Source organism: Cervus elaphus, chromosome 18 (assembly GCF_910594005.1).
Source record: "Cervus elaphus chromosome 18, mCerEla1.1, whole genome shotgun sequence".
Classification (NCBI taxonomy): Eukaryota; Metazoa; Chordata; class Mammalia; order Artiodactyla; family Cervidae; genus Cervus; species Cervus elaphus.
Window position 1 is genome coordinate 13,848,630 of NC_057832.1, and position 72,089 is coordinate 13,920,718.

The following is a 72,089-nucleotide window of genomic DNA, read 5'->3' on the forward strand; positions in this document are numbered from 1 at the left end:
CAGGCACATCCATGAACTAGTGTGGGAATTGTGTTCTGTCTCCTCTGTAGGCCCCCTAGCCTCACCAGCACTGTGGCCACCTCCCTTTGTTAAGTAGGAAGTTAGGCATGAGCAAAGAGGGATGGCCAAGCTGAAAAAGATTTAAGCTGATGTCTAAGCCTCATCCCAGACATGCCCCAGTGCAACCCAGGGGTGATCACAGACATTCTGCAAAATAACCTCAGAGACTTTTCCAACGCCAGTGTATGCACCCTTGGTGCACAGCTATGTCAAGTGACCTTAGTCAGTCGGGAGCCTATTAAGAGTTTATAAATATTCTATACATACACAGATCTGATTATAACAGACTGAATTATGGGAAAGAAATGGCACTAGAGTCTGTTGTTATGTAACTTACAACTGTCAATCAAAACTTACTGTAATTCCAATCCCACCTAGATGGAGATTTAAAAACCCTGTTTTGAAAACTCCCATACCTCATCATTCTAGGGCCAGTGCCTCTCTTGACTTGGACCACCTCTCCCTTGAAGTGTTTGTTCTGTTCTTTCATTAATGAACTTGTTTTTGCCATGGGTAAGACCTCAGATTCTTCTCTGTGTCCTTACCAAGCCACACAAGGGCTGCCCATGAGGGAGGCTTCTCTCTGACTCTTCCCCTACCCAGATAACTCCTTGAGCATGAGCCTGACGGTAGCCTGGGGGCCTATTCACTTACACAAGCTCATCTCTCATGGACCCAAACCTCTCCATCATGTGGCATCTAGGGGCCAACTTGGGTCCCTCCTGCCAAAAATTAAATTAGCATCCCAAAAAGACCACTAATTTGAGCACTACAAAGCAACCTCCACTCTTTGGGAGGACAAAAATAAAGCCTTGTTTTCTTTCAAATGGGCCAGAATGATCACTTTTACTTTTTGTCTTCTTGCTGAAGGACCTCATTATTGGGAGCATAGTCCTGACGGTGGCAACTATGGGCCAACGTGCTTTCTGTAAGCCTCAGCTCCAGGTGGAAGATGCTCCCCTAGCATCTCTATTCATGACCCATGCATCTGTAAGTGCAGGAGTGCCCAGTGCCTTCTAAGTCCCCACAGTCTTTCTCAGGATCTCTATTTCTGTTGCTGATCACCAAATGGGGCAGAAGTTCAGAGTCATTGTGGGAAGAGGCTTGGGAGAAAACATGCAATAAAAGACCATATATTTTAACTGGTTGCTCAGGTTGATCATGACTTCAATCTAATCATTTATAGGAGATAGTAGTGATTTGTGAAAACTCAGGGGAAAACTGGAACGAAGTGTGTCTATTGCTCCTGCAATATAATTTTGCTGAGTATTTTTGCTTGAAAGACTGACCTGAAAACTGACTGTGGGGGATGGATGTGGGAGAAACTAGTCAAGGTGGTCAAAAGATACAAGCCTCAGTTATGAGGTAAATAAGTTTGGTGATATAATGGGAAACATTGGTGACTGCAATTAATACTGTGTTGCATATTTGAAAGTTGCTAAGAGAGACTATGTTGAAAGTTCTCATTACAAGAAAAAATTGTAGCTGTGTAAAGCAAAGTAAAAACCTGCCTGCCTTAAAGAACAGTCTCTAGGACAAAATTCCCCATTGGGAGGATGGCAAGCCCAGGCTCTGGGCTTCACAGGCTGTTTGGGGACCACATGATTTTGTCTCAACTTTGAGTTCACTCTTGGGTCTGACAGTGGCCTGGTTTCCATTTTCCCTAGAATAGGACATTTGTGTTATCGTAAACTCTATAAGCTGTCTGTGATAACAAACAAAAGGTGAAACCTCAAAACTTTAATTAAGAAAAAGAGAGGAAAAAATGAGAACACTTCTCATCCCCTGCAGCCCACTGCAGGTGCAGGAGTCTTTCCTGACTCGAAGAATCTGACTAATTCCACCCCCTGTGCCACTGTCTCAATATCTGGGCTATCAAGATAATCATGCAAAGGATAAAGTTATTCAGAGAACTCATACTCTTTCTTCTGTCCCTCCATTCGGGGGTCCCTTTTAATCTCTTATTCTTGAACAGAGCACAGACAACCTGTGTTAGTTTCCTATTAGCATGTAGCAAACAGCCCCCAAGTCTAGCAGCTTTAAAGCAGCCAACATTTATCTCACCCAGCATCTGATGGTCAAGAGAAGTTTCTCTGGTGGTTCTGGCTCAGAGTCTCTGATGGGAATTCAGTCATCTTGGAGCCTGGGGCCACAGTCACCTGAATACTTAAACCACACAGCGGTTGCCTGGATTTCTCATAGGGTTGTGAGTGTCCTTGTGGCTTAGCAGTTTTCTCCCAGTGGAAGTCACCTAGGAGGAACAAATGGAAAGACCCAAAGCTCCTTATGACTTAGTCTTGGACATGACAGAGCATCAGTCCCATCAAAGTAGAGGTGAACCACTAAGTCAAGTGAATACTCAACAAGAAATGAATTAAGCTCCACCTTTGAAAGGGAAGGGTCACAAAGAGTTTGTGTAATTTGTGTGCACTTGTTTAAACCATCAGGAAACAACTCCCCAGAGGAACACAGTAGAATGTCCAACTGAATCTTCATATACAGCTCAAAGTTCAGGAACTTTGGGTGTTATGAAGACAACTACATCAAGTTAAATATGGGCCAAATAATTAGACAACAAAAAGACAAGTGTTAGGAAACTTCTTACTCCACACTCAACACACAATTAACAACAAAAGAGAAAAGGGATATTGTAGAAATTCTGAAAAATATTTGTGGGTGCCACTCAGAAGCTGAAGGTATTGGTTGATCATCACAGTGTCCCCACTTTTGGAAATCTCTCTTATCTTGTATTCTCTGTGATCTCTTGTTCTACTTTTTGAGAGTTCTTTCTTTTCCACTTTCCTCCTTATTCACATTTGAAAAGGGCATAAATGTATTTACCTTCCTTGGGAGTTTCAAGCTTTTTCAACTTATTTGCTAATTATAGATTATAGACCCAAGAGTCTTTTTTAGGCTCAAAATGTCACAGAATTTCTTATATCATATTCATTAATTTTTTGAAGTTAAATTTGCTTAAAAAAGGAAAGAAAAGAAGAAAAAAACAAATAAAAAAAAAAACAACATAGGACTTTCTTCTCTTTGCCTTTTCGAGAAATTTATATACTGATAATTGCAACCTTGATTTATTTTAATTCACATCTCTTAAAGCCACTTTAAGAATCTGCCTGAAATGCAGGAGACCCAGGTTTGATTCTTGGGTCAGGAAGAACCCCTGGAGAAGGAAATGGCAACCCACTCCAGTATCCTTGCCTGGAGAATCCCATGGACAGAGGAGCCTGGCAGGCTACAGTCCATGGGATTGCAAGAGTTGGACACAACTTAGCAACTAAACTACCACCACCAGAGCCACTTTATTAACTTGCTTTTACCCATATTCCAAACCCACAGGGCTTCCTCTTACCTAAATGGGACCATCTTGAGGTTCATATTACCAAGAAGACTAAGTGAAAGTCAGTGTCTGAATCTACACTAAAAGTCATTACCAGATACAAACCTCCAGTCTCATCTTTACTGGGGGGTCTGTGTTTCTCAGAAAATATTTCGTATGTATGCTCTTGAAATTGTTGACCTTTTCCTTTTTGAAAGACCCTGAATTATTATACTTTACCTAGTTTCTTTTATTATTTCTATTTGCAAATTGAACAGTCTTTGCAGAGTTTATATTTGTGTGTATGCATGTATGATAGATACCTTGGGAAAAACAGTCGAAACCCACCAATATTACACTATTACACATGATGTTACACTTTTAACAGTACTGTTTTCTTACTTTTTCCACAGAGAAGCCATCTTAATAGATGAATATAATTCATGCTGCAAGATATTGCAAGTGACATTTTTAAATTACTTAACATCTTAATGCTAAGGTACAGATTTTTGGGATTGTGTTAACCACCACATAACCTAGTCAAGACTAATATGGTAAGGGTACCAGAAGTATTGTGCTGCTTTTAAAACCTGATGTATGTCTCCAAAGAAGATACACAAATAACCAACAAGTACATGGAAAGTTGCCCTACATCTTCAGTCATGAGGGAAATGCAAAGCAAAATCACATTGAGGTACCAGTGCACATTTACTAGGATACATTTCAAGAGAGTGGAGCATCCAAATTATTGATAAGAATGCAGAGAAACTGGAAAATTCATGCCTCTTGCTTGCTGGTCATGGTTCAATTGCTCAGTCATGTGACTCTTTGCAACCTCATGGACTGCAGCAAGCCAGGCTTCCCTGTTCTTCACCATCTCCCAGAACTTGCTCGAACTCATATACATTAAGTAGGTGATGCCATCCAACCATCTCATCCTCTGTCATCCCCTTCTCCTGCCTTCAATCTTTCCCAGCATCAGGGTCTTTTCCAATGAGTTAGCTCTTCACATCAGGTGACCAAAGCAGGAATGTAAAAAGGTTCAGCCACTGTGGAAATTGTTTGGCAGTCCTTCATAAAGTTAAACATGAAATTATATCATACAGTAATTCCACTCAAGTATAAACTCAAAATAATTAAAAATGAGAACTCAAATACTTGCACAAGAACTATGTCCATATTAGCAGAAATTTCATAATAGCCAAAGGTGGAAAAGCTCAAATGTTATCAACAGATGAATAAAAAAAATAATTGTGGTATATGAAACAATGGAATATTTTTCAGCCTTAAAATGAAGTGGTTTTCTGATGCATGCTATGAAACTTGGAAAAAATGAAAGAAGTTAGTGACAAAAGGCACATTATATGATTCCACTCATGTTAAATGTCCCTACAATGGAAATCTATATTCACAGAGGGTAGATTAGCAATTTTCAGGGATGAGGAGAGAAGAGGAGGGAGAGGGACCCATTGACAAATACAGGGATTGCTTTTGGTGTGATGAAAATATTTCTGAAATAGACAGAGGTAATGATTGCAAAACATTGTTAACATAATTAATGACACTCAATTGGTAAACTTTATTATGTGGATTTTGCCCCATTAAGCAATTTTTCTTATTCATAAAGCATTGTCCACATTTCACAGTCAGGTGATTGGTATCAAGAAAACTCAAAACTAGAGGAAACAAACAATATCATTTTAAAAATGCGTGCACCCCAGTGTTCAGAGATAGCAGTGTCATGCAACATCCAAGATATGGAAGCAACCTAAATACCCATAAATAGATAAATGGATAAAAAGAATGTGATGTCATTATCTATTTACTGCTATCTATCTATCTACCTATGGGAATATTACTCAGGACATAAAAAAGAATGAAATTCTGCCACTTGAAAGACCCCAGGTGGACCTGGAAATTATTATGCTTAATTAAATAAGTCAGAGAAAGACAAATACTCTATATTATCACTTATATGAGGAGTCTAAAAAATGAAACAAGTGAATATAACAAAACTGAGACAGACACATATAGAGAACAAACTGGTGTTTACCAGTATGGAAGGGCTGAGGTGGGGGTGGGGGGGAGTGTAGGAGTAGGAGATTAAGAGGACAAACTTATGTAAAAATTAAATATGCTACAAAGAGATGTTGTGTAGCACAGGGAATATAGCCAATATTTTAAAAACAACTTTAAATGGTGTGCAACCATTAAAAATTGTGAATCACAATGTTGTATTTTTGAAACTAATATAATATTGTATATAAGTCAACTATATCTTAATTAAAATATGTTTTGTTATAACAAAAAGACTTGGAGGTAGAGAAACTGTTTTAACATGTTATATCTGAAAACACAGGTCCAAGAACAGTGGGAGATCTTAACTACAATTCAAAAAACAATAAATTCCTAAAGAGGATGGCTTTTTTCTTTCTTTCAGTTTGATTCCAGTTTACCTGAGATAGTTGGCTAATTAATCTCCAGTCAGATGCCCATCTTGGATTATCCACTGGGTGGACAGGAATGTAGAAGCTCAGAAAAGGTCTTGGAAAGCTGTGATAGGGGCAGCAATGGAAACCATTGCCAGTCACTGATTTTACAAATGTCATATAGATGGAGAAGGATCATTAACCGGAAGTGAGAAGGAGAGGGAGCAATTATCCAGAAAAATCATTCTGGAAATGCTGTGCTTGCACATTTTTCATGGTATAATTTCAAAAAGAGTGTGGCCTTAAGGTAGAAAAAAAAAAACCAAACAAATAGGAAAAATATAAATGTTAGAAGAAATATGAGTGGAAACATAGTATACTATTACAGTGATTACTCAAAAATGACTAGAATCTTATCTTATAAAAATTAAACTGAAAAAATATTTTCATATATTCTTCTAGGTTTTATTAGTTTATGAAATTAAATTTGAAATAAAATAATACATAGTAATAATTTAAAAGTAGTTTTGAAGACTATCTAATGATATCCATCAATTACTTATCATTTTGTAATGATAAGAAAATATATATATGATTCAATTTTTATTATCTTTAAAATACACTGCAATATCTCAAATATAAGAAATGGTTTTCAAATTTTATGGATTTTATAGACTGTTTATGGATTTCTGAAATTTTGATGGATCCTATGATGTATAATATATAATCAGGATAATGTAGAGTTTTGCTGTCGCTGTGCTTGAAAGAACTGTGTTAAAATAGATATAAATCTTACACAAATAGTATGCTAGATGGAAATTTACATAAATAAGATCAAATCCCCCATTGCACACTTTCATTTTGATTTTTTTTTTTCTCAAACAGATGTCCAAGGTGACCTAAAGTATTGTGAGGAAGCTTAAACAATAAAGGCAGAAGCTGCAATTTCTCACTGCAAGTTTTCTTCTAGGTGATAATCACATTTTTCAGAATGATAATGTAAACATGCAGATCAGCACTCCTCGCCTCTGATGATGCTCTGAGTGAGGTGAGGGCCAGCGGAGCTAAGCGTCCAATGAACTCAATAAATCCTTACAAATAAATTGCAGTCTGTATATCACTCATCTGTGAAAAATACCAAAGTAAAGTAGATTTTGTAGTCACTGTTGAAGTGGGCATGATGTAAAAGCTGTTTCTGATGTATTTCTCCACAGGAATTTCATTACATATTGAAAGTTTCCATCTTAGAGGCAGTAAACTTGATGAATTTTGGCAAGTTGAACTGGTGGTTAATTAATAAAATTTTCCACTCAGATGGCTAAAAACATTATATTAGAGTTCAAAAGTGAGCTACTGTTATTAATTTTAGCTAAAACAACTGTCAATATGAAAAAGACTGATTGGAAGAAACAAAATTTAAGGCCTGATGATGTCTTTGTGTAAAAGGATTTATGCTTATACCCAAAGTCAATGTGAGAGAAAGCTTGCAGTTTATGGAAAACGCATAGTGGAATAAGTATTCTTTGTGATGCCACTTGGACAAGTTGACTCCAAACAAGATTAGGGTATGATATTGGATTGTTAGCTGTGATGAAGCTGAATATATACGAGCCACCTTGTTGAAAATAGATTCACTATGAAATTGTATGCTAACCCCAAATTGCTTTTCTATGATCTCCTATGAGATAATTTACCAGCCTATGCAAGCAGACATGCCTGCAGTCACTTAATAATACTAAAATCATTACAGTGTAATTATATCAATGCTTCTTCCTTAATTCTAAAATGGTTCCCTAAAATAGAGGGAATCTAAAAGGTTATCTTCTTCAAATTTCTATACGTAAGGAATAAGGCATAAATCTAGGGAAAGTTATCACAATGTAATGCCATCCTTTTCATAAAGTTATATTTCAGGGTGTACAAAAAATGAACAGTTAACATCTTAGAACACAAATCCCTGCAGGAAGCAGATAAAGGATAAGCATGAAATGATTAAAGTCTAGAGTAGAGAAACATTATATGTTTTGGACAAATGTTGAAAGACCAAATGTTAAAATCAGCATTTCTTTGAAGTTGAGGATAACAACAAACAGCAAAATCAAAAATAAAATTCTGCCATCTAAAAATAAATTAGAAACTCTGTCTAAAAGTTATGGTTGTGATGACAGTGATGATAATACTATTAAACTGTTATAAGTTGTTTTCTTTTCCAATTCCTTTTTATAATAGGGATGATAATATCTCAGTGTTGCTGGCAGTTCAGTCGCCTCTGTGATAATATATAGACTTTCACTTTCCACTGATGTTCTTGAGAAAAAAACATATATATATACATATATATATATGAAATAGTAAATTCAACTAGAATGTATTTGACTGTGTGGATCACAAAAAATTGTAGAAAACTCTGAAAGAGATGGGAATACCAGACGACCTGACCTGCCTCTTGAGAAACCTTTATGCAGGTCAGGAAATAACAGTTAGAACTGGACATGGAACAGCAGAGTGGTTCCAAATAGGAAAAGGAGTACGTCAAGGCTGTATATTGTCACCCTGCTTATTTAACTTATATGTAAAGTACATCATGAGAAATACTGGGCTGGATGAAGCACAAACTGGATCAAGATTGCTGGGAGAAATATCAGTAACCTCAGATACCCAGATGACACCACCTTTATGGAAGATAGAGAGGAAGAACTAAAGAGCCTCTTGATGAAAGTGAAAGAGGAGAGTGAAAAAGCTGGCTTAAAGTTCAACATTTAGAAAACTAAGATCATGGCATCCAGTCCCATCACTTCATGGAAAAGAGATGGGGAAACAGTGGAAACAGTGGCTGACTTTGTTTTTGGGGGGCTCCAAAATCACTGCAGATGGAGACCTCAGCCATGAAATTAAAAGACACATACTCCTTGGAAGGAAAGTTATGACCAACCTACACAGCATATTAAAAAGCAGAGGCATTACTTTGCCAACAAAGTCCACCTTATCAAGGCTATGGTTTTTCCAGTAGTCAGGTATGGATGTAACAGTTGGAGTATAAGGAAAGCTGAGTGCTGAAGAATTGATGCTTTTCAACTGTCATGTTGGAGAAAACTCTTGAGAGTCCCTTGGTCTTCAAGGAGGTCCAACCAGTCCATCCTAAAGGAGATCAGTCCTGGTTGTTCATTGGAAGGACTGATGCTGAAGCTGAAACTACAATAATTTGGCCACCTGATTCAAAGAGCTGACTCATTTGAAAAGACCCTGATGCTGGGAAAGATTGAGGGCAGGAGGAGAAGGGGATGACAGAGGATGAGATGGTTGGATGGCATCACCGACTCAATGGACATGGGTTTGGGTAGACTCTGGAAGTCGGTGATGGACAGGAAGGCCTGGCGTGCTGTGGTCCATGGGGTCACAAAGAGTTGGACATGACTGAGTGACTGAACTGAACAGCTAGAATGTACTATTATTGCTAGTGAGGTTGCCACCAAGATGTTAAGCTTGCCATTCCCTCTTTCTGCAGTTCCACAAACTGAAGATTTATTTCTTCTTCAACTCCTTCCAGATTTGAAGGTTTGGTTGATGAAACTGATGGATTTTTTTCAAATCAATCACGCAGACTGAACTGTGCTCACAGAAGATTCTTGCTGAATACTTTCAAAAGCAAATTTTAAATTTCTGACTACAAATATTTTTATGTCTAACATTATTATCACTATTTGCTTTTCACAGTGCTTTGAGAAAAAATTGGGTTGAACTTAAAATTTATACCTAATGGCACAGAACAACATAACAGACTTTCAAGGCATCACGGTTATCCCTTACTCAGCTCAGGCTGATCCCTGAACTCAGCCATCTGCATGCACACTGATTTCAGTAGACCTCTAAAGCTGCTGCTGTTCAGTCACTCAGTCCTGTCCTACTCTTTGCAACCCCGTGGACTGCAGCACGCCAGGCTCCTCTGTCCTTCACCAACTCCTGGGGCTTGCTCAAACTCATGTCCATTGAGTCGATGATGTTATCCAACCCTCTGGTCCTCTGTCAAACCCTTCTGCTCCTGCCTTCAATCTTTAAAGTATTTGTCATTTAAGGATACCAAACTCTCAAGACGTCCTTATTTGGTTACCTTTTGTTCATTAATTTATTTTTAATGAGATGCAATTCATTTCCCAGGCAATTCATTTGCCTTTTTTAAGTGTACAGTACTGAGTTTGAGAATATTTACAAAGTTGTAGAACTATCATCAATATCCAATAACAAAATATTATTGTAACCCAGAAAGTATATCCAAAAGAAATGGGTATACTGCTTGTACCCGTTAGCATTCTCTCTTTCCCCTTTTCACTATCCACTGGTAACTACTCATCCACTTTCTGTGGATTTACTGACAGGTGTTTCATGTATATGGAAGCATAGAATATGTGGTACTTTGTGACTGAGTCTTTCACCTAGCAAGTTTTCAACATTCATGTTCATCCATGATGTAGAATGTTTCACTACATCATTCCTTTTAATTATGAAAAAATATTCCATTGTATGGATACAGAAAATTTTGTTTGTCTCATCTCTTTTTTGATAGACATGTGAGTTGTCCCCACATTTTGGTTTCTATGAATAATACTTCCATGCTGCTATACAATACTCATGTACATATATTTATGTGGACATATGTTTCTAAGTCTCATGAATATATTTCAAAGAGAACTTAAATTTGCTTGGAATTGCCACATTAATTTCCTAAATGATAGCACATTTTTTTTTCTTACCAGCAATTATTTTAATTACTCCACATCTTCAAAATGTTTGTTATTGTTCCTTTTTAATATAACTTAGTGGGTGTGAAGTAGTATCTCATTGTGATTTTTGACTTTGATTTATTTAGTGACTAATTATTTTGAGCATCTTCTCATGTGTATATTAGTGATTTGTATGTTATTTGAAGAAATGTCTATTGAGACTATTTGCCCATTTCTAACTGGGTTGTCATGTTATTGTTCATTTTTACAAATTATTTTTATATATGCTAAACACAAATTCTTTACTAAATATATGAATTTCAAATATTTTCTCTCATATTGTGGGTTATCTTTTCAAATTCTTATAGTGTAAATTGAAGCACACATTCTTTTTTATTTGTATGACATCTAAATTTTCTTTTATTTATTTGTTTTTTTCTTTTTCAATTGCACTTTCAGTATTAGGTCTAAGAAATTATCACCTAGTCTAAGGTCACAAAGACATGCATATGTTTTCTTCTAAAAGTTTTATAGTATTAGCTTTTATGTTTAGAACTGTGCTCTAAATTTGAGTTGGTTGGTTTTTGCTTGTAGGTGGTAGAGATCCAACTTCTTTTTTTGCAAATAGATTTACAGTTGTGCTGGCACCATATGAAAATGTTTGAAAAGTCTACTCTTTCCCCATTGAATTGTCTTACCACCCTTGTCTAAAATCAATTGACCTTAAGTGTAAGGTTTTATTTATGTACTCTCAATTCTGGCTCATTCATCTGTTTCACTCTTTTTATACCTTATTGTCTTGAGTACAGAATCTTTGCAATAAATTTAGAAATAAGAAGGTTTGCAGCCTCCAACTTTGTTCTTCTCTTTCAATATTATTTTGGCTTTTCTCAGTCCCTTATATTTCCATGTGTCATATAAGGATTAGTTCTCATTTTTTTTTTTTTTTTTTTTTTCAAAAAGAGTAATTGCATTTCAATAGAAGTTGCACTGAATCTGTAGGTGATTTTGGGGAATACTGCCATTTTAGTCTTTCAATCTATGACCAGAAGATGTCCTTCTGTTAGGTAGTTAAAATAGGAAACAAAGGTGTCCAAAATGGTGGTGGTTAAAACACAAAGAAAGGAAAAGCCCACAAAAATGGAACAAAAGAATATTTGAGGACCAGAGTGAGAAACTCATGTGAAGCAAACAGCCCTCCTGGCTAGCCTAATTTATGTAGGGATGGCTCAGGGGGAGGAGAAAAAGCATATAATAAGAGGAGCCAAAATTGAGCCCCTCTCTTCTTTTGGATTAGCCCACTCTCACACCTGGAAGATGTATTTTCCTTTGCTTGACAAATAAAACTGAGCTGTAAGCTAGCTGTAACATGGCCAGCTATTTCAAGTTTTTGCTGTGGTGAGACAGAACTGAGGAAATTACACACTTCACTGATATATCTGGTGCTGTGACTATATTTAACCTGGCTGAAGCAACCTCGGCTTGGCCCCCGCGAGGCAGAGGCCATGCATGGCAGAAGCCAAACTTGGGGATAGCTCGCACTGTGGAAGCTGAACACGAAGGAAACCCAGTGCAGTGGAAGTGACAAGAAGCCCAGTGTGATGGAAAGTGGGACAGCAAAGGCAAACTTGGCAGAAAATTCACGCAGCTCAGTCTCAGATTCCAGAAAACCTTTGGTTAAGGTAGGAGGTCCTTGCCTCTGTGGCTGGAAGGGCATATGGCTAACAAAATCTTAATTCCTTTACAATCTCTCATTTCTTGTTTCCTCAACCCCCTTGCGAACAGGTGAGCAGCAGTGGGTGCGATTGAGGGACTCTGGCTGGAGTTACTCCCCAGTGTTTCCCGAAGGCTCTACTATCTGCTGTGCCTTAGTAGCTGTTGCCCAACAGGGTGAGGGTTCTTCTGCCCTTAATCTTCTTTGTGCCAAGGATCAGGCCAATGAAAACTGTAAGCACTGGTCAGGTATTTAGTAGATTTTCTGGCTGGTTATGAATGGGATTCCTCAACGTGTTTTTCCCACTGCTATTTCCTCCCATTCTTCAGCTTTTCTCTACATCTATGCCACTACTTACAAAGTATTGGGCAGGTCATCATCTTTCCATTTCTGAAAGTTGTGTTTGAAACTGTTTACCTAACATTGGGACTCAAACCCACGTGGCAGGGACTCTGTGCTATGCTTAGTCACTCAGTCATATCCTACTGGGACTTGAGCCTGGCCTAAACCCATGGTGCCTGATTTCAGGACCTAATGAAGCTCAGGTTCTTGATGTCTAATTGCAAAAAAAAAAAAAAAAAAAAAAAATCAGTCAGAGACACAGTGATAGGTAAGAGGTAGATCTGTTTGGATTCAGAGAGAATCACAGTTCACAGAGTTTGTGCCATCACAAAGGGTGTATGGAGCAGTCATGAAATGTGGTGTGGTAAGGTTTAGTGAGCTGAGTGATTTCATATGCTAATAAGTGGGAGGATCAGTCCAACAATTGGGGAACTACCCACTCCTTTGTCTTTAGATAGTGCCTTGGAACTGTCCAAGTCAGTTTGAGACTTGGACACTTTGAGCAAGCATGAGGAGTTAGTGATGGACCGGTAAGCCTGGCACGCTGCTGTCCATTGGGTCACAAAAAGTCAGACATGACTGAACGACTAAATGACTGAACTAGAATTGCCCTGCCACCTCTGGGTGTGTCATCTAGCTTCCAGATTGAGAATCAAAGTTTAGTTAAAGTTGACGTGTCTGTCATCTTTGACCCATTTGATTTTTTAGGTTTAAGTTATGTTATGTTGAGTTTATGTTATGTTTATGCTTATGTCATGCCCTTGGGATATGTCATTCTTTCAGAAGTAGTGCCCTCCCCTTTTCCTCCTATTTCATGCTCTTTTCCTGAGCCTCATCTGGGCCCACAAAGTTGCCTCTACGATCTTCTGGAGGGACAACGAGAAAATAGCTGTCCCTTGGGAGGGAAATACTGTACAATTTCTAATCCCTCTAGATATTCCAGCCTTCATCTTCCATGTTTCCTACAACATGTACAACAACAGCATCTCTCAGTGAACCTACCAGGGTGGGTGACAGGCACACAATGCCTGCGAGAAGTCCATCTGTTGGTGGCATCCCTTCAAGGGTAATTGGGCTTCCAGAGATAATGTTTGTCACTTTGGGAGTTATCCCTGCAGGATGTTTGGGCCCAAACCCCTACCACCCTTCTTCTAAAGTTAAAACATAACCCCAGACCAAATCTCCACTCCACTTTTATGGAACATCTGGTCTGATGCCTCTTATCATTTTATTCTTAAGCCACTTACTAACTCCGACAACCAGGATCCTGATCTCTTGTTGGCAATATTGCTCCACCCAGCCTATTATTAAAGTTCTCCAAATGCCCCTAATGAGAGGAGCTACCACACGCCTGAGGACAGGGGCAGCGGCTGAGAGGAGCAACCTCACGTCCAAGGAGTGGCAGCTACATGGACGCAGGAGGGCCCAGAGAAGCTACTCCATGTTCAAGGTCAGGAGGGGTGACCTCGTTCAAGGTAAGGAGCAGTGGCTGTGCTTTGCTAAAACAGCTGTGAACAGATACCCCAAGTCCAAGGTAAGAGAAACCCAAGTAAGACGGTAGGTGTTGTGAGAGGGGATCAGAGGGCAGACACACTGAAACTATAATCACAGAAAACTAGCCAATCTGATCACAGGACCACAGTCTTGTCTAACTCAATGAAACTAAGCCATGTCGTGTGGGACCACCCAAGGCAGATGGGTCATGGTGGAGAGTTCTGAAAAAATGTGGACCACTAGAGAAAGGAATGGAAAACCACTTCAGTAGTCTTGCCTTGAGAATGTCATGAACAGTAGGAAAAGGCAAAATGATAGGATGCCAAAATAGGAACTCCCCAGGTCAGTAGATGCCCAATATGCTACTGGAGATAAATGGAGAAATAACTCCAGGAAGAATGAAGGGATGGAGCCCAAGCAAAAACAATACCCAGTTGTGGATGTGATTGGTGATAAAAGCAAAGTCCAATGCTGTAAAGAGCAATATTGCATAGAAACCTGGAATGTTAGGTCCGTGAATCAAGGCAAATTGAAAGTGGTCAAACAAGAGATGGCAAGAGTGAACGTCAACATTCTAGGAACCAGCGAACTAAAATGGACTAGAATGGGTGAATTTAACTCAGATGACCACTACTCAGATATCTACTACTGTGGGCACAAATCTCTTAGAAGAAGTGGAGTAGCCATCATGGTCAACAAAAGAGTCCAAAATGCAGTACTTGGATGCAATCTCAAAAATGACAGAATGATCTGTTCATTTCCAAAGCAAACGATTCAATATCATGGTAATTCAAGCCTAGACCCGAACCAGTAACGCTGAAGAAACTGAAGTTGAACAGTTCTATGAAGACCTACAAGACCTTTTAGAACTAACACCCAAAAAAGATGTCCTTTTTATTATAGGGGACTGGAATGCAAAAGTAGAAAGTCAAGAAACACCTGGAGTAACAGGCAAATTTGGCCTTGGAGTATGGAATGAAGCAGGGCAAAGGATAATAGAGTTGTGCCAACAGAATGCACTAGTAATAGGAAACACCCTCTCCCAACAACACAAGTGAAGACTCTATTCATAGACATTGCCAGATGGTCAACACTGAAATCAGATTGATTATATTCTTTGCAGCTAAAGATGTAGAAGCTCTATACAGTCAGCAAAAACAAGACCGGGAGCTGACTGTGGCTCAGATCATAATCTCCTTATTGCCAAATTCAAAATTAAATTGAAGAAAGTAGGGAAAACCACTAAACCATTCAGGTATAACCTAAATCAAATCACTTATGATTATACAGTGGAAGTGAGAAATAGACTTAAGGGACTAGATCTGATAGACAGAGTGCTTGATGAACTATGGATGGAGGTTCGTGACACTGTACAGGAGACAGGAATCAAGACCATCCCCATGGAAAAGAAAGGCAAAATGGTTGCCTGAGGAGGCCTTACAAATAGCTGTGAAAAGAAGAGAAGCAAAAAGGAAAGATATTCCCATTTGAATACAAAGTTCCAAAGAATAGCCAGGAGAGATAAGAAAGCCTTCCTCAGCGATCAATGCAAAGAAATAGAGGAAAACAACAGAATGGGAAAGACTAACAATCTCTTCAAGAAAATTAGAGATACCAAGGGAATATTTCATGCAAAAATGGGCTCAATAAAGGACAGAAATGGTATAGACATAACAGAAGCAGAAGATATTAAGAAGAGGTGGCAAGAATACACAGAAGAACTGTACAAAAAAGGTCTTCATGACCCAGATAATCACAATGGTGTGATCACTCACCTAGAGCCAGGCATCCTGGAATGTGAAGTCAAGTGGGCCTTAGAAAGCATCACTATGAACAAAGCTAGTGGATGTGATGGAATTCCAGGTGAGCTACGTCAAATCATGAAAGATGATGCTGTGAAAATGCTGTACTCAATATGCCAGCAAATTTGGAAAACTCAGCAGTAGCAACAGGACTGGAAAAGGTCCGTTTTCATTACAATCCCTAAGAAAGGCAATCACAAAGAATGCTCAAACTACCTCACAATTGCACTCATCTCACAGGCTAGCAAAGTAATGCTCAAAATTCTCCAAGCCACGCTTCAGCAATACATGAACCGAAAACTTCCAGATGTTCAAGCTCGTTTTAGAAAAGGCAGAGGAACCAGAGATCAAATTGTCAATATCTGCTGGATCATCGAAAAAGCAAGAGAGTTCCAGAAAAATATCTATTTCTGCTTTATTGACTATGCCAAAGCCTTTGACTGTGTGGATCACAATAAACTGTGGAAAATTCTGAAAGAGATGGGAATACCAGACCACCTGACCTGCCTCTTGAGAAACCTGTATGCAGGTCAGGAAGCAACAGTTAGAACTAGACATGGAACAACAGACTGGTTGCAAATAGGAAAAGGAGTAGGTAAAGGCTGTATTTTGTCACCCTGCTTATTTAACTTATATGCAGAGTACATCATGAGAAACACTGGGCTGGAAGAAACACAAGCTGAAATTAAGATTGCTGGGAGAAATATCAATAACCTCAGATATGCAGATGACACCACACTTATGGCAGAAAGTGAAGAGGAACTAAAAAGCCTCTTGATGAAAGTGAGAGAGGAGAGTGAAAAAGTTGGCTTAAAGCTCAGCATTCAGAAAACGAAGATCATGACATCTGATCCCATCACCTCATGGGAAAAAGATGAGGAAACAGTGTCAGACTTTATTTTTTTGGGCTCCAAAATCACTGCAGATGGTGACTGCAGCCATGAAATTAAAAGACGCTTACTCCTTGGAAGGAAAGTTATGACCAACCTAGATAGCATATTAAAAAGCAGAGACATTACTTTGCCAACAAAGGTCTGTCTGGTCAAGGCTATGGTTTTTCCAGCGGTCATGTATGGATGTGAGAGTTAGACGGTGAAGAAAGCTGAGTGCCGAAGAATTGATGCTTTTGAACTATGGTGTTGGAGAAGACTCTTGAGAGTCCCTTGGACTGCAAGGAGGTCCAACCAGTCCATCCTGAAGGAAATCCGTCCTGGGTGTTCATTGGAAGGCCTGATGCTGAAGCTGAAACTCCAATACTTTGGCCACCTCATGGGAAGTGTTGACTCATTGGAAAAGACCCTGATGCTGGGAGGGATTGGGGGCAGGAAGAGAAGGGGACGACAGAGGATGAGATGGTTGGATGGCATCACTGACTCAATGGGCGTGAGTTTGAGTAAACTCCTGGATTTTGTGATGGGCAGGGAGGCCTGGCATGCTGCGATTCATGGGTTCACAAAGAGTCAGACAGGACTGAGTGACTGAACTGAACTGAACTGATCAAAGGGTTTTCAGATATCAAGTAGTGCTGATGGAAAATCCAGGCCTGACTATATATCCCCTTGTGACTTTCTTAACCCAGCTACCCTCCTGCCTACCCTCGAGGGCTCTCTCCCCTTTCACTCTTGCCTGGAAATCTTGGACCACTGGACAAAACCCTGAGAGGGATTGTCAGATGATCCTCTGATCAATCCTGAGGAAATCTGGTACACTGATGGAAGCAGCTTTGTCTTGCATGGAAAAAGAAGAGCCAGGTATGCAGTAGTGTTCAATTTTGAGCCCATAGAGGTTAAATCTTTGCCATCAGGTACTTCAGCCCAATTGGCTGAGCTCACATCCCTGACTTGAGCTTTAGAGCTGGGAAAAGGGGGAAAAAGTAACCATTTGCCTTATCTCCAAGTATGCCTTTGTGATGCTACATGCACATGCTGCTGTTTGGAAAGAAAGAGATCACTTGACCACCAGAGGGTCCCCAATCAAGTATGATGATCAGATCCTTAGGCTCTTGGACAAAGTCCATCTGTCCACCAAGGTTTCGGTCTCCACTGAAAGGACACCAAAAAGGGAGCAAAAGTGGCACGAAGAAACCAAGCAGCCAATCAGGCGGCTAAGAGAACAGAATCACAGAACAATGACCTAATAGAGGTTGCCACCTTGGTTCCATAGACTAGTTTTCCAGAAACTCCTTTACAAACTGAAGATGAGACTCTTAAAGCTAAGAGTGAGGGCTTTCAAGGAGATCATTTGGGGTGGTTCCAAAAGGAGGGACTCCTTTTTCTGCCTGGGAACCTCCAATGGAAGTTGGTAAACTCCTTACATGCTACTAATTTAGGAGAGAACACCCTCCAAGGAGGACTAGAAAGGCCCTTCAGAGGAGCAGGCCTCCAAAACAGGGCTCCAAATGACTGTAGGGCAAGTGGTCCCCTCTTGTCCCACTTGACAATTAAACAACTCCCAAAGAGCTCAAAGACCCCAGCTGGCTCAGCCTATAAAACAGTGTGGGACCTACCTGGGAGAGGACTGGCAGATGGACTTCACCCAGATGCAAGTTTCTCAAGGGTATTACTATTAATTAGTCATGATAGATACATTCACAGGATGGATTGAAGGCTTTCCCACCTGGACTGAGAAGGCTGAGGAGGTGGCCCAAAAAAAAAAAAAAAAAAAAAAAAACTACTCCATGAAATCATTTCAAGATCTGGTCTGCCCAGGTCATTACAAAATGACAATGGGACATCATTTACTTCTAGGGTCATCCAAGGGGTCTCTAAAACATTGGGCATTACTTATTACCTCCATTGTGCCTGGAGGCCTCAGTCTTCAGGAAAAGTAGAAAGAGCCAAAAAAAAAAAAATTTTAAAATCAATGATAAAAACCCAGGAGACCTCCCTGGGATGGAAGGAGGCTTTACCAATAGCTCCCCTCCACACCCATATTGCCCCTAAGGAACAGGTTGGTATAGTCCTTACAGGATGCTATATGGGGGACCTTTTGTTTATGTTAATGACCTCTTCATAGATCCAGAGGCTCAGACCCTCTGGTCTTATACCATGGCCATTGGGAAATTCCAACAGGATATATGCTTGTGGGTTGTCAACCAGAACCCAAAAGATTCTAAAGAGCCATCTCTATATGCTCCAGAAACTCAAGTCTTAATTAAAACCTGGAAGGATGGGTCCCCAAAGGCTCAACTCCAGCCCACATGGAAGGGACTCTACCCTGTAATACTTTCTAATCCCACAGCAGTCAAGGTACCAGAACACGACTCCTGGATTCACTACTCATGAGTCAAGCTGTGGAAGAAAAGAGAAGAGGACACTCAGTACACCTGTGAACCACCGGGAGATCTCAGATACCTATTCAGGACTACAAATGAGTGTCATTCTAGCTAACATCCCCAAAATTAAGTTTCTGGGGATAAGACTTCTCAGGATAGCTCTAAAGACCAATGCAGCTTAGCAGGGGTTGTACTCCAAAACAGAAAGGAGATAGACCTCCTGATCCCTGAACAAGCAGGGACTTGAGCCATCTTGAATGAGACATGTTGTTTCTGGGTAAATACCTCCAGCTAAGTTAAAGAAAGTCTCACAGTCCTCAAGAAAAACATTCAAATCCTACAGGATCTCAAAGAACAAGCTGTAGAGTTTTCAGAGTGACTACAATCTCTCTTTGGGGGATCCTTCTCCTGACGTGGGGGAATTTGGAGTTGGGTAATGCACCTAATAATCCCTATTATCACCATATTGATGCTGCTGCTGATTGCTCCATGTATTATCAATTATCTTACCCATTTTGTCTCTGCCCATGCCAGTTCCACAAGGATATATAAAACTACAGCCAACCATGGAAAATATCATGGACACCGCAATAAGAACTCGGAGGCTTGAGACAAGCATGAGGAGGCCCAATGCCCCTTGCCATCCCAACTCAGCAGGAAGTAACAAGAAAGATCTCAACACTTCTAATCCCAAAGAATTGGACCTCCCATCTCTTGAGGGGGAATGTTAGGTAGTTAGAACAGAAAAAAAAAAAGTTCAAAATGGTGGTGGCTAAAAGACACAAGAAAGGAAAATGGAACAAAAGAAAATCTAAGGACTAGAGTGAGAACCTCAGGTGAAACAAACAGTCCTCCTGGCTAGCCCAATTTACATAGGGCAGGCTCAGGGGGAGGAGAAAAAAACATGTAAAAAGAGGAACTAAAATTGAGCCCCTCTCTTCTTTTGGGTCAGCCTGCACTCATGCATGGAGGATGTATTTTCCTTTGGTTGCCAAATAAAACAGGTGTAACCAAGCTGTAACACTGGTCAACTGTTTCAAATTTTTGCTGCAGTGAGACAGAACCGAGTAAATCACACACTCCTCCAATACTTCAATTTATTTGTTTTCTTTTAGTCTTTTCAATGATGATTTATAGTTTTCACTCCACAAGCATTGTCATTCTTATGTCAAATACATTCCTAAATGTTTTATCATGTTTGAAGATAAATTAAATTTAAGCATTAAATTAAATTTTCAGATTTTCATTTCTTATAAATAGAACTTGACATTTGTATATGCACTTGAAATGTGCATGGTTACTGATCTGCTTGAATTTTTATAGATATAATCATGTCATCTACAGAGATACTTTTCTGTCTCCCATTTCAATCTTGATTGACTTGATGACTTTTTTCCATGCCTAAATGTTTTGTTGTTTTTTCATGTCTAAGTAACCTCCAGTGTAATGTGGAATAGAAGTGGTGGGAATTAACATGTTTGTGCTCTTCCTGATCTTGGAGAAACAATTCAGTCTTTCACTACTAAGTTCAGTGTTAGCTATGAGTTTTTCACTGATGCCCCTGGAAAAGCTGAGGGAGTTATCTTCTATTCCTGGCTTACTGAGTGGCATTGGAGTTTTTCAAATACTTTTTCTGCAGCTATTGAGACAATCATAATTTGTATCTCTTATTCTCTTAATATGGGCTATTAACCTGACTTATTTTTATGTGTTTAAACAATCATTCATTTCCAGGGTAAATTTTATTTGTTCATGGTGTCCAATCTCTTTTATATGTTACCAGATTCATTTTATTAGTATTTTGTTGAGGATTTTTGAATCTGTATTTATTAGGAATTTTGGTCTATAGTGTCTTTGTGTGTGTGTGTGTGTGTGTGTGTGTGTGTGTGTGTGTGAATGGTTTTCTTGCCTAGCATCTGGGTAAGAATGGTATCTTTGATTTAAGAAGTGTTCCTTCTATGTTTTGGAAGAGTTCATAAGTGATTAGTGTTAATTCTTCAAATACATGTTAAACATTATCAGGGAACATATGTAGTTTTCTTTGCAGGAGGTATCTTGATTACTAATTTAATTTTCTATTTGTTATGAAACTACTCAGGTCTTTTGCTTTTTTCTTGTATCAGTTTTGGTACTCTGTGTCTTGCTAAGAATTGTCCATTTCATCAGGCTTTATTTGTTGACCTGCTTGTTCTCTTCTAATTAAATTCCATACAATGTTTATATTTCTGTAATGTTATTGGTAATGCCCCCCTTTTCCATTCTGATTTTCATCATTTGAGATATCTTTGTTTTGATTTGCCTTAGTCTAAATGTTTGTCAATTGTGTTTACACTTTTGAAAGAACTGACTTTCATTTTACTAATTTTATCTATTTTTTCTTTTCTGTTTTATTTGTTTTACTCTAATCTTTGTTTCATTCTTTTCTTGCTTGTTTTGTGTTTAACTTATCATTTAGTTCCAATGTCTTAAGGTGGTAGGTTAGGTTTGCTGTCGTTAATTCACTCAGTCATGTCCAACTCTTTGCAACCCCATCGACTACCACATACCAGGCTTCCCTGTCCTTCACCATCTCTCAGAGCTTGATCAAGCTCATGCCATTAAGTCGGTGATGCCATCCAACCATCTCATCCTCTGTCATCCCCTTCACCTCCTGCTTTCTGTCTTTCCCAACATCAGGGTCTTTTCCAATGAGTCGGCCCTTCACATCAGGTGGCCAAAGCATTGGAGCTTCAGCTTCCACCTCAGTACTTTCAATAAATATTCAGTGTTGATTTCCTTTAGGACTGAATGGTTTGATCCCCTTGCAGTCCAAGGGATTCTCAAGAGTCTTCACCAGCACCACAGTTCAGAAGAAGTCAGCTGTAAAGGTAGGCAAATTTTAATAATATTGTTAGGAGGAAGAGAATAAGTGCTAGAACAGGAAAAGTAAGATGTCTGAGTTGTTGCCAGTTTTCTACTCCATTTCCAGTGTCTAAAGCACTTGTTCTCAAAAAAAAAAAAAGTATTTATACTGAAGAATTAGAGTTACATAATTGTGATTTTCTCTATCTGAATGTCTACAGTAGGAAGTGTCAACAAAACTTAATCAGTTGATAGAAGAAAGAAATGGAAGATTTTATTTGAGCCAAATTTGAGGATTACAACCTGGGAAGGGCATCTTAGAAAGCTCCCAGAATTGTTCTGTTCATTAGAAATCAAGGCACAGTTATATAAGTTTTTGGAGAAAGAGGGCTAAATATGAAATGACATATTATTGACAATTTACATAATCCAGATCTAAATGTCATCTTGGTAGGTCATGTGTCCCCTTGGACAATCAGGAAGGAATGCTGTTTTTTAAAGGAGCTGTCTTGATGCTAGGAGAATGCTGACTTATTGAGCAAGTATTCCTACCAACGGGTGAGGTCTGGTGGATGCATACAGCAGATACACAATGCATGGTGTGGGGAGAGGGAGCCAAAGGACTGAAAAAACTTTTATGTTTAATTTTTCTTGTCTTGTCATACAATATAAATTTTATTTCACAGAAACTAAAGGAAACACCTAATCTCACCCAAAGGAATAGAAAGTGAGAGATTTTGGAAGACTGGCTATAAGGAAGACTTCTGCAGTCTAATCTGAGAAAATCAGTAGGTAGTCAAAGCATAAACATCTTAGACTTTTCAGGCTGCTAATATAAAATGCCATGGACCAGGTAGCTGATAAATGACACAAATTTATTTCTCACCTGAATCTATTTCACACTTTTGAGAGGCTGAATGTCCAAGATCAAGGTACCAAGATGAAACTGTGCATCTCTGATTGGGACTTGAACTCATAGGTCTGAACTCAAAATTAGCCAAAACCCTGATTAGGATTTGAATCCACAGTGTTTTAACTGAGTTCACACCTAGTCATAGGACCAGTTCTTGATGGTTGAGGCTCAAGTTCTTGATGTCACCTGGAAGAAAGAAGTCAGTGAGAGACAAAGTGATTGGTAAGAAGTGAATTTATGTAGAGAGAAACATACTCCACAAACAGAGTGTAAGCCATCTCAGAAGGCAACAGTACCCTCAAAATATTGTGTGCTTAGTTTCTATGTGCTGAGGAATTTCATAGGCTAATGAGAGGAAAGATCATTGCAATTATTTGGGGGAAGGGGTGGAGACTTCCAGAAATTGGGTCACTGCCCACTTTGTGATCTTTGATAATAAGCCTTGGAACTGTCATAGTGCTTAGGATGTGCTAAGCTGTTACTTAGCTTATTCTAATATATCCAAATCAGTGTATAATGAGGCTCAAGGTTGACTAGAAGTTGAATCTTTCATCTTCCTGGGCCTAATTGGTTGTATTCACATTTTGTCAAGTCCTATGGCTGTCATTCACTTAGAGGTGGTGCCCTGTCCCCTTCCCTCCTGTGTCAAAGGTGGCTGTGGTCTGATGAACCTGTTTACAGCCTTTGTGCTCTCTCTCACAGTGTGGAAGGGGCCAGATGGCTCTCTGGTGTATCTTTCATAAGGACATTAAGCGCATTTATGGGGGCTTAGGACTTATGCATCTCCCAAAAGCCCTGATTGGATTATACTGTGATTTCAAGACATCCTTCTGTGAGATCCCTGGGGATCTGGTGGTTAAGACTTTGTCCTTCCACTCTTCCACTCCTGAGAATGTGGGTTCTGATCCCTGGTGAGGGAACTAAGATCTTACAATTCCATGGCTAAAATAAATAAAAAGATAGAAAAGAAAAGAAACTCTACGTCTATAGCCATTAAGAATCTTTGATAAAATAAAGATGTATAGCTTAGTTTATAAGACCTGGAAATTGCAAGTGTGTCTAGAGTCACACATGAGGAGGTCTCCAGGGCAGAGGTGGGAGAGAATTGGGGGGCTGAATGCTGCTTTTACCTGGGTCCAGTGTGGGGACCTAGGGTATTGAAGGCTCACTCTTTATTGGTGAACTTGAAAGATAAGAGCAGGAATTTAAAGCATAGGAAGAGGCAAAAGCAAGTGGCCAAATGATTTACTGACAGAGATCCAGAGCTCAAAAACAAAGAAACCTCAGTGGGAGTCCTGGCCTGGCTATTTATCTAATCTTATGGATGACAGTGTATTTGTTGGAGATAGCTAAGGTCTTTGAACTGGATGACTCTTTGAAATGGATATTCTGGCAATCAAAGCTTAAGTTGGGCACTTGAATTTCAATAAAGGGGGAGGAAAAAGCAATTGTCAAGGCTTACCCTAGGTTATCATCATTGCCTTAGGATCTCAACATTTAAAGTGGGAGGGTCATATTCAGACCACAGCTTTAAGTAGTTTGGCGAGGAAATGTTTGTGCCTTAATGATGTAAAAAATGTCTTCATCTGTGTGCCCAAGCAAGTGTACTGCAAAAACTTGCAGTTTGTTTGCAAATAACTTCAGTATAGGTGCAGTTTCCAGGGTAATGGTAAGACTGAGATTGTTAATAGGTAGTGGAGTAAAATTTAAAAAAAAAAAAAAAAAAAGTTATTACAAAAAAAAAAAAGGTCAAGGAAGTGAAAAGAACCCACATATATTTTCAAGTAGTCTGAGAAATGGCAGTAATTTAACTGGAGGAAAATAGTGAAAAACTCTAGAGAAGAGCAGTGAATAGGACCCGGTCCAGCCCAAAAGACTTCTCAGGGAGGAGAGGCAGACTCTTAAATTAGTGAAAATGCACATGCTCCCCATTGATATGATGTATTTTGAAAACCGTATATACTTACTTTTTTAATGTGAACTCTGAATATGTCCTGCCAATGGCCACCTGCCTCAACCAGTTTCAGCGGCCTGCACTGCCTGTATGTTCACTTAACTTTTCCCGAGGACAGAAAGCAAGCAGAAGCAGCACACACTCAGCTCTTGCATGGCAGAAATCTTGTGACCTCAAGTCCTCGTGTAACATTCCCATATCATCTGTGCTGGGGAAAAAGTGTGCTCAGGAGGGATTGTTACCAAGGTTGCTGCCCCATTATACTCCTGCCCCACCTCCGAACAGAAACCAATTACTCTTATCTAAGTTTCAGGAAGAAGCTGCAAAGAGAAAAAAAAAAAAAAAGAACTTGTTAAAACCAATTAAGCCCAAGACTGCAGAACACCTGACTTCCGGTGACCCTTGGGCCTCATTATACACTCATTGTAATACATTAGCTAAGTGACACACCCACCAACGCCATGACAGTCTCCAGTTGCCATGACAACAACCAGAAAAGCCCACAAAAGGACTGAGAATAGGAGTTCCCTTCATTCCAGACCCAAACCACACCCTTGTCCAAACCACACCCCTGTCCTCAGATAACTCATGAATATTGCTCCCACTCATTGAAATTCCCTCCTTGACCCTACTGTGATTTTGGTGTCACAGCTCAACCTGGGTTGCAGAGTTGATTTATGAACTAGGTTTCTGCTTTCCCATTCTTTCAGTGTTGTACACGTTCATTCAGTCAGGTTCTACTCTTTTAAGACCCCATGAACAGACAGGGCCTGTCAGGCTCCTCTGTCCATGGATTTTTTTCCAGGCAAGAATACTGCAGTGGTTTGCCATTTCTTCCTCCATGGGATCTTCCTGACCCAGGCATCAAACCCACGTCTCTTGAGTCTCCTGCATTGGCAGTTATATTCTTCACCACTGCACTACATGGGAAGCCCCTCCTCATTCTTTGGTCATTGAATAAAGCTTGTGCTCTTCCAGACTCAGCATCTGTTTTGTTAATGACTGTGCAAATATGATCAGAATAAGAACTTCCCTGATACCCTGGCACAAGGGTCTGATCACCAATTTGGTAAAATGATGATGCAGAATTGAGTGTGGACCAGCTGGGCTTGGGGAAGTCATTGGCTTTGGCAATTTTTTATGTCTGCCAGTCACATGGTCCTCAGGTTACTGGGTTCTCCTTCTCCAGTGCAGCTGAGTCAAGCCATCCCAGTTACTCCTTCCTGCGTAAACAGCCTTGACAGTGAAGGACAGGTACTTGGGTGTTGCCAGGTTCTTGGTTGTATTTCCAATTGCTTCAAATCTAGAATAAGAGAAATCTTCACAATTCTTTGAGCAACTGTTGCCAGGAGGATTTTACCAAGGGGCAAATCCTCAGGGGTCCCCAAGGCTACAGGTAAGGCCACAGAACCACTGATGGTTCCTTTCATCCAGACACTTAAATATAAAATATGGAGTCCTAGCACAAGAGCTCCAAAGAGACACAATTATGGAAATCCAGAAGGTTTTGTAAAACAAAAGCAACAAGGACAAAGTGAACCAACTTTACACACTGGAATTGATGGCAGCGAGAATCAGTTCAAGATTTGAAATTCAATTTTGAGTTAACATCATGTAGTTTGAAGAGTGAAGACTTTGGGGTCAGAGAGACCTGCCAGTGGACAGTTGCATGATGCTGAAAAACTGCATAGTATTATTGAACTTCTGGTATATTACATCTATACAATGCATTTAACAATGCATACTTAATGAAACTGAAACGAAGACTAGAATATAAGTTGTACAGCATTCTTCTGGTGCTTAGTAACTGCCAAATGTTTTCTACTGTTCATTTTTCCAACAAAATGTGACATGTATTTAATGTAGCTTGCTTTTCTGAGTTCAACTACCAGCCTTATAAAAGTCAAAAACATCACACTGTTTTTAACAAATAACAATTTTCTGGCTAATTTTATCTCTGTTACTCTGACTATATGTTAATAAGGTGAAAGTTTTCTAAATTATATGCTATGTACATATATTATTTTACATAATATACAGTAGTAAATATACAATAAGTTATGACATAATCTAATGTAATATAATATGAAAGAAAAACCTAGGAGTGGCATTTTGCTCTCATAGTGATTTACTCTTAGGTACTTGTTGGATAAATACTCTGGTTCACATTTCTTATTTATAAAATAAAGGCAATGATCTTAATAAACATTCAGTTTCTTTTAAGGTGCAGATTTTTGAAATATTTAACTTTGATATTGTTTAGAATTAGCACATTATAATGTGGTTACCTCAAATATTATTTGAAAGAAATTAAGTTAGTCTTCAGTAATTCAGATTTAACACTGTACTACTCAGAATTTTTTTTTTTTTTTTTTTTAGCCAGGATACTGCTTCTCCCTGCTGAAGGAAATCAGAGCCTTTGCTCAGTCTCATATTCATGGATCAGAAATGTACAATCCTCCACCAGGCAGGTAAGCTGTATAAAATGGGAAGGGAAAAAAAAAAAAAAAATGGGAAGGGGTACAGAGTGAATTGAGGAGGAAAATACCAGCTGTGTTCAAACACCAGTAAACCAGAGTACAAGTAAAAATAGGTTTCATATGTATTGTTTGAGTAATTTTATATTTTTACTTCTATTTGAAATTTATATTTTAGTTTACATTTAGCATTTGGGACAAATGTACAAAATTAATGTGAATAACATATGGAAATGTTTGCTATCTAGCCTTCAGTGAGTCAAAATCTGGATATTCCAATAAGCCTGGAAGGCTCCCTTTTAATCTCTGCTTGACAGTGGCATGTGGAATGCTCCACTTCTTTTGAATATGATTATTTTTCAAGCTCTTGCATATGGTGATGAGGGTCTGCAGATTCGAGATAAAGCCAGTCTCTTAAAATATACAACTGAACATGCTCTAGGCACATAGGGGAAAATGAGAGATTCCAGACAGAATGTGGCACCCACATACCAGTACTCTTCAGTGGGAAAATGCCAAGAAGCATTAGCTATATTTAAATCCAATTTTCCTTTACATCCATAAATATTTAAAAGTTCAAAAGACCTTTAGGATCACTTTATTTAATAGGGGAAGTGGGCACATTAAGGGATGCAGTAGTTTTGGGGAAAATGATTTGATCCTTTACAGGAAAGCCATGCTCATGGAGGTGTTTGGCTTTCTGAAAGCAGAACAGGATGATGGGCTGCAGGGAGTTGAATGAAGCGCTTTGGGCATTACGTGCCATACCAGCCACTGCTCATTTGCCACCTCCAATCTGTTCTTTTATTTATTTATTTAATTGAAGTAAATCTGATTTACAGTGTTGTGCTATTTTCACATATACAGCAAACTGATTCAGTTATATGCATATACATATAAAATATATTTATGTATATTTATATTCTTTTCAGATTCTTTTCCCATAGGTCATTGCAAGATATTAATTGTAGCTTCCTTTGCTATACCATAGGTCCTTATTAATTATCTATGTTATATATAGTAGTGCACATATGTCAACACCAGCCTCCCAGTTTGTCTCCTCTCTTTCCCTCTGGTAACCATAAATTTGTTTTCCACTTCTGTGACTCTATTACTGTTTTTTTTTTTTTTTTATAAGTTCATCTGTATCTTCATCTTTTTAGATGCCATAATATTCTACGATGTTTTTCTTTCTCAGTCTTGCTTCACTCAGCATGACAGTCTCTGGGCCCATCCGCGCTGCTGCAGATGATATTAGTTTGATGTCTCTTGGTTAATGAGCAGATTCTCACAAATTCTGAGTTCACTTACGTTTCTTGAGTCAAAAAAGAATATAGGATTCTATCAGATGAACAGAAAAGAAATATTTATTTTTTGATCAGGTAAACATGATTATATAACTGGGCACTTAGGGTACGCATTTTTAACAGTTTTTTCCAGAATGTCACAGATATTTCTAAGTAAGTTGTATGAGAAAACTACAGCTACTGAAGATTTATGTATATAAAGGTCAAAAAGAAGCTCAAACTAAGGGTTATTTTTACTGGTTACATGTTCCAGTTTCTGGTTTTCACAGCAACTTTTCACTCAATGATGAGTCTATTACTTATTGATTTGTTGATTCTCTAATATTACCAAATCACTAATTGAGTATCATTCATAGGAATAAAATAGCAAACTCTTAAAACTCAAAAAAAGATAATGACACTTTAGGTATGCACCAGTTTTAATAATGTACAAAAAAATAGTATACATTGTTTCATTTAATGCTCTAAACAGTAGTAGTTAAATATTTGTATTCCTGTTTTAATTAAGTTTTGCCTCCAGACTCATTTTGTGTCTTATTACAAGGTATTCTGTATATACAAAGGAAGAAAGTAGGAAGGAATCTTAAATTTGATTGAGGAAATTAATCTTTGTTCTGAAAGTGTTTGAATATGTCCTGTTAAATTATTGAGTGGAATAAAATTACTTAATTTTTTCAGTTCCTGACTGGATCTTCAGTACCTATTTAGTACTTGGCAAATATTACATAATCAAGAATGTTTATTAGTGAATATGCAATGAACATTCAATTGAAAAGTGATTCCAAATGTGGACTGTGGCAGACATTGATTGATGCTACCTGACAGCCTTTTCTTCCTTTTTTTTTTTTTAACTTGCTAAATGTTTTCATAATAAATACAAGGTACAGAGAATAAATCATGATTGACTTTATGAGTTTACAGTAGAGTGACACCAACCCAAAGGGAACAGCATTTGATTCTCAAGGAAAAAAAAATAATTACCACTTTTATTCACAAAGCACAGATATACATAAAGTACACTAATAAATATATTATGAACACTGATATTAAAGTTTCATAGTGGGAGTGACTAATAAAAATGTCTAAAAAGACTCCTTGGAGCAGTGACAATCATAGACTAAGAAACACTGTTACAGCTATTTGATGTGACCTTGATCCCTTTTGCTAATGAGCCACTGAGCTGAACTGAGTTCTGTCCAAAATGATAAAACTAGAATCTGAGGGAAGAAGCATGGATGAATCTTTTTCTTTCTAAATGATAGTGCTCTACAAGAAAAAGACCATTACTGACAATTTCTCACTTTTGTTAGAATAATGTTTAGTGGCAAAACAAAATCTAGGTAGTCATTTTATTATCAAGAACAGAAATTAAAAAAAAAAATTTACAAAGAATGAAGAATGGGTCAAGACTTTGGTGATTCTGTTACACCTCTGAACCAGTATTAAATCTGCCTCTATGTGATTTCCTTGTTAAGTAGACATCCTTATGGTTTATACCACATTTAGTTAAGATTGCTGTTTTTTGTAACCTGTAACAAGAGTTGAATCAGCTTTAAGACAAGACCAATGGCTCAGAGGAGAGGAGAAGCTATGATAGAGTCAAGAATAGCCTATACCTTGATTTTCAAATCCCCTATTTCCTCAAAAGAGCATTCCTGCCAGTGATTTTTCCCCTGGGCAAAAGAATGTTGTGATGGAGAAGCAAACTGATAAACAGTGGCCATTTAAAATAAAAATAAGAGCTGTATTCCTTTAGGGGACTGAAACAAAGCAAAACAAAGCAAAAACTCACCCCTGGTTTCTCTAAACTTTACAAGTCATAGCGCAAAAATTACCTGCTCTCCAGAAGCCACTCAGCCCTATGAAAATTAGAAAGATGTTTACTAATATGCTACTAAAAAGTGGGTCCAAAGAAACCAAAGAGGAAATTTAAAAAAAATAAAAAATACCTTGTGGTGAATGAAAATAGAAACAGCTTTCCAAAATATATGGGGCAGAATAAAAGTAGTTTTAAGAGGGAAACTATCACAATACAGGCTTACCTCTAGAAGCAAGAAAAATATTAAATAAATGAACTTTACATTTTAATCAATTTTTTCTGGGGCAGAACGTAATAAACTAAAGTTAGTAGAAAGAAGGAAATTATAAAGATCAGAGTGGAAAAAATTTAAAAGAGATGGAAAAAAATAATCAAACTCTGAACATATCATTGAATATAAGAGATCATTGCTTGAAAAATAAAAAAAATCGATAAACATTTAGCCAGACTCATCAAGAAAAACAAAAATAGAATGGGCCCAAATAAATCTGAAATGAAAGATATGTTAAAACTGATACCACAAAAATATACACAGTCAGGAGAATATTTTGAATAATTTTATGCCCACAAATAGGGCAGCCTAGAAGAAATGAATAAATTCCTGGAAATATACAGTCTTCCAAGGCTGAATCAGGGAGAAAATCTAAATAGACCAATTACTGGCAATGAAGTTGAAATAGAAATTAAAAAAAAAAAAAAAAATCCCAAGAAACAAAAGCCCAGGACCAGATAGCTTCACAAGTGAATTCTATCCAACATTTAAAGAAGAATTAATAAGTATCCTTCTCAAAATATTCCTATAAACTGAAATGGAAGAAATGCTTCAAACCAATGTAAGCAAGCATACCATATTTTTCTCCTAGGAATTTTATGTTTTCAGGTCTTACATTTAAGTCTTTGATCCATTATGATTTTATTTTTGTATATAGTGTAAGAAAACACACAAATCACTTAAAATGGCAGATGATCTGAATAGACATTTATCTGAAGAAGACACACAGGTGGCCAATAGGCATGTGAAAAGATACTCAGAATCAATAATCAGGGAAATGTAAATCAAAACCACAATGAACTATCACGTAACACTTGTCAGAATGTCTATTATCAAAAAGACAAAAAATAACACGTGCTGATGATGGTGTAGAGAAAAAAAATCATCAGGTACTGGTGGTGGGAATGTAAGTTTGCATAGCCACTATGGAGCAGTATGGTGGTTCCTTAAAATATTAAAAATAGAACTACCAATCAGCAACTCCACTTCTAGATAACACAGAATAGTGTATTATTTTTAATAACAAAAGATGCTAATTTGGAAACATATATGCACCACAATATTCACTGCAGCATAATTTACAATAACCAAAATATGGAAGAAATCTAACCATTTATAGCTGAATGGATGGAGAAGACGTGGTGTATATATCATTGACATTTGAACAACACAAGGGCTAGGGGCATAGACCCTCCATGTAGTCAAATAACTTTACAGTTGGCCGTTTGTACCTGTGGTTTCATACCTGTGAATTCAACCAACTGAAGATCATGCAGAATGTAAGTAAATTTTTTTTAATTGTCTTCACTATACAGTTTTTATTTTCTAATTCATAAATTTCTACTCATACAGTGAAATATTGTGTCTTACATTTTACTTCTATATATATTTCAAGGTTAACAAGACGCTACAGTTATTATTTTGTTGACATTTGATATTTTCCTTTAAAAAAGTCAGGACTTGCTAGATGTAACATGGCATCTTGCTATTTTTTTTTTTTTAATTGAAGGATAATTTGCTTTACAGAATTTTGTTGTTTTCTGTCAAACCTCAACATGAATCAGCCATAAGTATACATATATCCTCTCCCTTTTGAGCCTTCCTCCCATTCCTGCCCCATCCCACACCTCTAGATTGATACAGAACCCCTGTTTGAATTCCCTAAGCCATACAGCAAATTCCCATTGGCTATCTATTTTACACATGGTAATGTAAGTTTCCATACATCTTCACCCTCTCCTCCCCTCTCCCCATGTCTGTTTCTCCATTGCTGCCCTGTAAATAAATTCTTCAGTACCATTTTTCTAGATTCCATATATATGCATTAGAATATGATATCCATCTTCCTCTTTCTAATTCACTTTAATTTGTATAATAGGTTCTGTGTTCATCCACCTCATCAGAACTCACTCAAATGTGTTCCCTTTTATGACTGAGTAATATTCCATTGTCTATATGTACCACCACTTCTTTACCCATTCATCTGTTGATGAACACCTAGGTTGCTTCCATGTTCTAGCTATCATAAATAATACTGCAATGAACAATGTGTCTTTTTCAATTTTGGTTTCCTCAGGGTATATGCCTAAGAGTGGGATTGCTGAGTCATATGGTGGTTTTATCCCCAGTTTTTTAAGGACCCTCCATACCATCTACCATAGTAGCTGTATCAATTTACATTCCCACCAACAGTGCAAAAGTGTTCCCTTTTCTCCACACCCTCTCCAGCATTTATTGTTTGTAGACTTTTTGATGATGGCCATTCTGACCAGTGTGAGGTGATATCACATTGTAGTTTTGATTTGCATTTCTCTGATAATGAGTGATGTTGACCATCTTTTCATATGTTTGTTAGCGATCTGTATTTCTTCTTTGGAGAAATATCTATTTAGGCCTTTTCCCCACTTTTTGATTGGGTTGTTTGTTTTTCTGGCATTGAACTACTTGCATATTTTGGAAATTAATCCTTTGTCAATTGTTTCATTTGCTGTTATTTTCTCCCTTCCCGAGGGTTGTCTTTTCACCTTACTTACAGTTTCCTTTGCTGTGCAAAAGCTTTTAAGTTTAATCAGGTGCCACTTGTTTACTTTTATTTTTATTTCCATTACTCCAGGAGGTGGAGTAATGGAAATAGAGGATCTAGCTTTGATTTATGTCATTGAGTGTTCTGCTTCTGTTTTCCTCTAAGAGTTTTATAGTTTCTGATCTTACATTTGTGTCTTTAATCCATTTTGAGCTTATCTTTGTGTATAGTAGCAGGAAGTGTTCTAATGTCATTCTTTTACATGTAGCCATCCAGTTTTCCCAGCACCATTTATTGAAGAGGTTGTCTTTGCCCCACTGTATATTCTTGCTTCCTTTGTCAAAAATAAAGTACCCATAGGTGCATGGGTTTATTTCTGAGCTTTCTATCTTGTTCCATTGGTCTATATTTCTGTTTCTGTGACACTACCATACTGTCTTGATGACTGTAGCTTTAGTAAAATCTGAAGTCAGGAAGGTTGATTCCTTCAGCTCCATTCTTCTTTCTCAAGACTGCTTTGGCTATTTGGGGTCTTTTGTGTTTTCATATGAATTGTGAAATTTTTTGTTCTAGTTCTGTGATAAATGCCACTGGTAATTTGATAGGGATTACATTGAATCTGTAGTTTGCATTTGGTAGTATAGTCATTTTCACAATATTGATTCTTCCTACCCAGGAACATGAAATATCTCTGTTTATGACATCTGTTTGTGTCATCTGTGATATCTTTCATTAGTGTTTTATAATTTTCTGTGTACAGTTCTTTTGTTTCCTTAAGTAAGTTTATTCCCAGATATTTAATTATTTTTGTTGCAATGGTGAATGTGATTGATTTTATAGTTTCCTGATTTTTCATTGCTAGTGTATAGAAATAAGTGATTTCTGTGTATTGATTTTGTATCTTGTAACTTTGTTAAATTCACTGATTAGCTCTAGTAATTTTCTGATACTATCTTTAGGGTTTCCTATGTACAGTATCATGTCATCTGCAAACACTGAGAGCTTTACTTCTTCTTTTCTGATCTGGATTATTTTATTTCTTTTTCTTCTCTGATTGCTATAACTAGCACTTCCAGAACTATGTTGAATAATAGTGGTGAAAGTAAACACCCTTGTCTTATTCTTGATCTTAGGGGGAATGCTTTCAGTTTTTCACCATTGAGAATAATGTTCGCTATAGGCTTATCGTATATGGCCTTTACTATGTTGAGGTAGGTTCCTTCTGTGGCCATTTTTTAAAGAGTTTTCATCATAAATGGGTGCTGAATTTTGTCAAAAGCTTTTTCTGCATCTATTAGTCTGATCTGATCATATGATTTTTATCTTTCAATTTGTTAATATCACATTGATTGATCTGCATATGTTGAAGAATCATTGCCTTCCTGAAATAAACCCAACTTGATCATGGTGTATTAGCTTTTTGATGTGTTGCTGAGTTTTGTTTGCTAAAATTTTGTTGAGCATTTTAGCATCTAAGTTCATCAGTGATCTTGGGCTGCAGTTTTCTTTTTTTGTGTTGTCTTTGTCTGGTTTTGGTATCAAGGTGATGGTGGCCTCGTAGAATGAGTTTGGAAGTGTTCCTTCTGCAATATTTTGAAAGCATTTTAGAAGGATAGGTGTTAGCTTTTCTCTAAATGTTTGATAGAATACTCCTGTGAAGCCACCTGGTCCTGGGCTTTTGTTTTTGGGGAGATTTTCGATCACAGCTTCAATTTCAGGGCTTGTAATGAGTTGTTCATAATTTCTATTTTTTCCTGGTTCAGTCTTGGAAGATTGAACTTTTCTGAGAATCTGTTCATTTCTTCTAGGTTATCCATTTTATTACCATATAATTGTTCTCTTATAATCCTTTGCATTTCTGCATTGTCTGTTGTAACCCCTCCTTTTTCATTTCTAATTTTGTTGTTTTGATTCTACTCTTTTTTTCTTGATGAGTCTGGCTAAAGGCTTGTCAATTTTGTTATCTTCTCAAAGAACCAGCTTTTAGTTTTATTAATCTTTACTATTGCTTCTTTCTTTCTTTTTTTTTTTTTCTTCCATTTATTTCTGCTCAGATTTGTATGATTTCTTTCCTTTTACTATTTTTTTTCTTCTTCTTTCCCAGTTGTTCTAGGTGCAAAGTTAGGTTGTCTATTCAATGCTTTTCTTGTTTCTTGAGGTAGGATTGTATTGCTATAAACTTCACTCTTAGAACTGCTTTTGCTTTATCCCATAGGATTTGAGTTGTCATGTTTTCATTGTCATTTCTTTCTAGAAATTATTTTGATTTCACTTTTGATTTCTTCAGTAACCTGTTGGTTACTTAGAATTGTGTTTTTTAATCTCTATGTGTTTGTGTTTCTTAGGATTGTTGTTTTTTTTTTTCTTGTAATTTATATCTAGTCTCATAGTTTTGTGGTCACAGAAGATGCTTGATATGATTTCAATTTTCTTAAGTTTACTGAGGTTTGATTTGTGACCCAAGATGTGGTCTCTCCTGGAGAGTGTTCCATGTATACTTGAGAAGAAATTGTATTCTTCTGCATTTGGGTGGAATGTCCTAAAGATACCAATGAGATCCATCTTATCTACTGTATCATTTAAGGCATGTGTTTCCTTGTTAATTTTCTGTTGTGATTATCTGTCCATTGGTGTTAGTGGGGTGATAAATTCTCCTACAATTTTTGTTTCTGTCCATTTCTCCCTTTATGCCTGTTAGTGTTTGTCTTATGTATTGAGGTGCTCCTGTGATGGGTGCATAGATATTTACAATTGTTATGTCTTCCTCTTGGATTGATCCCTTGATCATTGTGTGTGTCCTTCCTTATCTCTTGTAATATTCTTTATTTTAAGGTCTATTTTGTCTAATATGAGAATTGCTACTCCAGCTTTCTTTTGCTTCCCATTTTCATGGACTATAGTTTTCCATACTCTCACTTTCAATCTATATGTTTCTTGAGGTCTGAAGTGTGTTTCTTCTAAACAGCATATATATGGGTCTTGTTTTTATATCCATTCAGCAAGTCTGTGTCTTTTGGTTGGAGCATTTAAACCACTTATATTTAAAATAATTATTGACATATATGTTCCTATTGATATTTTCTTAATTGTTTGGGTTGATTTTGTAGATCTTTTTTCTTCTCTTGTATTTCTTGACTATGTAAGTCCCTTTAACACTTGTAAACCTGGTTGAGTCATCTTGAATTCTCTTAACTTTTGCTTGTCTGAAAAGCTTTTAATTTCTCCATCAATTTTGAATGAGATTTTGGTTGTAGATTTTTCCCTTTCAATAATTTAAATATATCCTGCCATTCCCTTCTGACCTGCAGATTTTATGCTGAAAGATTAGCTCTTATGTGTGGGGTTTCCTTTGTATGTTACTTGCTGCCTTTCCCTTGCTGCTTTCAATATTCTTTCTTTCTTAGTTTGATTAGTATGGGTCTTGGCGTGTTTCTTCTTATGTTATCCTGTATGGGACTCTTTGTGCCTCTTGTACTTGATTGACTATTTCCTTTTCCATGTTGGGAAAATGTTCAGCTATAATCTCTTCAAAAATTTTCTCATGACCTTTCTTTTCCTCTTCTTCTTCTGAGGCCCCTATAATTCCAATGTTGGTGCATTTAATATTGTCCCAGATGTCTCTGAGACTATTCTTAGTTATTTTCATTCTTTTTACTTTATTTTGTTCTTCAGAAGTTGTTTCTATCATTTTATCTTCCAGCTCACTGATTCGTTCTTCTGCTTCAGATATTCTATTGATTCCTTCTAGAGTATTTTTACTTTAAGTAATTGTATTGTTTGTATGTTTATTCTTTAATTCTTCTAGGTCTTTCTTAATTGAATCTTGCATTTTCTCCATTTTATTTCAAGGTTTTTGATCATCTTTACTATCGTTATTCTGATTTCTTTTTCAGGTAGTTTGCCTATTTCCTCTTCATTTATTTGTGCTTCTGTGTTTCTAGTTTGTTTCTTCATTTGTGTAGTATTTCTCTGCCTTTTCATTATTTCTTTTTAACTTATTGTGCTTGAGGTCTCCTTTTCCCAGGCTTCAAGGTTGAATTCTTCCTTCCTTTGGTTTCTGCCCTCCTAATGTTGGTCCAGTGTTTTGTGTAAGCTTCCTGTAGAGTAAGATTTGTTCTGAGATTTTTGTTTGTTTGTTTTTCCTCTGATGGGCAAGGCTGAGTGAAGTGGTAATCCTGTCTGTGGATGATTGGGTTTATATTTTTTTGTTGTTTGTTGTGTAGATAAGATGTCCTGCACAGGGTGCTACTGGTGGTTGGGTGATGCTGGGTTTTGTATTCAAGTGCTTTCCTTTGTGTGAGTTCTCACTATATGATACGACTTACCACACAGAAGCTTGGCCATGAGGAACAACCCCTTGACCAAGGTCAGGGGTGGCGACCGAGAGAGCGGCAGGCTGTGACAGCACAGGAATGGCACAGAGGAGCTTCCCCACGTCAGAGATCAAGGACGGCGGCTGGGAGGAGCTACCCCACCTCCAAGGAGCAGTGGCTGCACAGGCGCAGGAGGGCTGAGAGGAGCTACTCCACGTTCAAGGTCAGGAGGGGCGGCTATGAAGAGATACTCCTCGTCCAGGGTAAGGAGCAGCAGCTGCACTTTGCTGGAGCAGCCGTGAAGAGATACCCCACATCCAAGGTAAGAGAAACCCAAGTAAGATGGTAGGTGTTGTGAGAGGGCATCAGAGGGCAGACACACTAAAACCATAATCACAGAAAACTAGCCAATCTGATCACAGGACCACAGCCTTGTCTAACTCAGTGAAACTAAGCCATGCCGTGTGGGGCCACCCAAGACGGTCGGGTCATGGTGGAGAGGTCTAACAGAAAATGTGATCCACTGGAGAAGGGAATGGCAAACCACTTCAGATTTCTTGCCTTGAGAACTCCATGAACAGTATGAGAAGGCGAAATGATAGGATACTGAAAGAGGAACACCCCAGGTCGGTAGGTGCCCAATAACTCCAGAAAAAATGAAGGGCTGGAGGTCCAATGCTGTAAAGAGCAATATTGCATAGGAACCAGGAATGTTAGGTCAATGAATCAAGGCAAATTGGAAGTGGTCAAACAGGAGATGGCAAGAGTGAATGTTGACATTCTAGGAATCAGCAAACTAAAATGGATTGGAATGGGTGAATTTAACTCAGATGATTATTATATCTACTACTGTGGGCAGGAATCCCTTAGAAGAAATGGAGAAGACATCATAGTCAAAAAAAATGTCTGAAATGCAGTACTTGGATGCAACCTCAGAAACGACAGAGTGATCTCTGTTTCCAAGGCAAACCATTCAATATGACAGTAATCCAAGCCTATGACCCAACCAGTAATGCTGAAGAAGCTGAAGTTGAACAGTTCTATGAAGACCTACAATACCTTTTAGAACTAACACCCCAAAAAGATGCCCTTTTCATTATAGGGGACTGGAAGTTAAGAAACACCTGGAGTAACAGGCAAATTTGGCCTTGGAGTACAGAATGAAGCAGGGCAAAGGCTAATAGAGTTTTGTCAGGAGAACGCACTGGTCATAGCAAACACCTTCTTCAAACAACATAAGAGAAGACTCTACACATGGACACCACCAGATGGTCAACACGGAAATCAGATTGATTATAGTCTTTGCAGCCAAAGATGGAGAAGCTCTCTACAGTCAACAAAAACAAGACCAGGAGCTGACTGTGGCTCAGATCATGAACTCCTTATTGTCAAATTCAGACTTAAACTGAGAAAAGTAGCGATAACCACTGGACCATTCAGGTATGACATAAACCGAATCCCTTATGATTATACAGTGGAAGTGAGAAATAGATTTAAGGGACTAGATCTGATAGAGTGCCTGAAGAACTATGGATGGAGGTTCATGACACTGTACAGGAGACAGGGATCAAGACCATCCCCATGGAAAAGAAATGCAAAAAGGCAAAATGGTTGCCTGAGGAGGCCTTACAGATAGCTGTGAAAAGAAGAGAAGCAAAAAGCAAAGGAGAAAAGCAAAGATATTCCCATTTGAATGCAAAGTTCCAAAGAATAGCAAGGAGAGATAAGAAAGCCTTCCTCAGCGATCAATGCAAAGAAATAGAGGAAAACAACAGAATGGGAAAGACTAACAATCTCTTCAAGAAAATTAGAGATACCAAGGGAACATTTCATGCAAAAATGGGCTCAGTAAAGGACAGAAATGGTATGGACCTAACAGAAGCAGAAGATATTAAGAAGAGGTGTCAAGAATACACAGAAGAACTGTACAAAAAAGGTCTTCATGACCCAGATAATCACAATGGTGTGATCACTCACCTAGAGCCAGACATCCTGGAATGTGAAGTCAAGTGGGCCTTAGAAAGCATCACTATGAACAAAGCTAGTGGAGGTGATGGAATTCCAGTTGAGCTATTTCAAATCCTGAAAGATGATGCTGTAAAAGTGCTGCACTCAATATGCCAGCAAATTTGGAAAACTCAGCAGTGGCCACAGGACTGGAAAAGATCAGTTTTCATTCCAATCCCTAAGAAAGGCAATCCCAAAGAGTGCTCAAACTACTGCACAATTGCACTCATCTCACACGCTAGTAAAGTAATGCTCAAAATTCTCCAAGCCACGCTTCAGCAATACATGAACCGAGAACTTCCAGATGTTCAAGCTGGTTTTAGAAAAGGCAAAGGAACCAGAGATCAAATTGCCAACATATACTGGATCATCAAAAAAGCAAGAGAGTTCCAGAAAAATATCTATTTCTTCTTTATTGACTACACCAAAGCCTTCGACGTTGTGGATCACAATAAACTGTGGAAAATTCTGAAAGAGATGGGAATACCAGACCACCTGACCTGCCTCTTGAGAAACCTATATGCAGGCCAAGAAGCAACAGTTAGAACTGGACATGGAACAACAGACTGGTTCCAAATATGAAAAGGAGTATATCAAGGTTGTATATTGTCACCCTGATTATTTAACTTATATGCAAAGTACATCATGAGAAATGCTGGGCTGGAAGAAACACAAGCTGGAATCAAGATTGCAGGGAGAAATATCAGTAAACTTAGATATGCAGATGACACCACCCTTATAGCAGAAAGTGAAGAAGAACTAAAGAGCCTCTTGATGAAAATTAAAGAGGAGAGTGAAAAAGTTGGCTTAAATCTTAACATTCAGAAAACTAAGATCATGGCATCTGGCCCCATTACTTCATAGGAAATAGATGGGGAGACAGTGGAAACAGTGTTAGTCTTTATTTTTCTGGGCTCCAAAATCACTGCAGATGGTGATTGCAGCCATGAAATTAAAGGATGCTTCTCCTTGGAAGGAAAGTTATGACCAACCTAGATAGCATATTAAAAAGCAGAGACATTACTTTTCCAACACAGGTCCATCTGGTCAAGGCTATGGTTTTTCCAGTGGTCATGTATGGATGTGAGAGTTGGACTGTGAAGAAAGCTGAGCGCTGAATAATTGATGCTTTTGAAAGAGAGTTGTGGAGAAGAGTGTTGGAGAGAGAGTGTTGGAGAAGACTCCTGAGAGTCCGTTGGACTGTAAGGAGATCCAACCAGTCCATCCTAAAGGAGATCAGTCCTGGCTGTTCATTGGAGGGTCTGATGTTGAATCTGAAACTCCAATACTTTGGCCACCTCATGCAAAGTGTTGACTCATTGGAAAAGACCCTGATGCTGGGAGGGATTGGGAGTAGGAGGAGAAGGGGATGACAGAGGATGAGATGTTTGGATGGCATCACCAACTCAATGGACATGGGTTTGAGTAAACTGTGAGGGTTGGTGATGGACAGGGAGGCCTGGCCTGCTGAGATTCATGGAGTTGCAAAGTGTCGGACATCACTAAGCGACTGAACTGAACTGACCTGAACTGAGGGTTAACTAATCGGAGAAGGTGATGGCACCCCACTGCAGTGTTCTTGCCTGGAGAATCCCAGGGACAGGGGGTCCTGCTGAGCTGCCGTCTATGGGGTTGCACAGAGCCAGACATGACTGAAGCAACTTAGCAGCAGTAGTAATAGCAGCAGGGTTAACTGATAGTCTAGGTTCTTGGAATCAGTGCTGCCGTTCCAAAGGCCCAGTGCTTGATCTCTGATGAAGATTGAGGATTCTACAAGTAGTTTGTTTTGGCATTAAGTGAGATTAAAACAAATATCCAAAAACAAGAAACCAAAGTTGATCCCCAGACAAACTGCAGTTATAAAATCAGGCAAATAATAATTAAAATAATGGAACATGCACATATACATATACATTGATGAGCAAAGATAAAAGAGTCCAACAAAAATAAAGTACAATGGACTCACCCAGTGATCAAAGGAAACCAAAAATTATATCTACCAGAACAAAACCAACTAAAGCAGAAACTAAAAAACACAATAAAGAATGGTGCCAATTGGGGAATAAAGCAATGAAAATAAAACTAACAAATACATTGAGAGGAAAGGAAAGAAAAGAAAGAAAGAATAGTTATGCAAAGTTAAGTGGAGGTAGATAAAGATTTATATACATTAAAATTAACTGCAAGGGGAAAAGAACAGTAGGAAAGGTAAACAAAGGAATGAGTGTAGAAAAAAATGCAATGGGTTTAAAAAATTAAAAATTAAAATTATAAAAAAGAGAAAAGAACAAAAGAAAAAAGGGGGGAAAAAAAAAAAGAAAACTCCATGGAACTGCAGAAGCCTACCCTTGAGGCATAGGTTTATATCAACAATATGAAGTGTGACTGAATATACATACATACATAAACACCCATAAGCAAAATCAAAACTGCCCAAAAAAATAAAGTACAATAGATTGACCCAGCGAACAAAGAAAACCAAAAATCATATCTACCAGAACAAAACTAACTAAAGCACAAACTGGAAAACAAAACTGAAGCAAGATGTCAACTGGGGAATAAAGCAATGAAAATAAAACTAATGAATATGTTGAGAGGAAAGGAAAGAAAGAATGAATAGATATGCAAAGTTAAATAGAGACAGATAAAGAAGATTTATATACATTCAAGATTAAGTGCAAGGGGAAAACAACAGTAGGAAAATCAAACAAAGGAATAAATGTAGAAAAAATAATAATAAGTTTAAAAAATTAAAGGGAAAAGAAGAAAATTAAAAAAAAAAAAGGAAAACTCCGCAGAACTGCAGAAGCCCAGCATAAAGGCAAAGGTTTATGACAACAATAAAAATGTGACTGAGGGGAAAAAAAAACCAAAAGACTCAAAAGCTTAATTAGGTTTCATAGTGCCAATAAAATCAATAACTACAAAAGAATATAGAGAACAAATCAAAACATAAGAATAAAAAATGCTTTTCTTGAGTCAGAGTCCTTTCCCTCGCTGGGAGTCACAGTCCTCCTCGCCCTAGGATGCCCAGCGCTGTGCCGATCTCTGGCCCTGCTGTGGGGGCAGCTCAGAGTCTGATCTGGTCCCACTCCTGTGTGTCCTCGTCCCCCTAGGATGCCCTCCAGCGCTGTGCCGATCTCTGGCCCTGCCATGGGGGCAGCTCAGGGTCTGATCTGGTCCCACTCCTGTGTGTCCTCGCCTCCAAGTCCACAGCTGTCAGAACTAGTGCACTTTCTTCTGGGGGAGCCTCAGTGACCTTTCATATATCCCACAGATGCGGAGTCTGCCCAGTTGATCGTGTGGATTTAATCTGCAGCTTGTGCAGCTGGTGGGGAGGTTTGGGGTCTTCTCCCTTGGCCACACTGCCCCTGGGTTTCACCTGTGGCTTTATTCCCAACTCTGCATGTGGGCCGTCCCCTGGGGTTTGCCCCTGAGGCTGCCCTGGAGGACTTGGGTCTGCCCCTCTGAGGGCCCGGTGCGGAGGCGGGGCAGCTGCTTGGGTCGCAGGGGTTCCGGCAGCACCGGGTCCTCAGGGGAGCTGGCGGCTGGGGCAGCAGGAAATATAGTGCCCTAGAAGGGCGTGGCCACCAGTGCTGGCCAATACCCTCCAGTGTTCTTGCCTGGAGAACCCCCCTCCCTGACAGGGAAGCCTGGCAGGCCACAGTCTACAGGGATACAAAGAGTTGGGCACTATAGAAGTGACCCTGGGCACAAACAAGCAGGATATCTTTTGCCCGTGGCAGTTCTGTCCCATTGAGAGTTGAATGTGAAGTTAGCACCGCTTCTTGGCTTGCAGGGACCCTGGCGGTGCCAAGTGTGCAGAGACACGGACTGCCTCTGCTGCAGGAGTTATGGCCTTCTCAGAGTCTTTTTTCGAGTGTCTTGTAGCTGGTGATGAGAAGGCCCCTCTGGCCAATCTTTCCCCATAGCACCACCCCTCAGGCACTTGGAAGGCTCTCTTGCCTGGCTTCCTTCTCTGTTGTTTGGAGCATCAGGCACATAAAGGGGCCCCCTGGGTGGGGTCCTACTCTGTAGATCCGTGTGTCAGGCATTTGATGGACCAGACTCTCTAATGTTCAGCTGCCGATGCTGGCCTATGGAGGAGAGAGAGGCTGTGGTGATGGCTCCATCCCCTTCGCATGGCTCAGCAGTATTGCCTTGCTTCCATGGTTGCCCAGCTTTCCACCACAGGCATTTCCCACCACAATCTCCTACCTCACCTCCTCTCGATTTGTCTCTTCTCAGTCAACAGCAGCCCTCACCCTGGGATCACTCCACAATCCCCAAACTCCACGTCCCTGCCAGAGGTATGTATGGCTGTGGCAAGGACTGTCTGATTCTCATTCCATTTAGGCTGCCACAGATCAGCTGTTTCACTCTCAGCCTTAAATGTTCCTCCTCTGACTCAGACAATTCCCCTGATGGGGTGGATGGGGCCCCTGTTTCAGTTCCCCCACCTGCCAAGGACAGGTCCAGCCCTACTAACACTCCTGTTTTTCCCCCGAGTTCCTTCATCGTACCGAGTTTTGCGTGGTTCTATATATTATTTTCCTCTGGTCAGGTCCTCCTGTCTGCTCTCAGATGGTGTTCTGCAAGCACGTCTGTGTCTGAGGTGTATTCTGAACGTATACGTGGAGAGAGATGTACACCACGTCCACCTACTCCTCCACCATCTTGTTCTCTGTAAATCAATAATTAGTTTAAAAAAATTGCATATGACTGGGCCTACTCAACAAATTTGTTTTTAGTTATCCAGTGTACATACAATGGAATATTACTCAGGTATAAAAAGGAATGAAATCGAGCCATTTGTGACAAAATGGATGAACCTAGATGTATTATGCTAAGTGAAACACATCAGAGAAAGAAAGACAAATATGGTCTTATTTAACTTATATATAGAATCTAGAAAACAAACAAACAAATGAGCAAACATAAAATGGAAAGACATAGATACAGAAATCTCACAGGTGTTTACCAGAAGGGGTGGGGACGTGGAGATGGGCAAAATAGGTGAAGAATATTAAAAGATACAAACTTGTGGTCATAAAATGCTACAGAGATATAATGTGTAGCATAGAGAATATAGTCAATAATATTATAATAACTTTGTATGGTGACAGATGGTAAGAAGACATTGTGGTAATCATTTTGTAATGCACAGAAATATTGAATCAGTGTGTTATACACCTGAAACTGGTATAATGTTGTAAGTCAATTATATGTCAATCCAAAAACAAAAACAAAAAAATCATGCTGTTCCTGCCCTCCTCGAAAATGAATCTAAAATTTAAATCCCCCAATGTAGCAACAATAAACTTTCTGGAAGAACAAAGCAGAAGAACAAAACGCAGTCTAGTCACTTATAACCCTGATGCTGGGAAAGATTGAGGGCAGGAGGAGAAGGGGATGACAGAGGATGAGATGGCTGGATGGCATCACCGACTCAACGGACATGAGTTTGGGTAGACTCCAGGAGTTGGTGATGGACAGGGAGGCCTGTCATGTTGCAGTTCATGGGGTCGCAAAGAGTCGGACACGACTGAGCAGTTGAACTGAACTGAGTCACGTATAAGTCTCTCTGACTCCTAGAAATTTTCATTCATCTTGATTTGATGGAATGAAATTTTTCTACATAAGGATGATGAGTCTTTGACTCTTAGCTGGTTGATAAACATCAGACATGCACATAATTAAATAGAGGTTTTGATTAATTGATTTCACTGTAGCTGTACTTATCATGTTTGACCACTTATATCTGCACATTTCAAGATGGTAGCCACTAGCTACTTAGGTATATTTGAGTACCTGAAATGTAGATACTACTACCTGACATGTGTCATGACAGTAAATTAACATACTAGGTTCCAAAGAATTAGTACAAAATATAAAATATCTCATTAAGTTTTTATATTTATATGTGTTGAAATACTGTTTGACTGATTAGGTTAAATAATATATATTATCAAAATGAATCTCATCTGTTCTTTTTGCTTTTTATTTAGTTACTAGACAATTTTAACTTATGTGGTACACAAATTTCTACTGTTAGCATTTATCTAGATATCAAAAATAATTTGAGATATATATATATATATGTACACACATACATACATACATACTAATATACAGATTGTCCAGGCTTTTCAATAAGACTTTATTTTTTTCCTTAGAGGAATGGAGTTTTCATGATTGTCAATTCCTGTTTGGAAAGGAGAGAGGCAATGACTTAGTTGATTGAGTTCCTCTCTTTCTGTAATGACTATACCAATTATGAGGGGCTTATCAAACCTTTTACTTCTCTGGCACACCTATGTTTTATTAGCATCCCAAGGAGATTCCAAATCATCTTTGGTAACTATATGTGGGCAATATGAAATAGCTGCAGGTATTTTTAAATCACTTTATATTATTATTGTTTGGTGTTTAGACTCTGCATTTTTCTTCTCCCCTTTTTAGATCTCAGCCACTTAACTCACCTGGCATCTTTCTCTGTCCAGGCAACCATGGCAAAAAAGAGCCTGTATGAAGGTGAGGTGGTTGTCTGAAGATGCCTTACAAATAGCTGAGAAAAGAAGAGAAGCAAAAGGCAAAGGAGAAAGGGAAAGATATACCCAATTAAATGCAGAGCTCCAGAAAAAAAAGCAAGGAGAAATAAAAATGCCTTAAGATAAGTTTTTGTGTGAACAATGCAAAGAAATGAAGGGAAGCAATCAGATAGAATGGGAAAGACTAGCTAACAGAAGCAGAAGAGATTAAGAAGAGGTGGCAAGAATACACAGACGAACTGTACAAAAAAGGTCTTAATGACCCAGTAACCATAATGGTGTGGTCAGCCACCTAGAGCTAGACATTCTGGAGTGTGTAGTCAAGTGTGCCTTAGGAAGCGTTACTACTAATGAAGCTAGCAGAAGTGATGGAATTCCAGCTGAGCTATTTAAAATCCTAAAAGATGATGTTGTTAAAGTGCTACAGTTAATATACCAGCAAATTGGGAAAACTCAGCAGTGGCCACAGAACTGGAGAAGATCAGTTTTCATTCCAATGCCAAAAAAAGACAATGCCAAAGAATATACAAACTCCCATACTGTGGTGCTCATTTTCCATGCTAGCAAGATAATGCTCAATTTCCTTCAAGCTACATTTCAGCAGTACATGAACCAAGAACTTCCAGATGTATAAGCTGGATTTAGGAAAGGCAGAGGAACCAGAGACCAAATTGCCAATGTACATTGGATCATAAAAGCAAGGGCATTTCAGAAGAACATCTAATTCTGCTTCATTGCCTTTGATGGTGCGGATCACAACAAATTATGGACATTCTTAAAGAGATGAGAATACCAGACCACCTTTACCTATCTCCTGAGAAACTTGTACGCAGATCAAGAAGCAACAGTTAGAACTGGACATGGAGCAACATACTGGTTCAAAATTGGGAAAGGAGTACATCAAGGCTATATATTGTCACCCTGTGTATTTAACGTATATGCAGAGTATGTCATTCAAAATCCTGGGCTGGATGTATCACAAGCTGGAATCAAGATTTCTAGGAGAGATATAAATAACTTCAGATACATAGATGTGGTAAGTCTCTTCAGTCATTCCCAATTATTTGCAACTCTATGGATTGGGCTGCCAGCTTCCTCTGCCCATGGGATTCTCCAGACAAGAATTCCGAAGTGGGTTGCCATGTCCTCCTCTAGGGGATCTTCCCAACTCAGGGATCGAGCCTATGTCTCCTTTGGCTCTTGCATTGCAGGTAGATTCCTTACCTCTGGTCCACCAGGGGAAGTCCCAGATATACAGATGATACCACTCAAATGGCAGAAAGTGAAGAAGAACTAAACACTGTCTTGATGAAGGTGAAACAATAGAGTGAAGAAGCTAACTTAAAACTCAACCTTCAAAATCTTGGGACCAGCCCAACAATGAACCGACCCCAGGGAGCAGTGCTGCAGAATAATAAAGAAAAAGAGAACTCAGAAATAAAGTGGGGATCAGGGGCTGACGCCATTCGCAGGCAAAAGCCCAGATCCTAATCCTCTCATGCCTTTTATTGTTAACTTCTACTTCCTTATTCATGCTCTAGAGATATCTCTTCTGCACAATCTCAGATCAGGGATAAAGATATACAATGCACAGTCCTCAGTGTCAAACCTTCAAGGCTTTCATGACTTTGTTCAGCCTTTTGGCTAGTGATGCCCTTTTTTAGCAACTCCCTTATGGCTCTGGCTACTGGAACAGTCACTAATGGTTTTCCATCAGTCATATTAGTACTTCAACATCTTGCTTTCAAGATGTCTTTCCACGATGTAATTTTTACTGCTCCCAGTCCTTCACATGGGGGTGATGAGAAAGTCATTCTTATTTTTCAAAGAAGCCCCGTTAATTATAGTGCAGGCCTGTGCATAGCATATTCCCTTCACAAAAAAGTAGGATTATGGTATCCAGTCCCATCACTTCATGGCAGATAGATGAAGAAAAAGTGGAAACAACAGCAGATTTTATTTTCTTGGGCTCTGAAATCTTTGCAGATGGTGACTGCAGCCATGAAACTAATAGATACTTCCTCCTTCTAAGAAAAGCTATGACAAATCAAGACAGCATATTAAAAAGCAGAGACATTACTTTGCCAACATAGGTCCACATAATCTAAGCTATGTTTTTTCCAGTAGTCATATATTGATGTGAGAGTTGGACCATAAAGAAAGCTGAGCACTGAAGAATTGATGCTTTTGAACTGTGGTGTTGTAGAAGACTCTTGAGAGTCCCTTGGACTGTAAAGAGGTCAAACCAGTCAATCCTAAATAAAATCAACCCTGAATATTCATTTGAAATGATGGATGCTGAAGCGGAAGCTCCAGTACTTTGGCCATCTAATGCAAAGAGCAGACATTAGAAAAGACCCTGATGCTGATAATGACTGAAGGTAGGAGGAGAAAGCGATGACAGAGGATGAGATGGTTGTAGCTTCACTGACTTAAGGGACATGAGTAAGTTCCAGGAGATGGTGAAGGACAAGGAAGCCTGGTTTGCTGCAGTCCATGGTGTCACAAAGAGTTGGACATGACTGAGTGATTGAAAAACAACATCAGCCTCCCATAAATGGTTTACCATAGCTGAGGCTGAAAGCAGAGATGGATCAGAGCACTGTGGATAAGAAACCGAACACCTGTAAGTCAATCCACACCTTACAGGGCTCATGTCTGTTTGTACTCTTTATGCCCATAATACTGCTTTATATTTGAAATGGTGATTCACTGATTTCTTTTTAAATGTTGGAAATTTTAATGAGATTATCTAGTTTCTATTACTGAAAATGTCCCCAAGCTATAATGAGGTCTATCATCTCACTCCTTAAAATTAATTCAGCATTTCAACTGGTCTAGATTTTTAGTGGGGTGAAACTGGTATTTCTTTATAAATAATAAAATCTTTTGTTGCCTTGCTTTCATCAAACCATGGTTGAGAAAGATTATCTTCATAATGATCAGCAGGCTTGGAATCGCAGGAAATGTCCAAGTAAATGCCTTGGGTTCTGAACATACTTCCCTCAGATCATCAAATAAAAAAGACACTTCATCCTTGGAAGAAAAGCTATGACAAACCTAAACAGTTTATTAAAAAGCAGAGATATCATTATGCCAACATAAATTCATATGTTAAAAGCCATGGTTTGGCAAGTAGTAATGTATGCATGCAAGATTTGGACAATAAAGAAGGCTGAGTGCTGAAAAATTGATTATTTTGAATTGTGGTGCTGGGGAAGATTCTTGAGAGTCCCTTGCACTGCCAGGAGTTCAAACCAGTTAATCCTAAAGGAAGTCAACCCTTAATATTTGTTGGAAGCACTGATGATGAAGTTGAAGCTCCAATACTTTGGTCACCTGATGTGAAGAGCCGAATCATTGGAAAAAACCCTGATGCTGAAAAGATTGAGTGCAGGAGGAGAAGAGAGGGTCAGAGAATGAGATGGTTGGATGACACCAGTGATTTATTGGATGTAAGTTTGAGCAAAATTCAGGAGATAATTAAGGACAGGGAAGCCTGTAGTGCTGGAGTCCATGGGGTGGCGAAGGGTCGGACATGACTTAATGACTGAACAACAGCATAGATAGTCTGGAGCTGAGCAATTAACATGGCTTCCAAATCCACTGAATGACTTGTTTTTTAAAAAGCACTAGTCCACTCTGTCTTCCTCTTCCAATTCAAACACTATAATAAGTATTAAAGAGATCCTACATGGCTCAGTCATATTTTCAAATTTCTTCTCACATACTGTATTTCATTATGTGTGTATGAGTGTGTGTGTGTTTCTGGGTGTAACACATCTGATAATGTACAGCATTCAAGGGATAAGTGCAATCTGTTCAACATTTAGGGATACTAGGATGCAATTTGTATTTGATAGCTCCTCTAACTGCAGGTAGGTGTCTAGAAACTTCTTATGAGTGCATAAATAATCTGCAAAAATAATATTTTCTCTTTTTGGAAGTCTTAACACTAGAAATATAAGTGACTACATAATAAATAAAGACCATGTAAGTGTGCATAGGAGATTAGGAGGGTCAATATCATAGGACAAGCCATTTGGCTAGTTTGAGCAAATGTGGTATTATAGGCAAGAAGTGTATGAAATCTTAGATCACAAGAGGATGACAATTAATTGAGTATAGGGATCCTCTTCTGTAGAGTTTAAAAAAAAAAACAACTGTGAATATAGTGGAGTATATTCAAAAATTACCTAAAGGAAATGAAACTATTACTGAATGTGAAGGCAGTGATAGGGTTTTCTGCTATGGGCTGGTTGGCTGCCTTCTAACACCTCTCTGTGCTCAACTCTCACTTTTCTACTGCTTTTTTCTGACATTACAGTCAGAGTGATCTTTTGAAAAACATAGACACAGCTATGTATAATTTTTTCAGCCTAAAGCTTCAGTGGCTTCTCATAGCTCCTGGAATAAATCCAGACCACTTGACAAGGGAGATGAAACCTTGAACTCTAGACCTACTCTGCACTCTATGCTACTGTTTACTGTGGTTGTAAAACAATTATATTATCATTTTCTTTACCCATAGGTCAAAGTCTTTAGCTATTCTCTGTCTCTCTTTAGAAAATTCTTTGTGGGGTTTACTTCAATATCTGTTATCTGGAAATAGCTTTACTTTAACTTACCTCAGTTTTCACAATGATCTGTGTTATGCTGAGTTAAATTTTGTTTGTTTGTTTGTTTTGCTTTGAAATTTGCTAGGCCTTTTGAAATTACAGTTGATATCCTTCATAAGTTCTGGGAAACTCTCAGCCATTTTTGCTTCAAATATAATTTTGCCTTATTTTATTTCTTCTCTTTATAGGATTCAAATCAAAGGTATGTTGACTGTCTTACTGTTTTCTCTGTGCTTCTTACCATTTCTTCTATGTTTTCCATAACTGTGTCTGTTCAAGCTATGTTCTGTCCAATATCTTTTGACATATACCCTAATTTATTAATTCTATCTTCAGATGTCTTTACATTTCCTTTAAACCTCTCTATCCAATATTACAATTTATTAAGAATATAGCTAGAGTTATTGAATTTCCTTAAATTCTATACTTTTTTCCATTTACCCATCTATCAACTATCCAATTTCATTTTTAATTAAATTCATTTCCATGCTGAGATCACCAATTGCATTAAGTTGTTTGAACATTGTAAAACATTTGATAAAACCAATACTTAAATTTTGGTGGATCTATACTAACCATTGTATTTTAGGTTTCTGTTTCTTGTTCATCCATTTATGGATATCATTTTGATGTGTCCTTAGTTATATTTCCCCATTGATAGTTCATTATCCTTGGAAGGATCCACTGAAGAATTGATGCTTTTGAACTGTAGTGCTGGAGAAGACTCTTGAGAGTCCCTTGGACAGCAAGGAGATCAAACCAGTCAACCCTGAGTATTCATTGAAAAGACTGATGCTGAATCTGAAGCTCCAATATTTTGGCCACCTGATGCAAAGAGCCAACTCATAGAAAAAAAAAAAAAAACAAACCTTGATTCTGGGAAAGATTGAAGGCAGGAGGAGAAGGGGGCAACAGAGAATATGATTGGATAGCATCGACTCAATGAACATGAGTTTGAGCAAACCCTGGGAGATGGTGGAGGATGGAGAAGCCTGGCATACTGCAGTCCATGGAGTCACAAAGAGTCAGACACGACTGAATGACTGAACAGCAACCTTTCACATTAGAGTAGAAACATTGCCTTCTTCACATCTATATGCCTGGAGAAACTCCAAGTTGGGATTTGGTCAACATAAATTTCATGACTGAGATTCTCTCCCCAACCAATCCATGTGAAAGTGAAAGTAAAATGTTCAAGTTTAGGAAAAAAGATGTAGAAATCTCTTATATCTGCTTTCACTCCATTTGTTCTGCTTACTGAAAAGGTAGCCCTTTCTGTATACATAGCCTTTTGTTGGGAGGTGGTGAGGTTATAGCTGCTTTAGATATAGTCTGCCTGACATTTTATATATATATATATATATATATGTATATATATACATACACACACACACACACACACACACACACACACACAGAGGAATCCATAGTTGTCAGGCACTGACTCTAAGATTCTCCATGATGGACAAGCTCTGACCTTGACTGCTTCCTCCTTTGTCTCACGCTGCAAACGCCCTCACAGCAAACACAGATCCCAGCCAAAGACCTTTCTAAAGTTTTCCCATTTTCAGGTGTCGTGTGTGTGTGTGCACAAACACACTTGAAATGTATTGTTTCTATTACTTTTCATTGTTCATTTTTTTAAAATTAATTAATTTATTTTAATTGGAGGCTAATTACTTTACAATATTGTCATGGTTTTTGCCATACATTGACATGAATCAGCCAAGGGTGTACATGTGTTCCCCTTCCCATCCATCAGGGTCATCCCAGTGCACCAGCCCTGAGTGCCCCGTCTCATGCATCAAACCTGGACTGGCAATCCACCTCACATATGATAATATACATGTTTCAGTGATACTATCTCAAATCATCCCATGCCTGCCTTCTCCCACAGAGTCCAAAAGTCTGTTCTTTATATCAGTGTCTCTTCTGCTGTCTTGCATATAGGGTCATCATTACCATCTTTCTAAATTCCATATATATGCATTAATATACTGTATTGGTGTTTTTCTTTCTGACTTACTTCACTCTGTGTAATAGGCTCCAGTTTCATCCACCTCATTATAACTGATTCAAATGCATTCTTTTTAATAGCTCAGAAATATTCCATTGTGTATATGAACCAGTTTTCTTATCCATTCATCTGCCAATAGACATCTAGGTGGTTTCCATGTCCTAGCTATTGTAAACAGTGCTGTGAGGAAAATTGGGGTACACGTGTCTCTTTCAGTTCTGGTTTCCTCGGTGTGTATGCCCAGAGGTGGGATTGCTGGGTCATATGGCAGTTCTATTTCCAGGTTTTTAAGGAATCTCCACACTGTTCTCCATAGTGGCTGTACTAGTTTGCATTCCCACCAACAGTGTAAGAGGGTTCCCTTTTCTCCACACCCTCTCCAGTATTTATTGTTTGTAGATGTTTTGATAGCAGCCATTCTGACTAGTGTGAGGTGGTAGCTCATTGTGGTTTTGATTTGCCTTTCTCTGATAATGAGTTATGTTGAGCATTTTTTCATGTGTTTGTTAGCCATCTCTATGTCTTCTTTGGAGAAATGTCTGTTTAGTTCTTTGCCCTATTTTTTGATGGGATCGACTGTTTTCTTGGAATTGAGCTGCATGTGCTGCTTGTATATTTTTGAGATTAGTTTTTTGTCCATTGCTTCATTTGTTATTACTTTCTCCCACTCTGAAGGTTGTCTTTTCACCTTGCTTATAGTTTCCTTTGTTGTGCAAAAGCTTTTAAGTTTAATTAGGTCTAATTTGTTTGTTTTTGCTTTTATTTTGATTACTCTGGGAAGTGGGTCATAGAGGATACTGCTGTGATTTATGTCAGAGAGTTTTTGACTATGTTTTCCTCTAAGACTTTTATAGCTTCTGGTCTTATATTTAGATCTTTAATCCACTTTGAGTTTATTTTTGTGTATGGTGTTAGAAAGTGTTCTACTTTCATTCTTTTACAAGTGGTTGACCAGTTTTCCCAGCACCAGTTGTTAATGAAATTGTCTTTTCTCCATTGTATATTTTTGCCTCCTTTGTCAAAGATAAGTTGTCCATCAGTGTGTGGATTTATCTCTGGGATTTTTAATTTTTTTCCACTGATCTATATTTCTGTCTTTGTGTCAGTACCATACTGTTTTGATGACTGTAGTTTTGTAGGATATTCTGAAGTCAGGCAGGTTGATTCCTCCAGTGCCATTCTTCTTTCTCAAGTTGCTTTGGTTATTCGAGGTTTCTTTGTATTTCCATAGAAATTGTGAAATTATTTGCTGAAGTTCTCTGAAAAATACCATTGGTAGATTGATAGGGATTAAGTTGAATTTCTAGATTGCTTTAGGTGGTGTTTTCATTTTCATTATATAGATTCTTCTGATCCATGACATGGTATATTTCTCCATCTATTTGTGTCATCTTCGATTTCTTTCATCAGTGTCTTACAGTTTTCTATAAATAAGTCTTTTGTTTCTTTAGATAGATTTGCTCCTAAGTATTTTATTCTTTTCGTTGCAATGGTGAATCCAATTGTTTCCGTCATTTCTCCTTCTGTGTTCTTATTGTTAGTGTATAGGAATGCAAGGGATTTTTATGTGTTTAATTACAGAAAGAATGAAGGGATGGAGCCAAAGCAAAAACAATACCCAGTTGTGGATGTGGCTTGTGCTAGAAGCAAGGTGTGATGTTGTAAAAAACAATATTGCATAGGAACCTGGAATGTTAGGTCCATGAATCAAGGCAAATTGGAAGTGATCAAACAGGAGATGAATCAGGAGTTCAAACAGGAGATCAAACAGGAGTGAATGTCAACATTCTAGGAATCAGTGAACTAAAATGGACTAAACGGGTGAATTTAAATCAGATGACCATTTTATCCACTACTGTGGGCAGGAATCCCTTAGAAGAAATGGAGTAGGCATCATGGTCAACAAAAGAGTCCAAAATGCAGTACTTGGATGCAATCTCAAAAGTGACAGAATGATCTCTGTTCATTTCCAAGGCAAACCATTCAATATCATGGTAATCCAAGCCCATGCCCCAACCAGTAATGCTGAAAAAGCTGAAGTTGAATGGTTCTATGAAGACCTACAAGACCTTTTAGAACTAACACCCCAAAAAGATGTCCTTTTCATTATAGGGGACTGGAATGCAAAAGTAGGAAGTTAAGAAACACCTGGAGTAACAGGCAAATCTGGCCTTGGAGTAGGGAATGAAGCAGGGCAAAGGCTAATAGAGTTTTGCCAAGAGAACGCACTGGTCATAGCAAACATCCTCTTCAAACAGCACAAGAGAAGACTTTACACATGGACATCACCAGATGGTCAACACTATAATCAGATCGATTATATTCTTAACAGCAAAAGATGGAGAAACTCTATACAGTCAACAAAAACAAGACCAGGAGCTGACTGTGGCTCAGATCATGAACTCCTTATTGCAAAATCAGACTTAAACTGAAGATAGTAGGGATAACCATTAGACCATTCAGGTATGACCTAAATCAAATCCCTTATGACTATACAGTGGAAGTGAGAAATAGATTTAACGGACCAGATCTCATAGACAGAGAGCTTGATGAACTATGGGTGGAGGTTCATGACACTGTACAGGAGACAGAGATCAAGACCATCCCCATGGAAAAGAAGGGAAAAAAGGCAAAATGGTTGACTGAGGAGGACTTACAGATAGCTGTGAAAAGAAGAGAAGCAAAAGCAAAGGAGAAGAGGAAACATATTCCCATCTGAATGCAGAGTTCAAAAGAATAGCCAGGAGAGATAAGAAAGCCTTCCTCAGTGATCAATGCAAAGAAATAGAGGAAAACAGCAGAATGGGAAAGACTAGAGATCTCTTCAAGAAAATTAGAGATACCAAGGGAACATGTCACGCAAAGATGGGTTTGATAAAGGACATAAATGGTATGGACCTAACAGAAGCAGAAGATATTAAGAAGAGGTGTCAAGAATACACAGAAGAACTGTACAAAAAAAGATCTCCATGACCCAGATAATCATGATGGTGTGATCACTCACCTAGAGCCAGACATCCTGGAATGTGAAGTCAAGTGGGCCTTAGAAAGCATCACTATGAACAAAGCTAGTGGATGTGATGGAATTCCAGGTGAGCTACGTCAAATCATGAAAGATGATGCTGTGAAAGTGCTGCACTTAATATGCCAGCAAATTTGGAAAACTCAGGAGTGGCCACAGGATGGGAAAAGATCAGTTTTCATTACAATCCCTAAGAAAGGCAATCCCAAAGAATGCTCAAACTACCGTACAGTTGCACTCATCTCACAGGCTAGTAAAGTAATGCTCAAAATTCTCCAAGCCACGCTTCAGCAATATGTGAACCGTGAACTTCCAGATGTTCAAGCTCGTTTTAGAAAAGGCAGAGGAACCAGAGATCAAATTGTCAATATCTGCTGGATCATCGAAAAAGCAAGAGAGTTCCAGAAAAATATCTATTTCTTCTTTATTGACTACGCCAAAGCCTTTGACTTTGTGGATCACAATAAACTGTGGAAAATTCTGAAAGAGATGGGAAACCAGACCACCTGACCTGACTCTTGAGAAACCTATGTGCAGGTCAGGAAGCAACAGTTAGAACTGGACATGGAACAACAGACTGGTTGCAAATAGGAAAAGGAGTACATCAAGGCTGTATATTGTCACCCTGCTTATTTAACTTATATGCAGAGTACATCATGAGAAACGCTGGGCTGGAAGAAACACAATCTGGAATCAAGATTGCTGGGAGAAATATCGATAGCCTCAGATATGCGGATGACACCACTCTTATGGCAAAAAGTGAAGAGGAACTAAAAAGCCTCTTGATGAAAGTGAAAGAGGAGAGTGAAAAAGTTCGCTTAAAGCTTAACATTCAAAAAACTAAGATTATGGCTTCTGGTCCCATCACCTCATGGGAAATAGATGGGGAGACAGTGGAAACAGTGTCAGAGTTTATTTTTCTGGGCTCCAGAATCAATGTAGATGGTGACTACCGCCATGAAATTAAAAGATGCTTACTCTTTGGAAGGAAAGTTATGACCAACTTAGATAGCATATTAAAAAGCAGAGACGTTACTTTGCCAACAAAGGTCCGTCTGATCAAGGCTATGGTTTTCCAGTGGTCATATATAGATGTGAGTGTTGGACTGTGAAGAAAGCTGAGCACCAAAGAATTGATGTTTTTGAACTGTAGTGTTGGAGAGGACCCTTGAGATTCCCTTGCACTGCAAGGAGATCCAACCAGTCCATCCTGAAGGAGATCAGTCCTGGGTGTTCATTGGAAGGACTGGTGCTGAAGCTGAAACTCCAATACTTTGTGCACCACATGCGAAAAGTTGACTCATTGGGAAAGACCCTGATGCTTGGAGAATTGGGAGCAGATGAGAAGGGGACGACAGAGGATGGCTGGATGGCATCACCGACTCGATGGACATGAGTTTGAATAAACTCTGAGAGTTGGATGGACAGGGAGGCCTGGCGTGCTGTGATTCATGGGGTCGCAAAGAGTCAGGCATAACTGAGCAACTGAACTGAACTGAATTTTATATTGTGCAACTTTACGATATTCATTGATTAGCTCTCATAATTTTCTGATGGTGTCTTTAGGGTTTTCTATGTAGAGGATTATGTCCTATGTAAACAGTGAGAGCTTTATTTCTTCTTTTCCATTCTGGATTTCTTTATTTCTTTTTCTTCTCTGATTGCTTTGGCTAAAATTTCCAAAACCATGTAGAATGGTAGTGGTGAGAGTGGGCACCCTTATCTTGGTCCTGACTTTAGGGGAAATGCTTTCAATATTTCACCATTGAGGATAATGTTTGCTATGGGTTTACCAAATATGATTTTTATTATGTTGATGTGTGTTCCTTCTATGCCCGCTTTCTGGAAGATTTTTATCATAAATTGATGTTGAATTTTGTCAAAGGCTTTCTCTGAATCTATTGAGATAATCATATGATTTTTATTTTTCAATTTGTCAATGTGGTGTATCACATTCTTTTGTGAATATTTAAGAATCCTTGCATCCCTGGGATAAAGCCCACTTTGTCATGATGCATGATCTTTCATAATATGTGTTGAATTTTGTTTGCTAGAATTTTGTTGAGGACTTTTGCATCTATGTTCGTCAGTGATATTGGCCTGTAGTTTTCTTTTTTTGTGGCATCTTTGTCTGTTTTGGTATTAGTGTGATGATGACCTCATAGAATGAGCTTAGTGGTTTACTTTCCTCTGCAATTTCTGGAACAGTTTGAGCAGGATAGGCTTTAGCTTTTTAACTTTTTGTTAGAATTCACCTGTGAAGCCATCTGGTCCTGGATTTTGTTTGTTGGAAGATTTTTGATTACAGTTTTGATTTCTGTGTTTGTGATAGGTCTCTTAAGATTTTCTATTTCTTCCTGGTTCAATTTTGGAAGGTTATACATTTCTAAGAATTCACTGATTTCTTCCAGGTTGTCCATTTTATTGTCACGCAGTTGCTGATAGTAGTCTCTTATGATCCTTTGTATTTCTGTTATCTGTTGTGATTTTGCCATTTTCATTTCTAATTTTATTGACTGATTCTGCTCCCTTTTTTTCTTGATGAGTCTGGCTAATGATTTGTCTATTTTATTTATCCTCTTGAAGAATCAGCTTTTAGCTTTTGTTGATTTTTGCTATAGTCTCCTTTGTTTCTTTTTCAATTATTTCTGCCCTAATTTTATGATTTCTTTTCTTCTACTAACCCTGGTATTCTTCATTTCTTCTCTTTCTAGTTGCTTTAGGTGTAAAGTTAGGTTATTTATTTGATTTTTTCTTGTTTCTTGAGGTACACTTGTATTGCTATGAACCTTCCCCTTAGCACTGCTTTTACTGAATCCCATAGGTTTTGAGTTGTTCTGTTTTTATTTTCATTAGTTTCTATGTATATTTTGATTTCTTTTTTTGATTTCTTCTGTAATTTTCTGTTTATTCAGATGCATGTTGTTTAGCCTTTATAGGTTTGTATTTTTAATAGTTTTTACCCCCCTTTAGTTTACATCTAATCTTACTGCACTGTGATCAGAAAAGATGCTTGAAATGATTTTAATTTTTTTTTTTTTTTACTTTACTAAGGGTAGATTTATGACCCAGGATGTGATCTATTCTGGAGAACATTCCTTGTGTACTTGAGATATAGGTTAATTTCATTGTTTTGTGGTGAAATGTCCTAAAGATATCAATTAGGTATAACGGGTCCATTGTACCATTTAAATTTGTGGGTTTTTTTTTTTTTTTTTGCTAATTTTCTGTTTAGTTGGTCTATCCATAGGTGTGAGTGGGGTACTAAAATCTCCCACTGTTATTGTGAAACTGTTAATTTCCCCTTTCATTCTGGTTAGCATTTGCCTTACATATTGCGGTGCTCCTATGTTAAGTGAATATATATTTATAATTGTTATATCTTCTTCTTGGATTGACGCTTTGATCATTATGTAATGTCCTTCTTTGTCTCTTTTCATGGCCTTTATTTCAAAGTCTATTTTATCTGATATGAGTATTGCTACTCCTGCTGCCTTTTGGTCTCCATTTATATGAAACATCTTTTTCCAGCCCTTCACTTTCAGTCTATATGTGTCCTTTGTTTTGAGGTGGGTATTTTGTAGACAGCATATATAGGGGTCTTGTTTTTGTATCCATTCAGCTAGTTTTTGTCTTTTGGTTGGGGATTCAATCTATTTGCATTTAAGGTAATTATTGATAAGTATGATTCCATTGCGATTTACTTTGTTTCTTTGGGTTCGAGTTCATAAACTTTTTCTGTGTTTCCTTTCTAGAGAAATTCCTTTAGCAATTGCTGAAGAGCTGGTTTGGTGGTGCTGAATTCTCTCAGCTTTTGCTTGTCTTTTGATTTCTCCTTCATATTTGAAGGAGATCCTTGCTGGGTATAGTAACCTGGGTTGAAGGTTTTTCTCTTTCATCACTTTAAGTATGTCCTGCCATTCCCTTCTGGCCTGAAGAGTTTCTATTGAAAGATCAGCTGTTATCCTTATGGGAATCCACTTCTGTGTTATTTGTTGCTTTTCCCTTGCTGCTTTTAATACTTCTGCTTTGTGTTTGATCTTTGTTAATTTGATTAATATGTGTCTTTGGGAGTTTCTCTTCTTTTTGCAGCTATTTTAAGGCCTCCTCAGACAGCCATTTTGACTTTTTGCATTTCTTTTTTTTGGGGATGGTCTTGATCCCTGTCTCCTGTACAATGTCATGAACCTCCATCCATAGTTCATCAGGCACTCTGTCTATCAGATCTAGTCCATTAAATCTATTTCTCACTTCCACTGTATAATCATAAGGGATTTGATTTAGGTCATACCTGAATGGTCTAGTGGTTTTCCCAACTTTCTTCAATTTAAGTCTGAATTTGTCAATAAGGAATTCATGATCTGAGCCACAGTCAGCTCCTGGTCTTGTTTTTGCTGACTGTATAGAGTTTCTCCATCTTTGGCTGCAAAGAATATAATCGATCTGATTATAGTGTTGACCATCTGGTGATGTCCATGTGTAGAGTCTTCTCTTGTGTTGTTGGAAGAGGGCATTTGCTATGACCAGTCCTTCTCTTGGCAAAACTGCAGATGGTGATTGCAGCCATGGAATTAAAAGATGCTTACTCCTTGGAAGGAAAGTTATGAACAACCTAGATAGCATATTAAAAAGCAGAGACATTACTTTTCCAACAAAGGTCCGTCTAATCAAGGCTATGGTTTTCCCAGTAGTCATGTATGGATGTGAGAGTTGAACTATAATGAAAGCTGAGTGCCAAAGAATTGATGCTTTTGAACTGTGGTGTTGCAGAAGACTCTTGAGAGTCCCTTGGACTGCAAGGAGATCCAACCAGTCCATCCTAAAGGAGATCACTCCTGGGTGTTCATTGGAAGGACTGATGGTGAAGCTGAAACTCCAATATTTTGGCCACAGCTGACTCATTGGAAAAGACCCTGATGTTGGGAAAGATTGAAGGAAGGAGGAGAATTGGACGACAGAGGATGAGATGGCTAGATGGCATCACCGACTCAATGGACATGAGTTTGGTTAAACTCCAGGAGTTGGTGATGGACAGGGAGGCCTGCCATGCTCCGGTTCATGGGATCGCAAAGAGTTAGACACAACTGAGTGACTGAACTGAACTGAACTCGGGTATTTCACCTTGTTTTTTTCATGTTTGGGGCTCTAGGTTTCTTGCACTTGGGTAGCTATTTTTTCCGCATTTTAGGAAAATTTTTAGCTATTATCTACTCAAGTATTTTCTTATGGCCTTTCTTTTTGTCTTCTTCTGGGAGTCCTGTGATTTGAATGTTGGTGTGTCTAACATTGTCCCAGAAATCTCTGAGGTTGTCCTCATTTCCTTTAATTCCTTTTCCCTCTCTGCTTCATTTATATCTACCATTCTATCTTCCACCTCACTTATCCTATCTTCTGCCTCATTTATTCTATTGCTGGTTCCCCCAAGAGTGTTTTCAATCTCAGCTATTACATTATTCATTATTGATTGACTTTGTTTTATTTATTCTACATCCTTGTTAAATATTTCCTACATCTTCTCAATCCTTTTCTCTATTTATCTGTAACTTCATTTTGCTTTCAAGATTTTGAATCATCTTTACTATCATTATTCTGAATTCTTTTTCAGGTAGATTCCCTATCTTCTCCTTTTGCTTGGTTTGGTGGGCGTTTACCAAGTTCCTTTTCCTGTTGAACGTTTCTCTGCCTTTTCATTTTGATTAGGTTTTTGTGTTTGGGGTGGCCCTTCTGTAGGCTGGAAATTTGTGGTTCCTCTTTATTGTGGAGGTTGCTCCCTGTGGGTGGGTTGGATGAGTGGCTTGTCAAGGTTTCCTGGTTAGGGAAACTTGCGTCTGTGTTCTTGTGGGTAGAGCTGTTTCTCTTCTCTCTGGAGTGCAATGAAGTGTCCAGTAGTGAGTTTTGGGGTGTGTATGGGTTTGGTGTGATTTTGGGCAGCATGTATTTTAATGCTCAGGGCTGTGTTTCTGTGTTGCTGGAGAATTAGCATGGTATGTCTTGCTCTGGAACTTGTTGGCTCTTAGGTGGGGCTTGGTTTTAATGTAGGTATGGAGGCTTTTGGATGAGCTCTTGTCAATTAATATTCCCTGGAGACAAGAGTTTTCTGGTGTTCTCAAGTTTTGAATTTAAGCTTCCTGCCTCTGGCTTTCAGTCTTATTGTTACAATAGCCTCAAGATTTCTCCATCCATACAGCACAGATGATTAAACATCTAGATTAATGGTGAAAATATTCTCCTCAGTGAAGGACACCCCAAGAGGTTCACAGAGTTACCTGGAGAAGAGAAGAGGGAGGAGGGAGATAGAGGTGACCAGAAGGAGAAGAGCAGGAATCAAAAGGGGAGAGAGCAATCTAGCCAGTAATCAGCTCCCTACATACAGCTCTTCTCCACAGCCCGGAACACCCATAGAGAGTCACAGATTTAAGTAGAGAAGATAAAGAGAAGGGAGGAGATAGAGATACCTGGGGGAGAAAAGGGAGAGTCAAAAGGGTAGAGAGCAATCAAACCAGTAATCACACTCCTGAGTAAAAATGCGTACTGAAGATTAGATTCTTAAAGGTACAAAATTGATAACAAATACCAAAAAGCAAAGATTAAAAATCTAGAGTAGAGGTTAGACTCTCAAGAATACAATATTAAAAATGCAAAGCAAAATCTATCACAAAAATTAGAAAAAATATATATGAAATTTGCTTTAAAAAATAGGAACTTTTTTTGCAAGGTAGGTTATAAGAATGAAAATCAAATGAGTAATAAATAACTTAAAATAAAAAAATAAATTAAAATGATAATAGTAAAAATATATCTAGGGATTTCTCTGGAGTTGTTGAAGATTGTATGGGGTCAGTTCAGTTTCAGTTAGCTCCTTGTTCCAGCTTATACTTCTCCAGGTATAGGCCCCTTCCAATGCTTAGTCGATGTTAACTACAGGGCTTTAATCTGTTACACTTGTCACTTCCAGAGAGGTTCTCTCTTCTTTGTTTATTTTGGCTTCCTCTCTTTGCAAGTCTCTTTGGTGCCTAATTTCTACCCTGACAGAAAGGGGCGAAGGTGGTCACTTTTTCAGGCTCACCTGTTCAGTTGTGCTGTGGGGAGGGAGGGACGCTGCAAACAAATATCACTGGTGTGTGTGGGGAGTGCGCGCAGTTGATGGACCACACTGGGTTTGCCCCTGATCACGGCATGTGTGCTTTCCCCGTCTACACTGCTCAGGCTCCAGGTTGCTCTGCAGGGGTGCTGTGCATAGCAGGCCCTGCATTTCTTGCACTTCTCAGGTCTAGTTGCTCAGGTTCATGTTCTTGGGTACTCCACAAAGGCACAGACTTGGTTGGGCATGTCTTTTGTGCCCTTCCCAGGCCTGAGGAGCTCAGGTGACCAGGTGCTTGATGAAAACACTGTCCCAGGTGGGCTGTGCATCTTAATCACCTCCCTGGTCCCAGCTGCTTGGTTTCCTGGGTGTGCCAGGAGGGTGCTATTTCAGGTGTGCCCTGTGTCTCCTCTGGGGAGCTGATCTCTAACTGCAACCTTCCTGGCAGATGTCAGCCATCCAGGATCCCAGGAAGACTTGGTTAGCAACTGGGGGCCTGCTCACAGTTTGGTGGAGGATGCCGTATCTGGGACTGAGATTGCCCCTCGCCTTCTGGCTCTGGTTGTCGTCTGCCTGCCTCTCTGTCCCCAGCAGGTGATGGACTGGTCTGCAGCAGGCTAAGTCTCCTCTGGTATCCGCTCAGTCCTTTGTTCTGTGAGCAGGCCAAGCTCCGCCTTAGGTTAGAACTTTTTGTGGGAAAGTTCTCTCTCTCTCTCTCTCTCTTTTTTCTCTCTCTCTCTCTCTCTGACTATCCCACAGTTTGGGTTGCTATTTCACATTAGCTCCCTCAGATTGTCCTCAGGGCATTCAGGCCCGGTCCTTACCCTAAGCATGTAACCCATGCCTCCCTGTCCAGCCACTGCTCGCTGGTGGTGGACGCAAGTGTTTGGGCTACTTCTCTGCTGGCAGTTGCAGTTAGGCGCATATTCTGTGTTTTGTTTTGTTTTTTTCCCTCCAGGTTATGTTACCTTCTGAGATTCCAAAACTCCTCACAGACCTGCTGGTGAGAGAGTTTGCTTCTGTTTGGAAACTTCTCCTCCTTCACAACTTCCTCCTCAGGATGGGTCTCTGTCCCTAACTCTTTTGTCTCTCTTTTTGTCTTTTCTATCTTGTCCTACCTCCTTTCAAAGAGAATGGATTGCCTGTCTGGGTGCCTGGTGTCCTCTGCCAGCTTTCAGAAGTTGTTTTGTGTAAGTTGCTTAGTACTAAAATGATCTTTTGATTAATTTGTAGGGGGAAAAGTGGTCTCCCCGTCCTATTCCTCCACCATCTTAGGACCTCCTTTTCATTGTTCTTGATTGAATATTTGGTCTGGAGGTCAGACTTTAGTCTATCCTTGACCATGAATTACACATTTGTTCAATTGTTAAAAAAAAAAATTATGGAATTCTTATGGATGGTCAGATAAGACATCTTAAAGGGGCACTTGGGATACTTTGATAATCTCATGTCCCTCCTTACACTGTACTGTGAATTTGCCAATAATGACACTTTGATTCCCTGAATATAACTACATGTTCTCCCGTCTGGGCCCTGGTAAAGGTTTTTTTTTTTTTTTTTTTTTTCCTTGATTTGCCACATGGGGCCACTTTAATTTCCCTAAAGATGAAACAGGCATTCATACTTTTGTGTTTTGTTTCTATTATCTGCCTAGTTATCACTCCATCTTTTAGTAAAATAACCATTTTATTCATTTCACTTTATTTTGTAATTATTCTGTGAAATACTACATGTTTAACTTACCTTGTATACAGAGGTGTAACCTGGAAAATTTGGGACTATATATATATATGTATATTTAGAATCATTGTTTTTTTTTTTTTTTTTTTTTTTTCTTTTTGGTTTGTTTTCTTCTCACAAGGATAGAGTTACATCAATGTGCTAAATTTCATTCATGTAATTTTTAATCATATACAAATTTCCTTACTGTGGGATAGAAGCATGACAGGCTGTCAAATAAGTTTTTCAATTTCTTATGCTACTATGTTAATTTCAGAAACAGATATTGAGTACCCATTACATGCAGGTACCATTTGAGAAGATTGGAAACATTCATGAACAAAATAAAACTCTCCCTCTAACCATGAAACTGCTATTCTAATGTGAGGTGATGCTGAAAAATACCCAATAAATATAAAGATGCATTAGTTCTACAGAATGAGAAAAATTATGATTTCTATGGCAAAAAGAAACAAAGGTTGGGGGAAAGTGGTTGTGTATTGTTGTGAAGGCGTTGTTTGAGCACAGCTGCAAAGACTGCAAGGTAGTCAGTACCGCCTATGCTCAGATGAGGCTCAGAGTTGGAAAGAGTCAGACAAAGACCCCAATGGGAAGATGGCTGGATATTCCAGAAGATAAGCATGTCTTATGTGATGGAAGGGTGGAAGAGTGGATGGTTTGGTTCAGAGAAGCCTGGGCAGGATTCTGCTGGACACAAGTAGGTCATCGCAAGTGCTTCAGCTTTTACTCAAAGGACATAGGGAGCCACAGCAGGGTTTGATAGAAATGACATCTGATTTCCTCTGTCAAAGGATTACTCTAGTGACTATGAGAGAAGAGGAGAAATGTTACTGGTTGAGAAGAATGCATAGTTATCTAGGTCAGAGAGCATTTGCAAAAATGAACAATTAAATATATTATTAAAAAAATGATTTTTGCAGGCAGATAAGCTCAGAAGACTATAAAAATATATAAATTTTGCCTCTACATGCTCTCGCTTTATTTCATTCCAAGGCAGGAGCACAGATCAAAAGAGAGAAGACAAGAGACACAGGGGCAGAAAATAAGAAAAATTACATTCCATGCTTGACTGCACTTACCCTGTGGAAACCTAGTAGAAAATTCACTCAAGACAGCCTTTGAAAGTGACAGATTACAAGTGCAAGTATTGAAGATGAAAATGCTTATAATCAGGTTTCCTGGTGGTTTCCAGGATCTCTGATCACCTGTTGTTTCCGTGTATTTTCTAAGCAAGTGGAGATCAGCTCCTTCAAATGTAATGCTGCTGACAGTATGTCTGTGATCAGTCAAGGAGACTGAAATGCAGGGAGATGTTTCTGACCATCACTTCCTAGAAACTCACAGCGTAATGACCATCACAGCTCTCTGCAGAGGTGAGTACTGTGATCCTGGATCTGTGCTGTTAGTCACAGGGCATTTCTTCTCAGTCCAGGTCACATGGTTCATATTTAAATGTGGCTGATTGCCCGCCCCGGACTGTGTACTGCTCTAACTAGGAACAGATTGCCCACTCAATGTGTTTTATTGATTTCACTCTGTATAGCCATCAGGAGCAAATAGATCAATGTTTATTGCCATATTTATAGCTGTTAGAGGAGAATGTGAGAGTCCTCCGGCCCCTACACTCCGCCCCCCAACTATAGAATTTCAGAACCTAGATTTGCATTCTTGTCTTGCTTTTGTCAGCCTGTAAATGAACTAGAATTGGAAAGAGCCATTGTAGGGGTCACTAGCCTATGATTTTTTTTTTTTTTTTAATAACAACTTTATTGGAAGATAACTGATTCACAGGGAATCTCTGAATTTGGACATATGCACCATTGTCAATACCATCACCACTATCAAGGTAACAGACCTATTGAACAACTCCCAGAGTATCTTTGAGTTCCTTTTTTGGTGATGAGGACACTTAGCCTGAGATCTACTCTCAGCACATTTTGAAGTGAGCGGTCCTGGGTTGTTAAGGCCAGCATTGTTGTAGAGCAGACTCCAGAAGTGGCTTTTCCTCACTTCAGTTCTTCCCAGATCTCTACCTCCACTGTCCCCAGCCTTCAACCTCTGCTCCAGCTGGTAACATAACTAGGGTTGAGTTCCCGTCAACGGGCAGTGCTCTAACTTCAGATGGTTCCAGCACTTGGACAAAATTCTGTATCTGCCCTAACTCTAGCTCCAGGGCCACATGGAATACTTAAAACACTTCATCCCCCCAAAAGCTCATATGTCTGAAGACAAATAGTTCTGTTATCCTCCACATAAAGGCCTGTCATTCAGTTGAAGGGCCTGCTGGAGGAAACCTTCAGACCTGGTCTTTCTTCATGGACATCCTCAGGTTCTGTAATGCCCCTCTCACCACCAGGAGTGGGACTGAGACAGACAGTCCCACTGCCTTTAAAACTCTGCAGGTGGAGTTCAGCTCTCTGGCTTGTAGGCCCTGCTCCCTCTCCATGGGGCCCAGCTAACACCAGGGTCCATCAGGTGGTACTGAGCCCAGGCAGGGGATGTTGCTCAATCTCTGCTCTGTGTGGTTCAGGTGTCAGACCTCTCTGGTTGGATAGACCCCCTTGTAGAGCCCACAATAAGCAGTCCTACTCATAGAACAACAATGAAAATCCTCTAGTTTATGAGCACTTTTCAGGATCCTATTCCACCCTATACCTACTATGAGAATAAGGAAGCAGGGCCAGGATAGTGAATTGTCAGGTACATAAACTGATAAACCTTTTTAGGTCTAATTTCTAAGATTGTATTCTTATTATTCTATTCACATGTCTACCGCACCTACACTGTCCTCACACTCTTTGTGAAATCTTTTTCATTTATTAACTACTAACTACCTCCTCACTTATTCAATCCTCTTTTTCTTTTGTGGGGTGGGGGCCATGCCAAAGGGAGTGCAGGATGCTAGTTCCCATTGTTGTTGTTTAGTCACTAAGGTGTTTCCGAATCTTTAGTGACCCCGTGGACTGTAGCCTGCCATGATCCTTTGTCCCTGGGATTTTTCATGCAAGAATACTGAAGTGAGTTGCCATTTCCTCCTCCAGGGGATCTTCCAGACTCAGGGATCTAACACACAACTCCTGCATGTCCCTACATTGCAGGTGGATTTGTTACCATTGAATCATGTGGGCCTTCCCTGACCAGGGATCAAACTTGGGTCCCCTGCTGTTGAATCACTGAATCTTAACCACTGGACCCCCAAGGAAATCCCCTGCATTCCCCTTTAATACAGGGTCAGATACTATAAACATCTTTTAACAGGGAAAAGCTCTTTGCAAGAGGCCCCCTTTGTCCTGTCACTAACCTTAAACCAGTCACCCCCATGCTCTACTCACCCTCAGCCTTAACACACGTTTCAGATCTTTTGGGCACACAACACCTTGCCTAATTTGTTGGTTCTTTCCATAGATCAAAGAAGCAGAAATGAAGAATAAGTAATTAACAAATCTCTTTCCTATTTTTCCCTTTCCTATTTTTCCCTTCAGCAATCTGACAGACTGTGTTTACAAGACAGCATCTAAAGACAATCACAAACAGTTAATGAGCCTGAACCCAAGCCTGCAGACACGGGAAAGGGGACAACTCTGACCCTCTATCTCAATGATTAGCTAAGATTGCTTCCCTTTTTCCCTTTAAAAACTCATGACCCAGCAAAACCTTCAGAAATGGTTTTGTGGGGATGCTGAGTCCACCATCTCCCCAGCATTCTGATTCAAAGCAATTTTCCTTTCTACCAACGTTTGTCTTTTGCTCAAGTATTGATTTTTGAGTGGTGGGGAGCTGGACTTGATTTGATAACAATACTTTGTATAATAGCATTTTTTATTTTGGGGGGCAAACAATTGTGCTTATTCTGATGGGAAAAAAAAATGTATGCTCATTGTTATACATGTGGGAAAAGCAGAAAAGTCAATCTTACTGGGGAGAAAAGAGACCTTTCTCACCTTATAAACATTTCTACCTCCACCTCCTGCCTCCCTCTCTCCTTTTCATCATGGCCACCATCAAAGCAGCTGCCTACACACAACCATCCTATGAAGTCACTCCCCTGTCCTACTGCTTTTCCACCACTTATTGTTGTTCAGTTTCTAACTTACGTCTGATGTGCAATCCCATGAACTGCAGCACTCCAGGTTTCCCTGTCCTTCAATATCTGCCAGAGTTGGCTCAGATTCCTGTTCATCACTAACATGCTGTAAACTCAATCACAATCTTCTCCTTTTTTGAGCCATAATTGACATAAAGCATTATATTTGTTTCAGAGGTACAACATAACAATTTAATATTATGTATATTGCTGAGTGATAACCACAATGTTTAGTTAACATCCCTTGCTATACATAGTTACAAGTTTTGTGTGTTTTTTGTTTGTTTGTTTTCAACCACAGTACTGCTAAAATTTGTAGTACCTCTTCTCAGGACATATGACCTTCCAAACTACTCAGGTCCTTAGATTTTTAAAAAAACATGGCTTATGTTGACACTGCCTTTCTTTTGGTTCTTTTTCTCCTCTACTTTCAGTTCAGTTCAGTTCAGTTCAGTCGCTCAGTCGTGTCCGCCTCTTTGCGACCCCATGAATCGCAGCACGCCAGGCCTCCCTGCCCATCACCAACTCCCAGAGTTTACCCAAACTCATGTCCATCGAGTCAGTGGTGCCATCCAACCATCTCAACCTCTGTCGTCCCCTTCTCCTCCTGCCCCCAATCCCTCCCAGCATCAGGGTCTTTTCCAATGAGTCAACTCTTGCATGAGGTGGCCAAAGTATTGGAGTTTCAGCTTCAGCATCCGTCCTTCCAATGAACACCCAGGACTGATCTCCTTTAGGATGGACTGGTTGGATCTCCTTGAAGTCCAAGGGACTCTCAAGAGTCTTTTCCAACACCACAGTTCAAAAGCATCAATTCTTCGGCATTCAGCTTTCTTCACAGTCCAACTCTCACATCCATACATGACCACTGGAAAAACCATAGCCTTGACTAGATGGACCTTTGTTGGCAAAGTAATGTCTCTGCTTTTTAATATGCTGTCTAGGTAGGTCATAACTTTCCTTCCAAGGAGCAAGTGTCTTTTAATTTCATGGCTGCAGTCACCGTCTGCAGCGATTTTGGAGCCCCAAAAAATAAAGTCAGCCACTGTTTCTCCATCTATTTCCCATGAAGTGATGGGACCAGATGCCATGATCTTAGTTTTCTGAATGTTGAGCTTTAAGCCAACATTTTCACTCTCCTCTTTCACTTTCATCAAGAGGCTTTTTAGTTCCTCTTCACTTTCTGCCATAAGGGTGGTGTTATCTGCATATCTGAGGTTATTGATATGTCTCCTGGCAATCTTGATTCCAGCTGTGCTTCTTCCAGCCCAGCATTTCTCGTGATGTACTCTGCATATAAGTTAAATAAGCAGGGTGACAGTATACAGCCTTGACGTACTCAGTATCCACCAAAACCACCTCTTAAGATTCTACTCAGCCGTGAAAGTTTTTCAAGAGAAAAAAATGAAATAATCTCATTTAATCACCATCCTTTCTGTGTGCAGGCTTGACAACTCCTCCTGATCTTTCATACAGTTTGCTATCAAGATTACTGAAGGGGAAGCTAAGAAAGAGATCTGGTTATCTGTTAATTACTTATTCTTTATGTTTATTTCTTTGATCTAAGGAAAGAAGCAATAAATTAGGCAAGGATTGTGTGCCCAAAAGATCTGAAAGGTGTGTTCTGGCCAGGGAAGAGTAGCGCCTGAGGGTGCCTGGTTTGAGGTTAGTGACAAGACAAAGGGGCCTCCTGCCAAGATCTCTTTCCTGCTAAAAGCTGCTTACAGTAGTATATTTCTGTCCCAGGTAGCAATGTTTTCAGCTTATGTGGGAAGACTCTTTTCTGTTTACATAATTGTAAGCAAAACTTGGTGGCCCATTGAGAGTACCCAAGAGTTGTTGGAAGCACAGTAATGAGTCCAGACTCAGGACACATCTCTCCTTCAAATTTGCCCCTCACTGCACTGAACCTGACCCAGTCCTGCTGCTTCTTGGTATCAAGGAAGATCCATAGTCCCAGAAACCAGTTTATAAAATGAATGCTTTCAAAATAGGAAAAGAGAAATGAAAGTGAAATTGGCTTAATCATCACGTATCCTCCTCTAATCTGTGAGGACAAACTTTCTTAGGAATCCCCACAGTCTACCAGGTACAATGGATCCTACAGGCATCCTTAGGGACAAAAGATTTTAGAAAACCACTTAACCACTTTTCCAACATCTCAGCATCTATTTTCAGAGGGAGGAAAAGGGAAAAGTAGGCTGAGATCACATAATCATCCAAAAGCATTTATATTTTTAATTCATTTCAGCATTTTCTCAGAAATCATCTATTCTGTGACCTTGTCTCCTCCTTTCTGTTGCTCTGATTTCAGTTACTTGTTATTAACTCTAAAATAATTTTATTTTGATTGTTGCAAATCTAGGTGAATTAAATAATGTAGTTACCAGATGTTATTAAGATGCAGAAGTTTATATTTTTCATGAGATCAGATGCCAGTTGATATGTGCCAGTTGATATTTGACAGTTAATCTCAAGTCAGGGTGAGTCCCTTTAGTGCAGGAGGGTTTCAGGGAAAGAAAAGTTACCTCCACCAGTGAAAGGAACAGTGTTGCCATAAGCTACAAGGACCTAGAAACAATTAAATCCATCACCTTTCCTTATTTACATGGAGTATAGAACCATCAATAATCCAGCCCAACATAAAGGATCAACTAAATCATGCACAAGGAAATTATTATTTTTTTTTTAGCAATGCTTGAGAGTGCTATTTATTTAGTAAACAAATCTCCCACATGACTACTTTGTTGAAGGCACTTAGCACATAGTACAGGCTCAACAAAACGTATTGAATAAAATGATTAATTTTGACATTGAAATATTTTTTTCCTTACACAGTTATGGAGTAAAACTGATCAACATTGATGTGTTAAAGTCTAAACTTTGTAAATATTTCTCTTTTGATTCCAAAGTATATATGTACAATGTAAAAGTTTATTTTTCTACAGCAAAAATGTGCCAAAGTTAGTTTAAGTCAGTCTTTATGGTGGACTTTTTGTAAGCCATTGATTTCATAAGTTGAGCTAAAATTGAGAAAAATGAAAGACAAGAGAGACAGAATTCTAGGAAAAACACAGAAATGAAGGGCATATAAGCATGTTGGCTCTTAGTCTGGTTCTAAAACTGTGTTCCTCTGACTGGAACTTGAACTCACATTCTTTTAACTGAGACTTCTTACCTGTCTCAGAACTGAATGAAACTCAGAGTTTTAATATCTCCTAGCAGAAAGAATTCAATGAGAGACAAAATGGTAGGTAAGAAGTAGATTTACTTAGATAGACACAATCAACAAACTGTAGGTCATCTCAAAAAGTGAGAGCAGCCCCAAGGTATGGTATGGCTAATTTTTATGGACTGGGTAATTTCATAGGCTGATGATTGGGAATAT